At 39.1% G+C, this 68,130-nt stretch overlaps 12 protein-coding genes and 3 pseudogenes across 18 annotated transcripts in view; 7 read left to right on the plus strand and 8 right to left on the minus strand.

The window, feature by feature from the left end:
* The window catches only part of LOC125587483, a 2,511-nt pseudogene extending 2,380 nt beyond the window's left edge, over positions 1–131 (plus strand).
* Positions 132–4,673: 4,542 nt separating this feature from the next.
* Positions 4,674–6,439, plus strand: LOC111212314 (ankyrin repeat-containing protein BDA1). 2 transcript variants are annotated; one of them, XM_022713828.2, is made up of 3 exons: positions 4,674–5,349; positions 5,485–5,708; positions 5,837–6,439. In XM_022713828.2, the coding sequence occupies exons 1-3, from the start codon at positions 4,753–4,755 to the stop codon at positions 6,003–6,005; spliced, it is 990 nt and encodes a 329-aa protein (XP_022569549.2). In that variant the 5' UTR covers positions 4,674–4,752; the 3' UTR covers positions 6,006–6,439. The 2 variants fall into 2 exon arrangements, with proteins under 2 accessions (XP_022569549.2, XP_022569548.2); XM_022713827.2 differs by having other exon boundaries at positions 5,485–6,439.
* Positions 6,440–7,940: 1,501 nt separating this feature from the next.
* LOC125587043 (ankyrin repeat-containing protein BDA1-like) lies at positions 7,941–8,525 on the plus strand. The gene has a single exon (XM_048757154.1). It carries the CDS (start codon positions 7,941–7,943, stop codon positions 8,523–8,525), a length of 585 nt encoding a protein of 194 aa, XP_048613111.1.
* Positions 8,526–12,815: 4,290 nt separating this feature from the next.
* Positions 12,816–19,765, minus strand: LOC111213934. Of its 3 annotated transcripts, none has more exons than XM_048758070.1 (4): positions 18,628–19,765; positions 18,277–18,506; positions 17,917–18,102; positions 12,816–17,837 (listed from the first exon to the last, which is right to left on the minus strand). In XM_048758070.1, the coding sequence occupies exon 4, from the start codon at positions 14,070–14,072 to the stop codon at positions 13,113–13,115; it is 960 nt and encodes a 319-aa protein (XP_048614027.1). In that variant the 5' UTR covers positions 14,073–17,837; positions 17,917–18,102; positions 18,277–18,506; positions 18,628–19,765; the 3' UTR covers positions 12,816–13,112. The 3 variants fall into 3 exon arrangements, with proteins under 3 accessions (XP_048614027.1, XP_048614026.1, XP_048614025.1); XM_048758069.1 differs by having other exon boundaries at positions 12,816–17,833; positions 18,277–18,510; positions 18,628–19,761; XM_048758068.1 differs by having other exon boundaries at positions 18,277–18,510; positions 18,628–19,756.
* Positions 19,766–29,492: 9,727 nt separating this feature from the next.
* LOC125587485 lies at positions 29,493–32,144 on the plus strand (annotated as a pseudogene).
* Positions 32,145–32,799: 655 nt separating this feature from the next.
* LOC106437138 (ankyrin repeat-containing protein BDA1-like) lies at positions 32,800–34,995 on the plus strand. The gene is made up of 2 exons (XM_013878064.3): positions 32,800–33,546; positions 34,065–34,995. The coding sequence occupies exons 1-2, from the start codon at positions 32,950–32,952 to the stop codon at positions 34,752–34,754; spliced, it is 1,287 nt and encodes a 428-aa protein (XP_013733518.2). The 5' UTR covers positions 32,800–32,949; the 3' UTR covers positions 34,755–34,995.
* Positions 34,996–35,192: 197 nt separating this feature from the next.
* On the minus strand, positions 35,193–37,658 carry LOC106437137 (annotated as a pseudogene).
* A 234-nt stretch (positions 37,659–37,892) lies between these two features.
* On the minus strand, positions 37,893–38,958 carry LOC125587484 (AT-hook motif nuclear-localized protein 28-like). The gene has a single exon (XM_048758075.1). The coding sequence runs from the start codon at positions 38,718–38,720 to the stop codon at positions 38,109–38,111; it is 612 nt and encodes a 203-aa protein (XP_048614032.1). The 5' UTR covers positions 38,721–38,958; the 3' UTR covers positions 37,893–38,108.
* A 1,072-nt stretch (positions 38,959–40,030) lies between these two features.
* LOC106346594 (PHD finger protein ALFIN-LIKE 7) lies at positions 40,031–41,863 on the minus strand. The gene is made up of 5 exons (XM_048758074.1): positions 41,556–41,863; positions 41,313–41,345; positions 40,769–40,997; positions 40,554–40,680; positions 40,031–40,472 (listed from the first exon to the last, which is right to left on the minus strand). Exons 1-5 carry the CDS (start codon positions 41,632–41,634, stop codon positions 40,203–40,205), a joined length of 738 nt encoding a protein of 245 aa, XP_048614031.1. The 5' UTR covers positions 41,635–41,863; the 3' UTR covers positions 40,031–40,202.
* Positions 41,864–42,472: 609 nt separating this feature from the next.
* LOC106359353 (inositol oxygenase 1) lies at positions 42,473–44,444 on the minus strand. 2 transcript variants are annotated; one of them, XM_048758072.1, is made up of 8 exons: positions 44,173–44,444; positions 43,912–44,014; positions 43,532–43,818; positions 43,338–43,450; positions 43,138–43,260; positions 42,987–43,056; positions 42,725–42,885; positions 42,473–42,647 (listed from the first exon to the last, which is right to left on the minus strand). In XM_048758072.1, the coding sequence occupies exons 1-8, from the start codon at positions 44,207–44,209 to the stop codon at positions 42,621–42,623; spliced, it is 921 nt and encodes a 306-aa protein (XP_048614029.1). In that variant the 5' UTR covers positions 44,210–44,444; the 3' UTR covers positions 42,473–42,620. The 2 variants fall into 2 exon arrangements, with proteins under 2 accessions (XP_048614029.1, XP_048614028.1); XM_048758071.1 differs by having other exon boundaries at positions 43,912–44,020.
* Positions 44,445–47,561: 3,117 nt separating this feature from the next.
* Positions 47,562–50,388, minus strand: LOC111213092 (protein TOM THREE HOMOLOG 1). The gene is made up of 11 exons (XM_048758073.1): positions 49,532–50,388; positions 49,370–49,460; positions 49,252–49,304; positions 49,085–49,177; positions 48,942–49,013; positions 48,749–48,821; positions 48,613–48,658; positions 48,432–48,495; positions 48,274–48,327; positions 48,063–48,140; positions 47,562–47,911 (listed from the first exon to the last, which is right to left on the minus strand). Exons 1-11 carry the CDS (start codon positions 49,706–49,708, stop codon positions 47,819–47,821), a joined length of 894 nt encoding a protein of 297 aa, XP_048614030.1. The 5' UTR covers positions 49,709–50,388; the 3' UTR covers positions 47,562–47,818.
* Positions 50,389–54,148: 3,760 nt separating this feature from the next.
* On the plus strand, positions 54,149–56,902 carry LOC125587486. 3 transcript variants are annotated; one of them, XM_048758078.1, is made up of 4 exons: positions 54,149–54,465; positions 54,555–54,653; positions 54,981–55,846; positions 55,926–56,902. In XM_048758078.1, exons 3-4 carry the CDS (start codon positions 54,983–54,985, stop codon positions 56,682–56,684), a joined length of 1,623 nt encoding a protein of 540 aa, XP_048614035.1. In that variant the 5' UTR covers positions 54,149–54,465; positions 54,555–54,653; positions 54,981–54,982; the 3' UTR covers positions 56,685–56,902. The 3 variants fall into 3 exon arrangements, with proteins under 3 accessions (XP_048614035.1, XP_048614034.1, XP_048614033.1); XM_048758077.1 differs by having other exon boundaries at positions 54,149–54,653; XM_048758076.1 differs by having other exon boundaries at positions 54,149–55,846.
* A 2,447-nt stretch (positions 56,903–59,349) lies between these two features.
* On the minus strand, positions 59,350–61,718 carry LOC125587044. The gene is made up of 2 exons (XM_048757155.1): positions 59,744–61,718; positions 59,350–59,654 (listed from the first exon to the last, which is right to left on the minus strand). The coding sequence occupies exons 1-2, from the start codon at positions 61,716–61,718 to the stop codon at positions 59,350–59,352; spliced, it is 2,280 nt and encodes a 759-aa protein (XP_048613112.1).
* A 1,027-nt stretch (positions 61,719–62,745) lies between these two features.
* LOC125587045 lies at positions 62,746–65,911 on the plus strand. Its single transcript, XM_048757158.1, has 4 exons — positions 62,746–64,038; positions 64,186–65,379; positions 65,681–65,742; positions 65,851–65,911. Exons 1-4 carry the CDS (start codon positions 62,746–62,748, stop codon positions 65,909–65,911), a joined length of 2,610 nt encoding a protein of 869 aa, XP_048613115.1.
* A 950-nt stretch (positions 65,912–66,861) lies between these two features.
* LOC111213093 (peroxidase 4-like) overlaps positions 66,862–68,130 on the minus strand; it is a 1,988-nt gene continuing 719 nt past the window's right edge. Inside the window, exons 2-4 of the mRNA XM_022714750.2 lie at positions 67,890–68,081; positions 67,505–67,673; positions 66,862–67,420 (exon numbers count right to left, since the gene is read on the minus strand). Coding sequence (XP_022570471.2) covers positions 67,029–67,420; positions 67,505–67,673; positions 67,890–68,081 — 753 coding nt within the window. The 3' untranslated portion in view covers positions 66,862–67,028. The remainder of the gene's footprint in view (positions 67,421–67,504; positions 67,674–67,889; positions 68,082–68,130) is intronic.

Below are 68,130 nucleotides of genomic sequence, written 5' to 3' on the forward strand. Positions count from 1 at the left end.
GTAATCGCACGCATCACCAACTTTTAGACCTCTTCCTTCATCCTCCCCAAGCAGTGCATTAACAAAATAAACTCCCTTTGTAGTGCCTTTCTCTGGCATGACTCATCAGAGGGTAGTCACTCGGCAAAAGTCTCTTGGGAAACCTGCACTCTTGACAAATCAGAATGAGGGTTAGGATGCAGAGACCTTGTATATACTGCTTGCATCCTAAAACTAATATGGATGCTCTTTACTTGCTCAGGGTCGATATTGGTAGCCTGGTTTAAAAAAGAAGTACTAAAATGCTCCCTCAGTCACATTTGGTCAGCAACTACCAAGAGCAAATTCTCATGGCTCACCAACAAGCTCCTAAAATCTAGCAATCTTGCTTATAGCTGGATAAAGATCAGAGTTGGAGGAGGTACCTCAGTGAGATTCTGGTATGACAATTGGTCTCCATTTGGAAAGCTCTTGGATGTCATCTCTCCTGGCCGCACGAACACGATGGGAATACCATTATCGGCGACGCTAGCGGATATTTACTCTGATGGCGCCTGGAACATTCGCCCTGCACGCTCAGATATTCAAATCCAGGTTCAGTCCTTTATGACTACTCTCACTCTTACTGATACTGATGATTCTTATTATTAGGAAATCGAGGGAAAATAATGGACAAGGTACATAACAGGAAGAATCTATTACCTTCTTAAAAACCATGTGCCCACTGTACTCTGGTGAAAACTGGTTTGGAACAAAGGAGGAATACCAAAACACAGCTTCAGTGCTTGGATTACAATGCTTAACCGTATGCCAACAAAGGACATGATCATCTCCTGGGGACTGCAAGCAACCTCGGCGTGCATCCTTTGTACCTCTGGTTTCGAATCTCGTGATCATCTTTACTTTAATTGCGACTACAGTTGGGAACTCTGGAAACCGCTTGCACTCCGTTGTGGTCTTACTCCCTCTCGCCTCTGGACTGATACGATATCATCTCTTCTCACCCTCTCTTCTCCGGCTTGGCAGCGTCGTCTGATTCTACTGGTTTGGCAGTTGGTGATGTACTCTATTTGGCAGGAAAGGAACAGCAGAATTCATTGTCAAATTTTCAAACCAAAGGACACAATAAGCAATTCAATTGACAGGACCTTAAGGAACAAGATCCAATCCTCTCGTGAAGCAAACCCCACTATGGCATCCAACATGATCCAATTCTAGATTGCTTCTTCTCTCCACTCAACTCCGTGAAAGAAACACCACCGATCTCCATTACAGTCCTTGCATCTCGTCGTTTCAACTCTCCGTCTTCTCCTAAGATTATCAGTTTGGGCTTCTTAATTTGTGTTTCAGAAACTTTGGGCTTTATTTAAATCTTTTGGGTATCAGATACTAGCAAAACACTAAGGTTTTGGGCTTGTATTATTTTTTTTTCTCATGCTTTAAATTTGAAGAATCTTTTCAAACAAAAAAATAAAAATAAATAAATACTGAAATAATAATAAACTTCAGATTATAATATCAAGTCAAATACAATACCATAAGGTCCAAACTGCAAATGCCGATAACAACATAAATCCGAAATATAAAGACAACATAAGTCTGAAAGTCTAAAATAGGAAATAACATAACGATAAAAGCCTAAAGACCTAAAAAACTGATAAACGATAAAAGCGATAAAAGCCCAAAAGCCCAGTAGCACCGGTCCGATAATCACTCCAGCTCGTCAGTCTCACCTGAAAGGGGGGGGGGGGAGAGTGAGGGGTGAGCGACAGGGGAATCGCCCAATGAGGTATGGGATGCTACCCCGAAGTCCATGGACCCGGATATATCACTCCGAATAAATATAATTTAATTCTAATACATGTAAAACACGACACCTAAAGTACCCAAACAACAAACAATGGTCCTAGCGAGGTGCACACTCGCTGCCCACTAACAGGTCAAAAACATAACACAGCTCGAGATAGTGCTCGGATACCGCCCGTAAACGATTTATCGACACTCCCAGGCTACAGCTCAACCGGTCGGCTAAAGTTGGCAGTAACCTCCATACAATCCGGCATACAGAAGTCCGTCTCTGTATCCGTCTCCAAACAATCCTAGCTAGAATTTACATTAAGTGAAACAATCAATGTTGAATCCTCTAACACCCTAGCTCCAGTTTAAGCAAAGAACCTAATAACTAAACCAGCAATGACAGATTCGATTTCAAGCAGACGAAACATATTAGTAGTAAGTTATATTTATTCGAGGTCCTAAGCCGTGTACGAGAAGTTCAGGAATAGACTCTCACCTTAGCAATAGGGAAAAGTGGTATCTATGAACTCCAGCTGCTCAAATAGACTCCAAATATGAAATCAAGGCGAAATTCTAAATCAAAACGGTATTCGAACGGTTTAAAACAGGTCTGGTCAAAGTCTACGGGAAAGCAACCCGCAGGTCAAAGGTCAATCCAGTCAACTCTGACCCAAGCCGGTCAATCCTTGACCAGATTGGAATTGATTTAAACCAACGGGTTTTCCTTAACCGAAATCAATTCCAATCGGACCATCCGGTTTACCTTAACCAAGATTGATTAATTAATTAATTAATTTAACTAACCGGTTTAGCCTAACCGAATTCCAATTGATTTTAACCGGCGGTTTAACCTAACCAACCCTAAATCAATTTAAACCAGTCAAATCACCTGACTCACCGGAGTCGGCCGAGTTACCGGTGAGTCATCGGCGGCGACAGCTTACCGGAAAATCACCGGCGGCGGCGGGGAGGCGGCGATGCGGCGGCGGGGAGGCGGCGATGCGGCGGCAGGTTCTCGGCAGCGGACGAACGGTGGTCAGGCACGGCGGCTCCGGCGAATGGCGGTCGGAGACGGTGGCGCGTGGCCGGAATGCGCGGCGGCTCTTGCAGACAGCGACGGCGCGTGCGTTTCACGCGCTCGCAGAGGCAAAACTTCGGGAGGCTCTAGCGGCTTCGTCCGGACTCCGATTGCGGCGTGGTCGGTGTCTATGGCTCCGTCTCGTCGAGAGGAACACGATGGTGGTCTTTCATGCACGAGATTCTCAATGGTTAGGAATAGGCATGGACATAAAACCAAAAACCGAACCGGAAACCGAACCGAAAAACCGAATCCGAAACCGAACCAAAGTTCAAAGATAACCGAATGGTTCCTATATTTCTATAACCGAAAAACCAAAACCGAACCGGAACTGAACCGAGAACTGAATGGGTACCCGAATATCCGAAATAAAATTTATATACCTAAAAATATTAATTATATTTAGTATTAAAAATACTAAATATTCAAAACTCACTACTTATATACCGAACTATCCAAAAAATTGAAATACTCGAATATTTGTTTTATATAGAGTATTTTAAATTATCCAAATTATCCTAAAGAACCGAATTACCCGAATTTTTTTTATCCAAAATATTAAAATTTATCTGAATTACCTATTTATATCCAAAAAATCCCCACTAAATTGTTTTTTACCCCGAATCATCCAAAATTAACCAAAAAAAAAATCAGAACCGAACCGTAACTGAATTGAAACCAAAAATTTATCAGATATTAGTCGGTTCTTATAATTGTTATCTGAACCGACCAAAACCGAAAAGAACCGAACCGGACCCGAACCGAATTTCATAGATAACCGAATGGTTTCTATATCTTTATAACCAAAAAACCCAAAAACCGAAAACCAAAAGAACCGAACCGGGACCGAACCGGAAACCGAACGCCCAGGCATTGTTAGGAAGTTATGGACGATTTACTAAACGGAACCGAAACTGAAACTTAAGGCATGCGGTTTCCGGCGTTACCTTGGGCGGTTATCGGAGGTGGCGAGCTCGACACAGTCACGGTGTGAGAAGGCTCCGACGAACTCCTGTGGTGGCTCAGGTTCTCCAAAAATTCCCCATTTCTCCCATTAACTCTTCCTCTCTAAACTTTTCTTGATGAATTTGGTGAAAAAAACAAAGTAGAGAGGTGAATTTTTATAGAAAATACCATGGACTTCTGGAGATGGATTTGGGCCTCGACCTGAATTCGTTGGACTAGAATTTGGGTCATTACAAATTACTTCTCTTATTTTTGAAATATTTGCTAAGTACGGAGATATTCTATCTGCTAGGAGAATTTACAACGAGTTAGATCCGCAGAATAATCTTGTCACTTGGAATGCTATGATTTCTGGATATACTACAATTCGGTTATTTGTGCTCACTGCTCAGCAAGACGTTGCCTTTTGATACAATGCCTATGCGGATTTTTTTTTTTTTTTTTGCGGCAACTCGATGGTAGCTGGATTTGCTCACGACAGATGACCTGCTTCAGCCATTTGAGTTTTTCAAAATGGCTTGTGGTAGGAAACTCTTTAGGACCCACCTAGTGTACATATGGAAGTAAACCATCCATGATTACAAAGTAATGGTTCTTGCTCTGAAGCTTCCTGGTAATCCCCTCCCCAAAGGTAGCCTTTTAATCTCTTTCTCTCTCTTAAAGTGGTTGGTGAGAGGTCTTTCTTTATTGTTTCTCTTACAGTGAAACTTTTACCCTTTTCTTTAATCAACTCATTCCGCGTGGAAGTTCACTTACTGCATTTGCTCCGAAGCTGCCTCCTAACACGCTCAAAGTCTCGACACTTTCCTTTGTTTTAAGAGTGTATATAAATCTGAATTGCAGGTAATGAAGCCACGATAGAACAATAAAAGTCCCTCACTCAACTTCATCACTCTTTAAGAGTTCTATCAAAAACCTAAAACTTACTTTCCATGGATCCACGTCTTCAACTAGCAGCTGAATCTGGAAGCATTGATGAGCTGTATGCTCTTATTGAAGAGAATCCATACATACTTGAGAACATGGATGCGGTTCCATTTGTGACCACTCCCCTCCACATAGCTGCAGCTTCGGGGAACATACCATTTGCAAAGGAGATTATGAATCTGAAGCCCTCTTTTGCAAGAAAGCTCAACGCAAGCGGGTACAGTCCATTGCATCTTGCTGTAGACAAGGATAAGACTAAGTTTGTCGCCAGTATGCTCTGGCTTGATAATGGTCTTGCCCGCGTTAAAGGGAGAAATGGCATCACACCGTTTCTTTCACTAGTGTCAAGAGGAAACGCAGATCTTGTGGCAGAGTGCCTCCTTACTTCCCCTGAATGTATCCAAGATGAGACTGTAGATAGCCAGAATGCTCTGCATCTTGCTGTGTTACATGATAGATTTGAAGTTCTCCAAGTCCTCACCGGATGGATCCAGAGAATGAGCCAAAGAGATGCTGACTCCATTGAGTATCGTGTTCTGAATAAATCGGATCTTAACTACAACACGCCTTTGCACCTTGCAGCATCTAAGAATGATCACCAGGCATGTTTTCTTCTCTTCTTCAATTCTTATTTAAAACTATATATTAAAACAAGTTCTACCATGTGAAGTAGATGGGCTTCCTATGAATGAACTTCGTGAGATTTTTATACATTAAGATTCTTTCCTAATATGCAGATGGTGAGACTGTTATTGGAATGTCGGTCGGTTCAGCGAAATAAATTAAATGGTGAAAAATTAACTTTCCTTGATATCTTAAGAAACCAAGGACAGAGAGACGCAGGTGGAGACTTAAGAAGCCAGGGACCGAGAGTCGTAGGAGGAGAGGACTTGGATTTGGAACAAGTTGCTATAAAAACCGGGTGTAAAGAGGCGGCTTCCCTGCCAAGACCCAAAAAAAGGTTTGAGATTTTAAAATCACCATTCACTTTCGGGACATTGTACTCCACATTCATGAGACGCCTAAGGACTGACACATCGGACGAAGCTCGTGGAGTGTTCCTGATTGTATGCACTTTGATAATAACAGCCACTTACCAGACTGCCCTCCAGCCTCCCGGAGGTGTACACCAATCCGAGGATTCGAATGCGGGTTCCGTGGTGATGAAACAGACGTTCTTCATCCTTCTTTGGGTTTTCAACACCTTAGGCTTCTGCTGCGCTATACTCTACACCTTTTTTCTCATACCACTTCGTAGTTTGTTTGTAAATTGGTTCTTTTGGATTGGGACATCTCTGTGCATTTCTTATGCTCTAGCCATGGCAGTAATCTCACCACACCCTCTAGTGTTTATCTCCGCGGCCTTCGCCTTCTTCCTGCTCATTGCTCTCTATATCTTGCTTGAAGTTTTCATACAACACTGGCGGAATCATCGATCTGTGGATCCTAAGCCCCGATTAAGCTGGTTTTGGAAGGTTTGATACAACATGTGTCACTTCTATTACAGAAGAGAGGATTTTGAGAAGGTAAAAAAGGATGCAACCGTCAAAACCTATGCCATGCCCCTTGTTTAGTCTTTTATTTTTTGTATTGCAATAATGTTCAGTTTTGTAATTTATCGACTTTTATATATACTATGCTATGTAAGGAATGATTTCATGCATGAGAATCTTGATACCATTTTTGCTTCTATTGTCCTCATGCTGAAACTTTATGGCCTAGAAAAGGACTCCTGCTCACAGAGCTTCTACAAAAAAAAAAAAACTCTCTTGTTGAATGTATCCATATCAAAATCAGGGTGTAAAGAGGCGGATTCTATGCCAGCAAAGTCTGATCTTCTTAAATCGCCAGTCACTTTCTGAACATACAACTCCACGGTCTTGAGAGGCCAAAGGTCAAACACTTAAAAAAGAAGCTCGTGGAGTGTTTCTGATTGTTGTATGCACTTTAAAAATAACAACCACTTATCAGACTATACTCCAGCCTCCGGGAGGCGTACACCAATCCAACCATGGCAATACAGGTTCCGTGGTGATGAAGAATGTATTCTACACTTTTCTGTCTCTTACCACTAGGGAATCTCTGTTCTTATAGTATGGTTCTTTTGGGTTGTGACATCTCTGTGCTTCTCTTATGCCTTATCAATGGCTGTAATCTCACTACGCCCACACTTCCTCTCCGTCACCTTCGCCTTCTTCCTGCTTTTTACTAATGTACATATGCAACCTAAATGTGGAAATATAGAGAACAAAGAATACAAGAGAACATAAAGAAGCAGCTTAGGCAAAAGATTTCTCTTGGGTTGGTTGTTCAAGCTGATTGGAGACCTTTTGGGCCATTAGTTTAATCTGCGATATGTGTAATTTAATAATTAGACCACTAAAACCATGGATGTCTTTTGTGAATGTAACCATAACTATACAGCCAACTACTAGGCATCTAATAAACAATGCAATAAGGTTTCTAAATTTTTTAAAACCAACCAATAATTAGGGACAAACATTCTAATTATCTCTAGAAGACAATGTGAATCATATAATATTAATAAGTCAGACTAAACTAATGTCAAACTTCAGACTGAAAGAGTGAGAGACAGAGATTGAGAGCATGACAATTCTGATACACAATTCTAACGAGCAAACAATGGGGTAGAGAATCAACATGGATGGACATTCATGATTACTTTTCATAGGCCTATAATGTGGAGCCATAAGAAGGATCAGCTTCTCATCCCATGTTGAACTAAAAAGACATCCATTGCCAGATCACTATTCTTCCATGGATGATGATTCGTTGGGCTGTTTCATGAAAGCTTTGTTATTGTATTTGTTGAGCATTGCCGCTGATAAACTATTTGAACTCGGCTCCAAGTTATGAAGGGGACCTAATTTGGTTCTCAAAACATATATGCAGCTGTCTGCTTGTGGAAAATATAGAGAATGAAGAAAAAATATGAAGGAGCAAGCAATGGGACAAGTCATTCAAGAGCTCCTGTTGACATGGATGGGCATATCATTGATTGATAAAATGGCGTGTGGTAGGAAACTCTTTAGGACCCACCTCGTGTAATTAATACGGTAATAAACCGTCTGTGATGACAAGGTTGAATGACTCTTGCTTTGAAACTTCCCTGGTAGCCAGAATAGGATAGAAAAAAAATATTACAAAAGATAGAGTTTCTGCCTACTTCTGTATGAATCAAAGACTTCAACAGGCTGCTGAATCAGGTAGCATCAATGACCTTTATGCTTTGATCGATGAGAATCCGTGCATACTGGAGAACATCGATGCCATGCCATTTGTAAACACTCCACTTCACATAGCTGCATCTTGTGGGGAAATAGCGTTCGCCGTAGAGATGCTGAATCTCAAGCCTTCTTTTGCGAAAAAACTCAATACAAACGGGTGCAGTCCGTTGCACCTTGCTGTGGAGAAGGATCAACAAGAGCTCGTCACCTGGCTGCTCAGGATTGATCCCAGCCTTGCTGGCGTTAAAGGCAGAGAAGGCATCACGCTGTTCCATCTCCTAGTGTTAAGAGCGAACGTCGATCTTGTGGTAGAGTGCCTCATAACATCTCCTGAATGTATTAAAGATGTGAGCGTGAATGGCCAAAATGCTCTGCATCTTGCTGTGGTGAATGAAAGATTTGAAGTTCTGCAGGTCCTCACCGGATGGATCCAGAGAATGAGTCAGAAAAATGCTCGCTCTATCGAGTATTCAGTTCTGAATAAGAAGGATTTAACCGGCAACACGCCTCTGCACCGTGCAGCATATTAGAATGATCATCAGGTATGCTTTATATTCTAATTTTTCAAGAGAAAGTAAGCCAAAGATTTAGGCGAGTACTTGCTGTTTTAGATGTACTTAATCCTTGACTTGCTTTGCATTAATAAAAATTTTAGATTGTACTTGACTTGACTTGTTATAAATGAGTAATTGCTTATTTTGAGTTACTTGTCCGGCTCTATTAATTATTATTTGCAAAATCAAGACATATACAAAATAAGTAACAAGTATAAGAAGACTAACTAGTATTTGTGTCTAACCTTAAATGCAAGTAACATAAAAGACAAGTATTTATAAGCAAGTAACTAGTATTTAATAGAGCAAATAACGGGGTAGGTAACGAGTCAAGACTGACCGAGTCTAGGTCGAGTAACGAGTAATGATGCCCAGCCCACTGACAGGGTCGGCCATGAGATTTTGGAGGCATGTGGCTGTTTCTATGTAAATTTTTTTTTTTTACAAATTTCGGGGCCTAAAATTTTTTTTAGGGATCTATTTGTATGTAATTTTTTTCAAAAAATTTGGGAACCTGTTGCAAATGTTTCACCTAGTATGGCCCAGGGCCGGCCCTGCCCACTGATTGACCATTTTATGCAGATGGTGAAATTGTTACTAGAATGTCGAATGGTTCAACGTAACAAAGTAAATGGTGAAGGTTTAACATTCCTTGATATCTTAAGAAGACAGGGACAAATTGTTGAAGGTGGAGACTTGGAACAAGCTGCTCTAAAAACCGGGTGCAAGCAAGCAGCTTCTCTGCCAAAACTGATGAAAAAAACATACGATTTCTTCAAATCACCAATCACGTTTTGGGCTTACTGCTCCACGCATACTAGACGCATTAGTTCCGACACATCAGACGAAGCTCGTGGAGTCTTCTTTGTAAGTTTATGAGAATTAATGAGAGTTTATGAGAATTATTTGAGAGATTTTGGTGAAGAACTAAGATAGATATGTGAGGGAATCCAAGAGAGAGAGACAAAAATATTTGAGAAACATTTTTCCTTAGATTGATTTAGTGTATACAATAGTTACATTAATAGATCTAGCAAGGAGAATAAGACAATGGGAATGAATAAACAAATGTAGATGAATAAACTAATGAAGACCAGATCTGGGGAAGTCACTTTCGGATAGTGACAACTCCCTTCTCTCTTCTTTCCTTAGCATATCATGTGACTTTGGCTTGTTTCCACACTCCAACAGCTCCATCCAGTTGCCTCCATTTGTTTAAATTCGTCCAAGACTTCAGACAAGATATTTAAATCAGTCTCACACCTTTCCTTGCTTCAGTTTTCCTGTCCATGATTTCCTGTCCATGATTTCATGTCCATGATTTCCTGTCCATGATCTCCTGTCCATGATCAATCAGGTTCTTCATGTCTTTACTCTTGCTTTTTATTGCTTCATGTCAACACTCATGTCTTTTACTCTTGCTCTTTATTCTCTTCATGTCAACACTCCCCCTCAAGCTTGACCATAGGGACTTGGTCAAGCTTGGAAACCATAAAACATTCCCTCATTAAAAACTTTACTTGGAAAAACCATTTGGGATAAAACCCAAGCAAAGGAAAAAGAGTAGAACACTTCATGGCAAGAGGATCAATGACAAAAGAGGTCTATGAGTCCAAGCTTATGATGAATGAACTCACAAACCTTGCTGCTAGCTGCCTTGGTGAATATGTCAGCTAGTTGATCTTCACTTCTTGTGTAGCATGGAAGAATCACTTGATGTTCCACTACCCGTCTCACCTTGTGGCAGTCCACTTCTATGTGTTTTGTCCTCTCATGAAAGACTGAGTTGGATGCAATGTGTATTGCTGTCTGGCTGTCACAATGCATAGTCATTGGTGTATTGATCTCAATACCCAAGTCCCTTAGCAGTCTCTTGATCCATATAAGCTCACTTGTGAGCTTCCTCATTGATCTGTACTCTGCCTCAGCACTTGAGCAAGACACCACCTTCTGCTTCTTACTCTTCCATGTTACCAGGTTTCCTCCAATGAAGGTGCAATAGCATGTAGTTGATCTCCTATCAACTATGTCTCCAGCCCAATCAGCATCACAATATCCAACAACTTCAGTACTCTTGTTACATGCCATCCATACTCTTTGGCCAGGCTCCTCTTTTAGGTACCTTAAGATCCTCTCCACCATATTCCAATGATGCACCTTAGGAGCTCCCATGTGTTGACTCACTTGATTCACAACAAAACACACATCTGGTCTGGTGATGGTTAGATAGATGAGCTTGCCCACCATTCTTCTATACTTCTTGATATCTCCAAATGGTGTAGACTCATACTTCCCCTCTCTCAGCACCTTATATCCTTCTTCTAATGGAGTCTTGGCATTTTTACTCCCAAGGTTTTCTGCCTCATTTAAAATATCAAGTGTGTACTTCCTTTGAGATAAGAATAACCCCTCTTTAGAGCGGCAGATCTCAATCCCAAGGAAGTACTTCAACTCTCCCAAATCTTTGATATCAAAGACATTTTTAAGAAAGGTTTTAGTTGAGAGAATACCTTCCTTGTTGCTACCAGTGATGATAATGTCATCCACATAGACTAATATGACCACAATACCTTGCTTACTAGTTAATGTGAAGAGGGTTTGATCAGCTTCTGACTTTACAAAGCCTCTTCCATTGAGGGTGGTGCTCAACTTATGGTACCAAGCCCTTGCCTTGGAGATTGCTTCAAGCCATAAATTGCCTTCTTTAATATGAGAACATTTCCTGGCTTCACCATGTTCTCAAGACCAGGAGGTGGTCTCATGTAGACTTCATCCTCCAATTCTCCTTGAAGAAAGGCATTCTTCACATCCATCTGCCATAAATCCCACTCAAGGTTGACAGCAAGAGACAAGAGAATCCTTATAGTGTGAAGCTTGGCCACTGGTGCAAAAGTGTCTAGATAATCTTCACCATATACTTGAGTATATCCCCTTGCAACGAGTCTTGTCTTCTTTCTTTCTGGTTTTCCATTGGCTCCATACTTGATAGTGTAGAGAAGCCGGCTTGTCACTGCCTTCTTTCCTTTTGGAAGTTCAGTCTCAAACCATGTATCATTCTTGATCATGGCTCCCATCTCATCTCCAACAGATTCTCTCCACTCCTTGTGTTGCATAGCTTCTTCATATGTTCTTGGAATGTATTCCTGATCCAATTCACTGATGAAGACTTGATGCTCTTCTGGATATTGAGCAAGGGAGCATACTGCACTTATTGGGTGAGCTACAGCTTCAGCATTGAAGTAAACTCTTGTGTTGATCCAGTGTGAAGGTTTCCTGATCCTTGTACTCCTTCTCAAAGGTTGTATCTGCTCAAGTTCTGCTTCATTTCCTTCACTTGGCGCCTCTACTTGAGTCTCAGCATCTGATTCTGATGGCATCTCATCTTGATCATGAGCTACTGAGTTCTCTTCAGGTTGAGCTTGTGTAGACTGCTCAACATTTCTACTGTCCCCCTCATGATCAGGATGAGTGCTCTCAACACTATCAGCTGCAATAGATGGTACATTTTCAGGGACAGGTTCCACCCTTGGTAGAGAAGGCATACTGATTCCCAGGCTCTCCATTACTCTCCTAAGGTTATTTGCTCTATCTGAGGCTGATTGAGAAAGATCTTTAAGCTCATCCCAACTCTTTCCATCATAATAGCCTCTGGATTCTACAAACTTCACATCCCTTGATATCAAGACTCTCCTAGTCTCTAGAAAAAAAACATTTGTAGCCCTTTTGGTGAGGAGAATAGCCAATAAACACTGCCCTGGTGCTTCTATGCGCCAGCTTATCTCTTTGCTCTCCTGGAATCAAGACAAAACACAAGCACCCAAACATACGCATATGCCCTATGGATAGTTTAGTTTTGTTCAGTACCTGATATGGAGATTGATCTTGAAGGATCCTGGTAGGTATCCTATTGATCAAGTAGCATGCAGTAAGGACAGCATCTCCCCAATAGCTTTTGGGCATGCTTGTATGGAACATCATGCTCCTTGCAACCTCCATGAGATGTCTATTTTTCCTCTCAGCTACTCCATTTTGTTGTGGGGTGTATGGACAGCTAGTTTGATGGATCATCCCATATTTGGCCAAGTGTTGTTTAAAAGCATTGCTTGTGTATTCTCCTCCATTATCTAATCTCAAATTTTTTATCTTGGCATTGAAATGGTTAGATACATAATTTTGAAAATTTATGAAAGCTTCTAAGACCCTATCTTTAGATTGCATCAGTGTGATCCAAGTATATTTTGATTTTTCATCTATAAAAGTCACAAAATACTTATGATGTTCTCTAGATAAACATGGGGCAGTCCATACATCATAGTGAATCAGGTCAAAGCAATTTTCATAAATAATATTTGATCTAGAGAAAACAGATTTGCAATGTTTGCCTAAGATACAAGCCTCACAATCACTCTTAAAGGAAATATTAGGCACCATGATGTTTAAAGCTCTAGAATGGGGATGTCCTAATCTAGCATGCCACAATACATCTTTAGGGAAATCAGAAATGTTATTTAAAGCATGAGATAAATCGGCAGCAAGCTTAGTATTTTCAAGCAAGTACAAGTCTCACTTGGTGACACCTTTGCCAAGCAACCTACTAGTTTCAATATTCTGAAAGTAGACATCATTAGAAGTGAAAGTAACACTGCAATTCAAGTCATTAGTAGCTCTTTTAACTGATAACAAGTTTGAGGTGAAGCTAGGCATATAGAAAGCTTTAGAATCTTTGTTAAACAGCCTAAGATCACCTACTCCTTTAATTGGTACTCTTTCACCATTATCTATTGTAACATTTCCTAAGGCAGAGACAATGTTTTTAATCAATTTTAAATCACTGATCATGTGGTGACTAGCTCCTGAATCTATAACTAAAGGTTTTGCCAAATTAAATTTAGTTATAGCATTCAAGGAAGTTCCACAAGCAGTAGCATGTAAAGAGGTACCAAGTAAGTTACCAGAGTTATTCTTAAGGAGCTTGATGAGAGCCTCAATATCAGATCTCCTGATGGTCTCATCTTGAGTGTTCCTTAAGGCTGAGCCACTGCTGGAAGCTCCCCCTTTGTTTTCACAAGCTTCGTTGGTCTGGCGCATGCTGCCTTGTATAGATGGCTCACCAATATCACCAGAGAAGTTTGCTTTGGCATCATTGTAACCTGTCCTGAACTTCTGTGGCTTGGGATGGGGATGGAGTATCCAGCACTTGTCCTTTCCATGGCCTTTCTTCTTGCAATGATCACAAATCCACACCTTCTTGTCTTCAGCTTTGTAAGAGCTTTTGTTTGCTGCTCCATCAGCCTGGTTTGCAAGCACCAGATCTTTCTTTCCTCCTCCAAAGAGACCAACTGAGCCTTGCTCCTTGTGAATCTCAGAGCATACCTCATCTAGAGAAGGTATCTCCATATTCCTTAGGATGTGCTTGATGAGGTCACCATAGCTTGGATGGAGGGTAAGCAGCAAAGCAAAGACCTTGTCTTGCTCTCTCCTTTGATTAAGCACATCAGGATCAATAGTTGCTGGCCTGAGCATCTCAAGTTCAGCCCACAAGGATCTGAACTTCCCAAAATGTTTATCAAAGTCATTGTCCTCTTGTCTAAGAGTACTGATAGCCCTCTTGACTTCAAAGACTCTACTGATGTTGGAATTGTTTCCATACACCTTCTGAAGTGTATCCCACAGCTCCTTGGAAGTTTCACAATAGGAGTAACCTTCCTGAAGTGAAGGGTCAAGACTGTGCTGAAGAATGGACAACACCAACTAGTCCTCTTGACATTTCTTCTTGGCGCCATCATCAGCAACAACAACCTATTTGCCATCCGCTCCTAGGATAGTCTTCTTTTGTGGCATGCCTTCTTCAACAATCTCCCAAAACCCTCTGCCTCCAAAAGCTGTCTTAGCAAGCTTTGCCCAATGTAGATAGTTAGCTCCTTTAAGAGTAACTGGAATCACCACCATTCTTGAGTTTTCTCCTGAATCCATCAAGAATCACAAGAACAGAACTGGAAAAATTCAAGAACAGTTCAAGAACAGAGGAGAGAGACTTTAAAGAGAAAAAGAGAAATAAAACCAGAGTTAATCATATGCACTCTGCTAATCACAGCAACTTACCAAACCTCCCTCCAGCCTCCAGGAGGTGTAACCCAATCAGAGGGTCACGCGGTGATGAAACAGACATTCTTCATCGTCCTATGGGTTTCCAGCACCATTGGCTTCTGCTGCGCTTTATTCTACACCTATTCTCTCTTACCAGCTAGAGGTTTGTTGACGCTGTGGTTTTTCTATATAGGAGCGTCTCTTTGCGTTTCTTACGCGTTAGCAATGGCTGTGATCTCACCGCAGCCTTTAGTGTTTCTTACCGCGTGCTTTGCCTTGTACCTGCTGTTTCCTCTGTATGTTTTGATGGAAGTTTTCCTAAGGCAATGGCAGAGGCATCAGACGGTAGCACCTGATCCCAAATTGAGCTGGTTTTGGAAAGTTTGATACAACATGTGTGGCTTTTTTACTACAGACAACAGGAGAACAGAGGACTCTGAGAATGTAAAAGACGCAACCCTCAAAACATCTGCCCATGTCCCTTGTGACCTTTTTTTTATTGCAATACTGTTCAGTTTGTAATGAATTGGCTTTACATACTACAGATACATGTAGTTCATTAACAAATGTGGTATATGTCAATGATTCCATGCATGTTAAAATATTCACCTTTTACTTTATTAACTAAGTATGGTTCATTACAGGCTCTAATGTCCCTATAACGCCCTACAAACTTTTTGTTGTTGTTGCTCCTGCAGCTCGAGGGGGATCTGTAATGTTTGATTTGCTCAGCTTTTGCAGGTGTGATCTTCACGCATTTTGCATGGAACCATTTCTCACAAACATTGTGTACAATCAATTGTGCTGATTCGTAAAAGCGTTGAGTTGACAAAGTAAAAGATGAATATTTTCACATGCATGAAATCATTCCTTACCTTACATATGGATATAAAAAATATATAGAAGCCAATTTATTGCAAAACTAAACGTTAATTGTAATTAAAAAATAATAATGAACAAGGAACATGGCATATGTCTTTTTTTTTTTGGGTGTAAATTAGCCTGGGCATTCGGGTCCTCGGTTCGGGTTCGGGTCGGGTCGTTGCGGGTCTGATGGGGTAATTTGAAATTCTCGGTTCGGGATCGGTTCGGGTCTTTTCGGGTCCGGGTCGGGTCGGGTCTTAGATAGTTGGACCCAATAGGGTAATTAGAGTTTGTCGATTCGGATTCGGTTCGGTTACGAATCGGATTCGGTTTGGGTCTTGTCGGGTCCAACCGAAAAAAATACTTAAAACACACAGAACAAAACTATTTTACCTTCTACACCAATTACACAGTCAGGAATTCAGCCTACAATGAACGCATCACACACGCTCCTTATACTCTCGGCAGGGCCGGATCTGGGTTAAGGCCCCAAATCATCAAAAGAAATTTTTTTATATAAATGTTCTTGAAAAATGTTTAAGGCCTCCATATTCTCAGATTCGGCCCTGACTCTCGGAGTTCTATTTCCATAACCAATAGTCAGGGCTTTAGGCACCAAAAGTTATCTATTTTCTAGAGGCGCCAAATTGTAAAAGTTCTCTTAGGTCTAGTGGCTTGTGATCTTAGATTCTTAGGCTTGTGATCTTATATTTTTTTCATGCGCCCGGGCCGGTTCGAACCTATGTTTTCAATTTATTTCCTTTTTTCTCTTTTTTCTTTTTGGTAATAACTAAATCTGATCGATGTTGATTCCTTTTTTACCAATCTTAGTTTCCGTTTTTGTATATTGTATTAAATGATTTTCATCTAAAATAGAACAAGTCAACTAGTTTTCTTTTCCAAGTCGATGTCATTTGATTTAGCAAAAAAATTCATCTTTCCTCCTCTTTCATTTTGATTGGATACAAACAAGTAACAAATTATTTTTGTCTATATTTCTAAAACTAAGAACAAATCTGAAACTTCTTGTTAATACTCTATATCCCACTCCCTCCTACCTACAACTGAAGGATTCATAATTTTTTTTACAAACTAAACTAATTTCAAAGTAATTGTTACCTTAGGTTGTATTTACCAGTGTATGCATTTCTCTGTTTTTCAATTACAGTGAAATAAAGTTATTCTAATTACTCATGCATTTTTGTAAAAGTGTTGCTGGCAACAAAACAAGAAATCAGTTAAGTAGATAAAAGACAAATTGGTGTAATCTGAAACTAATGGTATATTCCCAAGTAATCTCATGGTAGATGCATATAAACATTTTAGAATCATCATTTTATCAATATATGGTAGATCAATCTATTAGGGCTCTTGAAATTTCAGCATTAAAAACATTTTGGGATTTTGTTCAGTTTAAAAAAGTAATATTATAAAATTATTTTGTTTGGGGGCATAATTTTTCTATTGCGATTTATGCGCCATAGAACTACGGACCGGCAATGCCAATAGTTTGTAACTTTGTTTCTAACTTTGGATGGCAGCAAAAACTACATCACATGCACACTCCTAAATTTACTAAAAACAAATACATAGGCACTCAATCTAGACAACGGACCTTCTAATCATACCGAGAAAATGTCACACACAAACATGAAACATATACAAAGAAATTATCAAATCCTGCGCGGGAGCTTTCCCTAGTATATATATATATATATACTAGGGTCGGCCCACCCTATGGGCGGGATATAATTTACTTGTTATTATATGGTTATTTTTTGTATAATTTACATTTGACTTCATGAATACATCACCTAGAATGTTCTCTCTAGTCATCTAAGTTTTCTACTCTTTGCTTTCTTTCATATGAAAAACAAAAAGTTAGTATAACAAATCTAAGGAACAATAACAACTGAAGATAACACGTTCACTAATCTCATCTACAATTTTGTGTTTTATTTTAATCAAGATCTGCCAGATTGATGGAATTGATGGAGCATGTACGTAAATTGAAGATTCAATCACTCCTTGCCTTTTACCTCCTCTATAACCCAGAACTTAGAAATATGTCAACTAACATGCGTATGCCATTCAGTATTAATTTTACTTATTAATTAAGTCGCAAACATTGGAAGATTAAACAAAAGACACTGTCTTTTTAAAGCATAACGTCAACAAAGTTTCGGAAAAATAGGACGGTCTTCATGTGGAGAGCTTAAGTAAATATTTCTTGCGTGCCTTCTTGAGTGTACTCCCTACTGCTAGAACCAGGTTTTCCTCTGCAGAGCTCTCGGCACAAGTTGGCTGGACAGGTGCTGTCTTTGCAGCCAAATCTACCTATGTTGATGCCATTGTTTGTGTTATTTTTTAAAATAAAATTATTAGCTTTTCTTAACATCAAAAGGATTTCATGTACCAGATAAATAGGAATCCAGAGTGAAGAAAGGCTTGCTCCATGACATAAACCAGCAAAAGAAGTAAAAGACCTGAAATCCACAATTGCTTTGGATTTGCGTTATCCAAAATACTTTGCTGTCTTAATGCCAATGAATTTTTTGCAACCACAAGTACTCTTCTGGAAAATTCATGCCAATTTGAAGCCCTAAAAAGAATCAAATAACAAACATATAAAAGAAAAACACACAACATCTGACAATGGAAAATGAAAAAGGATGATGATGATCCATGATTTACTCCAATGCTTTAAATGGCTAATCCAAGCTTCAGTATAGATAATACATTGTGGATATGGTTTTAAACTAATTGTTCTTCATACCTGTTGGAGGAGACCAGGTATAACAATCTGGAGATCGATGTATACATGACGAACTCTACAATCATCTAGACAGCCATGATAGTATTTAAACTCTGTAACTTCTCGTGATATCCGATCTTTTCATTATAAATCTTAGGATCATCAGCTTCCATTTCTTGAGACTTGATTAGCCACTGGGGACTTGAGTCTTGGCTTACGTCTATTAAACCTTCATCACTTAAGCAATGCATCTAGCTGATGCATATAAATAGATCCGTGAGCTATGACTATTTAACAAAAAATCATGACAAAATAGTAGAGAAGCAACATAATAAATTCAGATTCTATCATTGAGGGGACATGAAGAGCTACCTTTTCATAAAACAGGAGCATGTTGAATCCCATAAGCTCTCCTCTTTACTTGACAGTGCGTGCTCCCCAGAAACACAGAAGAAGCGCCACCACCGTTTGGGACAACGGCCAGACTTTAATCTAAATCGGAAAAAATGGATATGGAATTTGATTAATCTCCTGAAGCAGTGAGATTTGGTGAAGTATTTATCCCTATTGATAGTCTCAGGAATTAGGGATTTGAGATGGAAATTGAGAAAATGGGTCATTAAAGTCGACTTAGTGGCAAAGTTGAACGGAGGAAGTTAATGGAGAGACGTTATGAAGTGGATTCAATGAGGAACAAAGGCGTTACACTTAGGTTCTGTAGTCGGTCGTGGAAGATAAAGTACAAAGAAGAAGACGACGCTAGAGAACAGACAAAGTGTTAGTGGGTCCACTATTTAGTTTGGGTCAAGATTGGGCTTTCCTCCTACTCAAACGAAAAAAACACTGAATATATAAGCCCAACGATTAAAGCCCAATAGATCTCAGATTAAATGAAGTGATGCGTTTTGGGCGGAAGAGACACGTGTCACGTTCTTCTTGCACAAATTGATGAGCTGGAATCCTAGGTGGACACCCTGGGAGTGATTCAAGGGTCTTCTTTATATATAAAGATATATGTATGTAGAAAATTTTGTGTGTTTCATGAGTTTTATGAGGCTTTCGGAGTTAAAAGTTGCGAATGATTAGTGAATAAGTTTAATGCCATGCCAACAAGAAAAGACTAGCTGGCATAGAGCCAGACTTACACTGGTATCTTGCAGCCGTTCAGGATTATTATAAGGCCTTAATATGTTCGAATCAATTAGAAACCCATCAGGAGATTGCTATGCTTGAATGGATGATTTTATGTGGGTAATTAGCAAAAGAGATTAATTGTGGAAATGCTAGTGATTGCAGATCTTTTATGATTATCTTGTTAGGTTCCACTTTCTTTTTGTCTTTAGTTTTTTGCTCTCCACTCCGGTATGAACACCATGTGGGAATATAATATGTTTATAAAAGGTTGATGTAGGGTCTTTCTTTATACTCATTCCGCGTGGTGCATGTTTCATTTCCTGCCTTTTGCTCCAAAGCTCCCTCTTAACACACTCAAGCTCGATACTTTCTTTTTTTTTTTTGCTAAATTGTTAATATTCAAATTAATGAAAAGTTTGATTTACATAATCAAAGAGCACCATTATGGCAAAAAAGGAAAAAACATAATGGAGCTAGGAGGATCAGTGAAGATCATTATCTAAGCCATAGGGACATGAGAGAATCAAAGTTTTTCCGCTTTCGCTTGGCTGTGATGATGGTCCGAATGTCTCGGTCAACAAAACGGAAAGTTTCAGATGTGGATAGGGAGGTTTGGTTGTGAATGACATTGTTACGTTGCTTCCACAAGTGAAAGATAATGGTCTGAACAGAGACACGCCGAAGAGTGACGGTTGGGGAAGTCTGCGGTCCTCTGATCCAAGAAAGAAGTTCAGCCCAGGAGAGCAGATCGTGGCGAGATCTGTCTAGCCGATCAAATAGCCACCTCCATATCTCCTTAGAGAAGTCACAAGCAAGAAGAAGGTGGTCTCTGGTCTCATGATGGGAAGAGCATAGGGGACATCTAGTTGGGACGTTCATGCCCCAAGATGCGAGTCGCGTTCTGGTGGGAAGACGGTCCGCATTGGCAATCCACATATTGAATGCGAATTTTGGAACGGCACCCTTGAACCAAATAAGATCCGCCCACTGTTTCTTTGTATCTCGAGGCCTTAGAACTTCCCAAGTTCGAGCAGCAGAGAACGACCCATCGGAGGTACCGTTTGTTTCCCAGAAAAATTCATCCTCACTTACGGCTGTGGCTGGGAGAGACATGGTTGTGAGCTGTATGTGCAAATCAAGTTCTTGCTGAGAGCGAGGCCCTCCAAGACACCATCCCGTAGCATTTGCAGCTTGGCTCACAGTGGCGTTAATGGGGATTCTAGTGTTCCTCGGGCCATTATCTCCAATGTGAACAATAAGTTGGCCTAGAGAGGTCCAAACATCATACCAAAACTTAATCCTAGAGCCATTCCCCAGCTTAGCTCGTAGGAAAAGAAGGGCCGCAGGTCTTAGCTTCAGCAGGCGTTTCCACATCCATGAGTCGTGTTGAGTTTCCTCAACAGCCCAGAAACATTTCTGAGATAAACTGTAATGGCGGTGCCAATCAGCCCAGATTGAAGGTTTGTCGGAGAAAAGGAGCCAGATGAACCGGAGGCACAGAACCTGATTCCAAACCATAAAGTTTCGGAGACCTAGACCACCTTCATCCTTGGGCAGACAAACAGTAGACCAAGCTACCTTTGCAGATTTACATATCTCTATATTCCCAGACCATAGAAATCTAATGCAAAGCGATTCAATTTGCTTGATACAACCTTTAGGTAGGATAAAACAGGAGATCCAGAAGTTTACAGTTCCCGCAATAACAGTGGAGAGAAGCTGTAGCCGGCCAGCAAAAGAGAGGGTTCTAGTAGCCCACATTTTGAACCTAGCAGAGATCTTGGCAACAAGGGTAGCATACTCTGATATTTTTAATTTCCTGGACATGAGGGGGAGGCCGAGATACCTGATAGGGAGAGAACCAGCCGAGAATCCAAACCTCAAGATGGCAGTGGTGTCCTGATGGTTCAAACCAGCAGTGAATAACTTCGTTTTTTCTTTATTCATTTCAAGACCTGACCAACTTGCAAAGTCGTTTAGACATTCGGAGATGCCTTGAAGGGAGTTGCAGCTCCCATCAAAAAATATCATAACATCATCAGCAAACATGAGATGAGATATCTGAAGCTCTGCCGTTTTAGGGTGGTAGGAGATCCAACCCGCTTGGAATCTAGAGCGTAGTAGCCGGGACAGAGCTTCCATAGCTAGAACAAAGAGATATGGAGAGAGGGGATCACCCTGTCTCACTCCCCTGGTGCTCGTAAAAAATCCTCCAGAAACGCCGTTAACTGAAACAGAGAAAGACGGGGTTGTGATACATTCATTAATCCACATAACAAATTTCTCCGGGATAGATAAGGCGCGAAGCGCTGCAATAATGAAATCCCATCTAACTGTGTCGAAAGCTTTCCGAATGTCCACTTTGAGCATTGCTCTATGTTCAGGGACTTGGGAGTTGTAGCCTTTTACCAAGTCCGTAGCGAGAAGGACGTTTTCTGCCAGCAATCTTCCGGGAAGGAATGCAGATTGAGCATTAGAGATAACACTAGGAAGGATAGTCTTTAATCTTCCTGCCAATAGTTTAGAAATGACCTTATACATAGTGTTGAGGCAAGAGATTGGTCTAAAGTCGGTAGTCCTCGAAGCATTGGTAATCTTGGGAATGAGAACCAGAGAGGTAGTATTCCACTGTTTCAGGAGAGAGCCTGAAGAAAAGAACTCCAATACTGCTTCTGTAATTTCAGGACCCACCACAGACCAACAGCTCATGAAGAACTCAGGAGAAAAGCCATCTGGACCACACGTCTTGTTCTTTGGAAGTGAGAAAAAAGCATCCTTAATTTCCGCAGGAGTGAACCGCATCGTGAACTTCTCTGAGACATCAGCTGAGCAGTGAAAGTCGTAAAGAAGATCCAGGTCCGATTGAATAAACAAAGGCGGGTCAATAGGCTTGCCTAGGAGATCCTTAAAATAGCTGATACAATGATGCTCAATCCCGTCTTGCGATTCGTAGCGAACTCCAGAATCATCTGTGAGAAAGTGGATATGATTTGAAGCCCTTCTGATTTCCACCATTTTATGAAAAAAACGAGTGCCGCTGTCCCCTAGTCCCATCCATTGAACTCTCGATCGTTGGAGGAAGAAAGACTCCTCAGCTTGAGATAGAGTAACCCATTTCTGCATAGCTTCAAGCTCAGCTTCCGCGTTGGCTGTGTTAGGGCAGTGAAGCATTTGATTCTGAGCTGAGCAAAGGGTTTCATGAGCTTCACGGGTGCGTTTTTCAATACCAGAATAATTCTCTTTACTGAACTCTCTTATATCTTTTTTTAGCAGCATAAGTTTCCTTGACACTCTGAACATAGCTGAGCCAAAAACATGATAGGTAAGCCACTGAAGAGTAACCATTGAGAGGAAAGAAGTATTCTGCAGAATGAAGTTGAAGAACTTGAAAGGCCTCTTCTTATATACCAGCTGCGAATTCAGAACCACTTTCATACTGGCATGATCTGAAAAATCAGGTGAGTCGAAGAAAGCCACCGAGTTAGGAAACAGATCATTCCAGCTATCATTGACGAGGATTCTATCTAGCTTCTTAGCAACAGGGGCGCTCTTTTGTTTATTCCACCAAGTGAACATGTTGCCTCTATAGTTCAGGTCAGTAAGGCCGGAATCCAATAAGCAGTCATTAAACACACGAGAATGAGCATCAACATTAAGGGAAGGAGGCGCAGAATGTTCACTAGGAGAGGATACTTGGTTGAAATCGCCTAAAACGATCCACGGCAGACTTAAAGCAGCGTGATCTTCCGCTTGAGACACTATTTCAGACCATAGCTCAGTCCTTTCCACATGACAGTTTGAGGCGTAGACAATCGATACCAAAAACATAGAAAGAGAATCCGGAACGGTAACCTGACATGATATCATTTGGAGACTCTTTCCAATGACGACCACCTTCACTGAGGGGTGCCACAAAAACCAGATTTTCCCTAGCTCCGAGAATGCGTAGTTATCCTCAAAAGACCAGGCCGGCATGATTTCGGCCTGGTCTTTTGAGGATAACTACGCATATAAATCTGAATTGTAGGTAACTAGGCCACGACAGAAAATAAAATTCCCTTCCTTTACTCTGTAAGTTAAATTTACATGAACCCTAAGATCTTTAAACATCTAGGTTAATCACATAATAGAATCATATGAATGTTTATAGAGTTACATGGATTCATTTTGCCTGAGAGATCTTCCTGAATGGATTGAATCCTGAATGGAAGATGAACAACTCAATCTCTTCTTAGGAACTCGTAGGTTTCTCTCGCCTCGCCTATAACGTTAGTTGTTGATTTTAGGATATCTTTATGATGATCTAAAGATATGTATTTATAGGTGGAGAGATTACCTAATTCCTCTTTAGGGTTTCCTTTAGATTAATCTCAACCGTCTATCAAGGTAGAGATAAATTAGGAATTACTCATTTATTTCCAATTTCATTGGTCACCAAATATATTAAGGAATAGCAATATTCCAATAGAAAACAACTATAAGACCATATAATAGGGAAAATAAATATTCCTTACAGTCTCCGACTTGGTCGTTAGTGAGATCCACTAATGTTTTCTTTATGGAATCATAAGGTCGACATAATATGCTATAACTTTATTTTTTTCATTTGGTCATCATAAGTGTCTTGACTAATCTAGTAATCAATGAGGGTCATGGCGGTCGCACATCATTCTGCAACATGATCCCTTCCATGTACTACCGCATTGACCACCTTCATAGTTAGACCATAAACATAAGTAGGAGTATCGTAATGGTCCCTTTAATGTCTTCAACGAGAGACTCATTCTGTTATCATAAATCCAACCAACAATAATGTGTGTGCACATTGGAAACAAAATATATAAAAGATGTAAAAGTCATAAAAGAGCTCAAATAATTGTCATACATAGGCTAATCGTAAACAAACAACATTAGGCGCTATCCTCAAGACCCATACTTTCAGCATGCTTCATGAAAGTCTTTGGAGGTAAAGCTTTTGTAAATATGTCTGCAACCATAAGTTCAGTGCCTATATGTTCAATGACAAACTTTTCTCTTTTGACATCTTCAGTGATAGATATTTGAGGTCCATATACTTGGCTCCCTTAGATATCCTATCATGCTTAGCGAAGAAGATTGCAGCTTGATTGTCACAGTAAAAAGTGAGAGGCTTGTCAACAAAACTCAAAGCCCCAAACTCTGACACAAAATTCCGCAACCATGTTCCTTGAATAGAAGCCTCATAACATGCAACATACTCAGCTTCCATAGTGGATGTGTATATCAACTCTGACTTCTGGCTTTTCCATGAGATGGCACCTCCACCAAGGAGATACACATAGCCGAGATTACAGTGTCTAGAGTCTTTGCATCCGCCAAAATCTGAGTCCGAAAATCCAACCATCTGTAGATGTGTTGATTTTCGATATGTCAACATGTAGTTTCTTGTTCCCTTTAAGTATCTCAAAACTTTTTTTGCAGCTTGCCAATGAGCGAGTCCTGGGTTACTCTGAAATCTACCCAGCATGCCAACTGCGTGGCTAATATCAGGTCTGGTACAAACTTGTGCATACATCAAACTTCCCACAAGAGATGCATAAGGGTATTTTTGCATTTCATTACGTTCCATTTCATTCTGCGGACATTGGTTAAGATTAAGCGTGTCACCTTTATGCATAGGAACAATGCTCGAAGAACATGTCATCATGACGAATCTCTCAAGAACTTTATCAATATATGCTTTCTGAGACAATCCCAAAATTCCTAGTGATCTGTCACGGAATATCTCAATTCCTATCACATAGGATGCCTCACCCATATCTTTCATTTTAAAGTTCTCAGAGAGATAACTCTTAGTCTCATGTAATAAAACAAGATCACTGCTGGCTAATAATATGTCATCAACATACAGAACCAAAAATATGAACTTACTCCCACTGATCTTGAGGTATATACATGGATCCACAATGTTTTCTTTGAAACCGAATTTCGTAATGGTTTCATCAAACTTTAAGTACCATTGCCACGAAGATTTTTTCAGTCCATATATTGATTTCTTCAATTTGCAGACCATATCTTCCTGACCTTCGATTATGAAGCCTTCAGGTTGACGCATATAGACTTCTTCTTCTAAGTCTCCATTAAGAAAGACGGTTTTCACGTCCATTTGATGTAACTCAAGATCATATTCAGCTACATATGCCATTATAATTCTGAGAGTCTTTTCTAGACACAGGTGAAAAATTCTCACCATAATCAATGCCTTCTTTCTGATTATACCCTTTGGCTACAAGTCTGGATCTACGTCATTTAACATTGCCATGACAATCGAGCTTGGATTTATAGATCCATTTGCACTCAATTGCTTTGTGTCCTTCAGGCAATGGAACAACATCCCAAACTTCATTCTTAACCATTGAGTCTATTTCATCTTTACTTGCCTCGATCCATTGATCAGAATTAACATCTTTCATGGCTTGTGAATAAGAAACCGGATCTTTTAAATCCCATTCTCTAGATTCTATTTTATAAAGCACATAGTCATCAGAAATAGTTGATCTTCTCTCACGAGTTGATCTTCTTAATGTTGGTTCCTCGTGTGCTTCATGTTCATTATTGGCGATATTTTCATTAAGGAGTGGTGGATCATTCAACTGGTTTTCCTCGTTGTGCAACGGTTCTACAACAGGAGGATTCCCAACATTCGGAACTAAGGGTAAAGGGATATTTACCCTAATTTCTTGAATAATCACATCTTGAATTTTATCACTCCCACTAATCTCACCATTCTCATAAAATCTGGCATTACCGGTTTCTACTATTCTCGTAGTATGGGTTGGACAGTAAAATATATATCCTTTAGACTTCTCAGGGTAACCAATAAAGAAACCACTGACCGTTCTGAAATCTAATTTCTTTTCATGTGGATTGTATATTCTTGCTTCAGCTGGACATCCCCAAACTTGGAGGTGTGACAGACTAGGTTTCCAGCCTTTCCACAGTTCAAAAGGAGTCTTTGGAACTGCCTTGCTAGGAACTCGGTTCAAGATATAGACTGCAGTTCGTAATGTATCCATCCACAAGGATATAGGTAAATTAGCATGACTCATCATGGATCTAACCATTCCCATATAAGTACAATTACGCCTTTTAGCTACACCATTCTGCCATGGAGAACCAGGCGTTGTGTATTGAGCAACGATTCCTAATTTCTGGAGGAGTTTGGCAAATGGTCCAGGATGTTGTCCTGTTTCATCGTATCTGCCATAAAGTTCACCACCTCTATCTGACCTAATGATTTTCACCTTTCTATCTGATTGTCTCTCAACTTTAGTAATGAATACTTGTACAACATCCACAGATTGAGACTTTGCATGCAATAGATAGAGATAACAATAACGTGAATAATCATCGATAAAAGTAATGAAGTACTTTTCACCTCCAAAATTTGGAACGTCAAAAGGTCCACAAATATCTGTATGTATGATTTCAAGAAGCTGTGTACTTCTTGTGGCTCCTCTTTTAGTGTGTTTAGTTTGCTTACCCTTAATGCAATCTACACACTCTTTACCGTTGGTAAAATCAAGATACGGTACGACTCCATCTTTTACCAATATTTTGATTCTTTCACTAGAAATGTGTCCTAGTCTTTTATGCCACAAGAAATATGAATCATTCGCACATGCTTTAGTTTTACGTTTATCTTGCAGGGTGAAATGTGTTTCATAATTTTGATCAGACAAATTTAATTTGTAAAGACTATTAACTAATATTCCAGAACCAATTTTATTAGAGTTCAGAAATAAATTGAAACAACCATCTCCTTGAGAAGACTTAAAACCAGCCAAATCAAGTTTGCTTACTGAAACTAAATTACGGGAAATAGATGGAACATAAAGAGTCTGAAATAAATCCAAACAAAATCCACTATCTAAAATGAGACGATAAGTGCCAATAGCTTCAACTGGCGCTTTGTCTCGATTCCCCATAAGTATATAGTTTTCACTTGGATTTATGGTCTGGGTTGTAAGAAATCCCTGCAAGGAATTAGTTACATGTACATTAGCACCACTATCAATCCACCAAGTATCAGAAGAAACATGAGCAAAGTTAGATTCGAAAAAGCTTACTGAACCCATAGGATTACCTTTCTTTTCAAACCCTTCTTTTCTTTTAGGGCAATCTTTCTGAAAGTGTCCAAACATTTTGCAAAAGTTGCATTGGTCATCTTTTCTTGCCTTCTTCTCATTGACTTGATTAGAATCATTCATCATGGGAGGTGCTCTTTTATGACTTGGTTGATGTCTTTTCCCAGCTTTAGGTCCAGCTCCTTGGACATAGTGGGCAACCTTAATACCTTCACGACCAAGCCTTGATTCCTCTTGGACCAGTTTGTTAGCCAATTCAATCGACGTCCACTTTTCAACAATGACGTTGTAATTGATTTGGAAGGGTCCATACTGAGGAGGTAAAGAGTTTAAGATAAACTGGACAAAAAATGAATCACCAACACTCATTCCTAAACCCTTTAGCTTAGCCGCAAGATTGGTCATTTCAATGCAATGTTCATGCATAGACCTTGTGCCATCATGTTTCATGGTTGTAAGATCTACCATAAGTTTCCCAGCAAGGGATTTGTCTGCAGTCTTAAACCGTTCTTCTATAGCCGCTAGATAAGCCTTAGCTTTCTCTGCAACTGGAAGGGAAGTTTTGATGTTGCTAGCTATTGTCATCCTTAAGAACATGATGCTCAATCTGTTAGCTTTCTCCCACGCTTTATGGAAAGCCTTTTCTTCCTCAGTAGTCAGTACTATCATTAGTGAGTTGGCTAGGCTCTTCTTCACGAAGTGCCAAGTCCAAATCTAGTACACCTAATGTGAACTCAACTTTCTTTTTCCATTCGGAGAAGTTGGTTCCAATGAGGATGGGGACAGAAGAGACCATAGATGACAAACTAGCGGAAGAAGTTGCTGCATTTTAGAGATAGAACAAGTATTAATTAGGCTTCATAACTTAATCAACACGAAAAAATTGAATGTATATGACAAGAAATTATAATGTTTCTGTGGGAATCACATAATCTCATATAAGGTCACAGATTCATGGAACTTTATTGAATGGTGTACCGAATTATTCAAACTAAGTTATTTGTGGATATCCTTAGCTTTCACGATAACAATCATTCCATTATTGAGTGATGAATTGAATTACTCAAACCCAGTGCCGGTCCTAACATGGCAATAACCACAAGCAATTTTTCAAAAACGTGGCCTATTCTATATACGTGTAGCTAAAGTAACATATGTATACCAATGATTTGTTTCTAAAAAGAGGCTGATTTTTTTTAGTGGGCTGGAAGCTTTTGCTTGTTATGCTTCCTGTCAGGGCCGCTACTGCTCAAACCAAATCATTTGTGGATGTCTTTAGTTTACACAATACATACGCTCTTAAGTAATTAATGAATTCTCATGATTATAGCTAGTCTACCTGTGGGTAACTAAATAATTCATAAGAAAGATCAAAAACTTGGTTTAAATAATGATTTTTAGTTGCACCTATTAAGGTAAAGTCATTGTGGTGATATCTAAACCCTAATAAGCACTTTATGTGAAATAATGTTTTGTACTAATTGTGTTTTATATGTATATAAATTATTTCTATACGGATTATGAATAGAAAAGTTTATAACTTTAAGTGCAAAATCAGTTTTGTACGAATTCTATGCAAAACGATTCTGCAGTATATACAAAACACGCTGTACTAATTATGCACAGACCAATTATTATTATCAATTTTGCACAAAAACTTCACGAATCATTACAGGATAGGTCTTTGGAAACTCTAATTTACATAATCCCGAAATTTGCACGGAAAAGGGTTTGCGAAAAAAAAAAAATCCTAATTCGCAGAGCACCGTTCTTGCACGGATTCTGTACTGCGAAAATTATAATTCGGGTATGCACAAACTATGCATGATTCTTTTAAAAAGATAATTATAATCCCTAGATGCACAAACTATGCACGATTCTCTTAAACAGAAAAATAATTATTTCAGATGTACAGAGTTCGCACGATTTAATCAAACATACCTCATTTTCTCAGATCGCACTAACTTTGCACACATACGAAAATTAAACCCTTAATCAGATCTAGAAATCACAATACTCAGATCTATCAGTTTCAGTTATCTAGCTCATCGATCTATTATTCTTAATGGATTAAACAGATGTTCATAACCATACCACATGTAAGTTAAATTTACATGAACCTAAGATCTTTAAACATCTAGGTTAATCACATAATAGAATCATATGAATGTTTATAGAGTTACCTGGATTCATTTTGTCTGATCCTGAATGGATTGAATCCTGAATGGAAGATGAACAGCTCAATCTCTTCTTAGGAACTCTTAGGTTTCTCTCGCCTCGTCTATAACGTTAGTTGTTGCTTTTAGGATATCTTTATGATGGTCTAAAGATATGTATCTATAGGTGGAGAGATGACCTAATTCCTCTTTAAGGTTTCCTTTAGATTAATCTCAACCGTCCATCAATGTAGAGATAAATTAGGAATTACTCTTTTATTTCCAATTTCATTGGTCACCAAACATATTAAAGAATAACAATATTCCAATAGAAAATGGATAATATAAGACCATATAATAGGGAAAGGAAATATTCCTTACATACTCAACATCATCATTCTTGCAGAGTTCTATCATAAACCTAAAACTTTTCTTTCCATGGATCCAAGACTTGAACAAGCAGCTGAATCTGGAAGCATCGATGAGCGGTATACCCTTATTGATGAGAATCCATACATACTTGAGAACATTGACGCAGTACCATTTGTGACCACTCCCCTCCACGTAGCTGCAGCTTCTGGGAACATACCATTCGCCAAGGAGATGCTGAATCTCAAGCCCTCTTTTGCCAGAAAGCTCAACACAAAAGGGTATAGTCCGTTGCATCTTGCTGTCAACATGGATCAAGATGATTTTGTCCGCAGGATGATCTGCCTTGATGGCCATCTTGCCCGCGTTAAAGGGAGAAACGGCATCACACCGTTTCATTTACTAGCGCAAAAAGGAAATGCAGATCTTGTGGCGAGGTGCCTTCGTGGATCCCCTGAATGTATCCAAGACGATCTTTTAGATGTCCAGAATGCTCTGCATCTTGCTGTGATACATGATAGATTTGAAGTGCTCCTAGTCCTCGTCGGATGGTTCCAGAGAATGAGCCAAAGAGACGCTGACACCATTGAGTATCGTGTTTTGAATAGAGCTGATATTGACTACAACACGCCTTTGCACCTTGCAGCATCTAAGAATGATCGTCAGGCATGTTTTTCTTTTCTTCTTCAGTTCTTATTTAAAATTATATATAAAAACAAGTTCTACCATGTGAAGCGGATGGGCTTCCATCTCAAACTTAAGTAACAATGGAAAAAAACAATGGATGAGTGAACAATGTAAGATTCTGATAAGTATCAACGGTCTTACTTCAGGAAGAAGTCTAAGGAGGTGGTTAATGAATCTCTGGATGAGTTAGAAGGTTCGAGTTCTTCAAAGAACGAAGCGCGTTAGCAAACACTCTATTTTGGAGAGAGGGTTTGCGGTTAGAGGGAAGAGTTGAAAATAAGAGAGTCGATTATTGTTTAGAGTTTATGCTTGATTGGTGTATGATCTTAGACGCTATGAGTCTGAGCTCAAGATCGTGATGAGATCTTGAGATCGAGGATTTCTTTGAGAGATTTGTACTTTGAGAGATTCGATTTCGATTTGTACTTCTTTCATTGATCAGTTACATTGAGTTGAGAGTTTATACACTTACAGATATCCAAAATCTATCAGATTCCTATGCATTATGATTCTTTAATTTCCTAATATGATTATCCATTTTATGCAGATGATGAGACTGTTACTGCAATGTCGGTCGGTTCAGCGAAATGAAGTAAATGGTGAAAATTTAACTTTCCTTGATATCTTAAGAAGCCAAAGACGGAGAGACGCAGGTGGAGACTTAAGAGAGGACTTGGATTTGGAACAAATTGTTGCAAAAACTTGGTTTGACATTTTAAAATCACCATTCACTTTCTGGACATATTGCTCCACATTCGTTAGATGCCTAAGGACTGACACATCGGACGAAGCTCGTGGAGTGTTCCTGATTGTATGCACTTTGATAATAACAGCCACTTGACTGCCCTCCAGCCTCCCGGAGGTGTACATCAATCCGGGATGCGAATGCGGGTTCCGTGGTGATGAAACAGACATTCTTCATCCTTATTTGGCTTTTCAACGCCTTAGGCTTTGGCTGCGCTATACTCTACACCTTTTGTCTCATACCACTTGGTAGTTTGTTTGTACTTTGGTTCTTTTGGATTGGCACATCTCTGTGCATTTCTTATGCTCTAGCGATGGCAGTAATCTCACCGCACCCTCTAGTGTTTCTCTCCGCGACCTTCGCCTTCTTCCTGCTCATTGCTCTCTATTTCTTGCTCGAAAATTTCATACGACAGTATCGGAATGTGTCCCCTATGCCCCGATTGAGCTGGTTTTGGAAGGCTTGATACAACATGTGTCACTTCTATTACAGGAGAAGAGATGATTGATTCTGAGAAGGTAAATAATGCAACCGTCAAAAAACATATGCCATGCCCCTTGTTTAGTTTTTTCGTTAAATTGCCATAATGTTCAGTTTTGTAATTTATTGAATTTTATGTTTGTTATGCTGTACATGTTGTTTAATATAATTGTAAGGAAATGATTTCATGCATGTGAAAAATATTCACTGATATTTGCTTCGACTCTCAACACCATCCTTGCTGAATGTATCCAAGATGTGAGCGTGAATTGCAAAAATGCTCTGCACCTCGCTGTGATGAATGACAGATTTGAAGTTGTCCAAGTCCTCACCGGATGCATCCAGCAAAAGATCAAAAGAAACTCCACCGAGATCAGAGTTACTAGAATGCCGTTCGGTTCGTGAAAACAAATTAAATGGTGATGGTTTAACATGTCTTGCCCTAATTGACATGTCTACAGCCAACTACTAGACATCCAATAAACAATGCAATAAGGGTTATAGAAATTTAAAAACCAACCAATCATGAAGGACAAACATTCTGACTATCTCTAGAAGACAATGTGAATCATATAATATTAATAAGTCATACTGAAAGAGTGAGAGACAAAGATTAAGAGCATGACAACTCTGATACACAAATCTAACCAGCAAACAATTGGGTAGAGAATCAACATGTGGATGGACATTCATGTTTATTTTTCATAGGCCTATAATGGGACAAGTCATTCAAGAGCTCTTGTTGACATGGATGGGTATATGCCGCATATCATATATTGATAAAATGGCGTGTGGTAGGAAACTCTTTAGGACCCACCTCCTGTACATACGGAAATAAACCATCTGTAACGACAAGTTTGAATGGTTCTTTGCTTTGAAACTTCCTGGTAGCCAGAATAGGATAGAATTTTTTTTTACAAAAGATAGAGCTTCTGCCTACTTCTGCTACCCTCATACTTTTACTGTAGTATTCTTACTTGAGTACCAGAAGCTCTATATGGATCGAAGACTTCAACAGGCTGCTGAATCAGGTAGCATCAGTGACCTTTATGCTTTGATCGATGAGAATCCGTGCATACTGGAGAACATCGACGCCATGCCATTCGTGAACACTCCCCTTCACATAGCTGCAGCTTCTGGAAAAATAGCGTTCGCCGTAGAGATGCTGAATCTCAAGCCGTCTTTTGCGAAAAAACTCAATACAAACGGGTGCAGTCCGTTGCACCTTGCTGTGGAGAAGGATCAACAAGAGCTCGTCACCTGGCTGCTCAGGATTGATCCCAGTCTTGCTGGTGTTAAAGGAAGAGAAGGCATCACGCTGTTCCATCTCCTAGTGTTAAGAGGGAACGTCGATCTTGTGGTGGACTGCCTCATGACTTCTCCTGAATGTATTCGAGATGCGAGCGTGACTGGCCAAAATGCTCTGCATCTAGCTGTGATGAATGATAGATTTGAGGTTCTGCAGGTCCTAACCGGATGGATCCAGAGAATGAGCCAGAAAAATGCTCGATCTATCGAGTATTCTGTTCTGAATAAGATGGATTTAACCGGCAACACGCCTTTGCACCTTGCAGCATATAAGAATGATCATCAGGTATGTTTTATATTCTAATTTGAAGAGAGAAAGAAAGCCAAAGATTTAACAATATTTTCAAAGCTGTGTAGGGCTGGGCATGAGGCGCTTACTAGCTATTTTAGGTGTACTTAGATACTTGACTTGCATTGCATGAGTAATAACAATTTAAACTTGTATTTACTTGTTATAAACGAAGACTTGCTATCTCTGAGTATTTGATCAAAAATGAATTCCTTGCAAGTTATTTGCTCCGCTCCATTATTTGATATTTGCAAAATTAAGACCGATACGAAATAAGTAACAAGTATAAGATGAGTAATGAGTATTTGTGTCCAACCTTAAATACAAGTAAAAAATAAGAAAAGTATTATCAGGAAGTAACAAGTATTTAATAGAGCATATAAGAATTAGCAAATAAAGGAGTAATTATTATTTGTCTTGACAACGCCAATACTTGACTTTTTAAGGAGTATGGATCAAGTACGAATACCAAGTAATGATGTCCAACCCCTAAACTGATTGGTCATTTTATGCAGATGGTGAAACTTTTACTAGAATGTCGAATGGTTCAACGGAACGAAGTAAATGGTGATGGTTTAACATTCCTTGATATCTTAAGAACACATGGACAAATTGATGAAGGTGGAGAATTAGAACAAGCTGCTCTAAAAACCGGGTGCATGGAAGCAGCTTCTCTGCCAAAACTGATGAAAAAAACATACGACTTCTTCAAATCACCAATCACGTTTTGGGCTTACTGCTCCACTCATACAAGGCGCATAAGTTCCGACACATCAGACGAAGCTCGTGGAGTCTTCTTAATTATATGCACTTTGCTAATCACAGCAACTTACCAGACCTCCCTCCAGCCTCCAGGAGGTGTGACCCAATCAGAGGGCCATGCAGTGATGAAGCAGGCATTCTTCATCGTCCTATGGGTTTCCAACACCATTGGCTTCTGCTGCGCTTTATTCTACACCTATTCTCTCTTACCAGCTAGAGGTTTGTTGACGCTGTGGTTTTGTTATATAGGAGCGTCTCTTTGCGTTTCTTACGCGTTAGCAATGGCTGTAATCTCACCACAGCCTATAGTGTTTCTCACCGCGTGCTTTGCCTTGTACCTGCTTTTTCCTCTGTATGTTTTGATGGAAGTTTTCCTAAGGCAATGGCAGAGGCATCAGACGGTAGCACCTGATCCCAAATTGAGCTGGTTTTGGAAAGTTTGATACAACATGTGTGTCGCTTTTACTACATACTACAGGAGAATAGAGGATTCTGAGAGGCAAAAGACCCAACACTCAAACATATGCCATGTCCCTTGTGACTTGCAATACTGTTCAGTTTGTAATGAATTGGCTTTACATACTACAGATATATGTAGTTCAATAATAAAATGTGGTATATGTAAATGATTCCATGCATGTTAAAATATTCAAGTTGTACTTTATTAACTCAGTATGGTTCTTCTATACAGGCTCTAATGTCATTATAACACCCTTCAAACTTTTTGTTGTTGCTCCTTCAGCTCGGCCTCGAGGGGGATCTGTAATGTTTGATTTGCTCAGCTTTTGCAGGTGTGATCTTCACGCATTTTGCATGGAACCATTTCTCACAAACATTGTGTAGCAGCATATACAAATAATTATGCTCATTCGTAAAATCAGTGAATAAAGTGAACTTTCACCCATTAACAAGTTGACAACGTAAAAGATGAAATATTTCCACATGCATGAAATTATTCCTTACCTTACATGCATATAGATATAAAAAATATATAGAAGCCAATTTATTACTAAACGTTAATTGTAATTAAAAATAATAAAAATAAACAAGGAACATGGCATATGTTTCGAGGGTTTTTACCTTTTCAAACCTTCCCACGCCAGCTCAATTGGGGCACAAGACCCACAGTCAGATGCTTCCGCCAATTATCAAAGAAAATTTTAGACAAGAGATAGAGAGCAAACAGCAGGAAGAAGGCGAAGGTCATGGAGATAAACACTAAAGGGTGGGGTGAGATAACTGCCATTGCTAGAGCATAAGAAATGCACAGAGATCCCCCAATCCAAAAGAACCAACATGCAAACATGCTACCAATTGGCATGAGACAGAACGTGTAGAGTATAGCGTAGCAGAAGCCGACGGTGTTAGAAACCCAAAGAAGGATGAAGAACGTCTGTTTCATCACCACGGAACCTGCGTTAGCATCCTCCTCGGGTTGGTGTACACCTCCTGGAGGCTGGAGGGCAGTCTGGTAAGTGGCTGTTATTATCAAAGTGCATACAATCAAGAACACTGCACGAGCTTCGTCTGATGTGTTGCTCCTTAGTCGTCTCATGAAAGTGGAGCAGAAAGTCCAGAAAGTGAGTGGTGATTTATAAATCTCATACTGTGCCTTTGATCTTGGCACCGAAGCTGCTTCTTTACACCCCGGTGTTTACAACAACTTGTTCCAAATCCAGGTCCTCCTCCTCTCCTGGTCCCTGGCTTCCACCTGCCTCCTCTCTCCGTTCTTGGTTTCTTCTTAAGATATCAAGGAAAGTTAAACCATCACCATTTACATCGTTCCGCTTAACCAACCGACATTCCAGTAACAGCCTAACCGCCTGCTACACAAATGGATCCATCATATATATAAAAAAATGATTCTTGGAGGAATAATCTCACATTGTTCACTCATTCCAATTATTACTTAAACTTATAGATGGGAAGCCAATCCCACTCGAACTTGCTTTTGTTTACAGTTTAAAACAATGTTCTAAAAATCGCTAGGCAGTAACTAGGCGTTCTATGGAGTACTAGCGACTAGGCGGATTATTCGAGGATTAGTGTTAGCAAATTATTGATTTATTATACATTTATATGACATATATTAGTTTTTAAGTTTAATTATAAAATTATTGTGATTAATTATCATCATTAGATGTACAAAATAAAAGAAATAAGACAAATTTGTAGATTTATAATAAGATTATTGCTTAATTTAATATATTTAGATCGATTTAAACCGATTTAGAATAGTTTCAATCAGTTTGAATTGTATAAATCAGATTCTAAGAAAATTTGTTTCGGACAGGACCGAATTGCCGTCTATACCAATTTTTAGAACTTTGGTTTTAAATATAGAAAAAGAAAAGAAAAACATGCCTGACGATCATTCTTAGATGCTGCAAGGTGCAAAGGAGTGTTGTAGTCAATATCCACGACTCTCAATGGTGTCAGCGTCTCTTTGGCTCATTCTCTGGATCCATTCGGTGAGGACTTGGAGAACTTCAAACCTATCATGTTTCACAGCAAGATGTAGAGCATTCTGGCGATCTACGCTAGCTCTCATCTTGGATACATTCAGGGGATCCACGAAGGCACCTCGCCACAAGGTCTGCGTTTCCTTTTTGCGCTAGTAAATGAAACGGTGTGATGCCGTTTCTCCCTTTAACGCGGGCAAGACCGCCGTCAAGCCAGATCATCCTGCGGACAAACTCATTTTGATCCATGTTGACAGCAAGATGCAACGGACTATACCCTTTTGTGTTGAGCTTTCTGGCAAAAGAGGGCTTAGATTCAGCATCTCCTTGGCGAATGGTATGTTCCCAGAAGCTGCAGCTACGTGGAGGGGAGTGGTCACAAATGGTACTGCGTCGATGTTCTCAAGTATGTATGGATTCTCATCAATAAGAGTATACAGCTCATCGATGCTTCCAGATTCAGCTGCTTGTTTAAGTCTTGGATCCATTGGAAAAAAGGTTTATTATCGAACTAACTTTGCAAGATTGATGAAGTTAAAGTGAGGTGACTTTTATAGACACAAAAGAACCAGTGAGTGAGTATGTGAGATGACTAAAAGAAGAGAGTGACTTTTCACATGTAAGTAAGAGAAATAATAAAGAAAGACCTTTTGACACATGAGTATGTTTTATTCCCTCATGATGTTCATAAAAGCTCAGCATCCACTAGCTTTTTTACCAAAAAATTAATCTCTTTGCTTATCCACACATAATCATCCTATCCATTCAAGCAAAGCGATCCACCTATGGGTTTCTTAATCATTCGAATATTTTTATAGTCCTGAGCCGCTGGAAGCTGTCAAGACACCAGTGTAAGTCTGAGGCCTGAGCCCCGATCAAGTTGGTTTTAACGATACCATTAGCATAATATATGGCTTATATTTTGAGAATGCAATGCTGTAACCCCCTTCTTAAGATATATGATATGTTCCAAGTAGTAATTAATGAGACCTTTTGGGCCACTAGTTTAATCTGCGAGAGATGTTGTCGTGTAATAATGAGACCACTTAACCATAGCCCAAAGGATATCTTCTGCTGGGGAAGTCCATATAAAACCATAACTATACAGCCAAACTCCCAGACATCCAATAAACAATGCGATAAGATTAAAGAAATTTTTTAAATAAACCAACCAATCACTAGGGGACAAACATTCTAATTATCTCTAGAAGACAATGCGAATCATATAAACTCATGTCGAACTTAAAGAGTGACAGAGAGAATGAAGAACAAAGATTAAAAGCAAACAATTGATTCTTGATGATGAAAAGCAGAAACTCTAAAGGTAAAGATTGGTTAGTATTCCGGCGGAGCTCCGGCGGCGGGGGTCCAGACAACATCAGAGCCCTCAATGTGGCAAGACTCTCCACCTCCTCCAGAGACCGGCGGCGACTGTCCCTTCCCTTCCTTCGCCTCCGCCGAAGCCGAGGAGTTTTCTTGCTTCACCTCCGCGGGTAACCGGTAATACGAAGGGTTGTTCAAACTCGCGGCGACGACGAAGACGGGTCCGGCGGAGATGAGCGGACCGGAGACGAATCCGCCGATTATCTGTCCCTGAGGTCCGGCGAGCGAGACGGCGAAGGAGTTGGAGACGGGAGGAGGGAGGAAAGCGGCGGAGACGGAGAGGAGATCGAACTTGCCGTGGAAAGTGATGGTTGAGCCGGGAGGTGCGGGGGAAGGCTGGCGCAGCGTGACGTCAGCAACGGAGCCGGAGCCGCTGAGGAGGCAGAGGCCGATGGATCTTTCGCGGCAGAAGCGGTTGATGGAGGCGACGACGTCGTTTCCGGAAGGGACTTGGAGGATGTAAGGGCTCATGGGAGGCTCCAAGGTGAGGAAAACCGGTGGTTTCGGTTTGTTTTTCGAACCTTGGGGTCTGCCACGTGGACGCTGACGCTGTACGGGTTCCATTGATGCGGCGGCGGTGGAGAAGGAGGAGGAGGAGATAGCGTGTTGGTGCTGAGGGAACTTGGAGGTCCAATGTCTCCTTTTTTCACCTTTCTGAATTTTGTATTTGTGTGGTAAAATGGTGAAAAGTAAAAGAGGAAGAAGATGCAGAGTTTGTTGGTAATAGTGTACAAAGACTAGTCGTTGTCTCTTTAATGGGCGAAAGTGGTGTGTTTGATTAATTATATAATTTGACCAGAAAGTATTTTGCTTTTTCTCTCTATCTCTACTACATGAGTTGTTAATAAGACTGGACATTTTATCCGTTAAATTTGATTCGATTCGTTATTCGTTTCGATTTTATCCGAAAATTCTGGATATCTGTAAACTTTGGAGTCAAAGCAAATACTAAAAATCAATATCCGTTAAAATCAAAGCAAATCACAAATATTAAATTTTGGAAAGCGGATATCCGATCCGATCCGACAATATATAAATACATGTATATCTTGATTATATTTAAAATTTTTAAAGTATAAAATTATATAATTATTATTCTAACATATGATTTGATAAATTATATTCACTTTATTATTTATATAAAAGTATTACGTAAAGGAAGAGAACACATTTATGATAATTATAATTTTTTCTTAAGTTTTGTGTTATTATAATTGTTAACTAAGCTTAAATTTTTTTACAAAATATGTAGATTCACTACTTCTTTTAATTTTTATCATATACATCATGCGAAAAAATATTTTACAAAATAAATTTGTATCAAATTTTTAAAATTATTTATATTAATCAAAACATATGAGATATCCGTAAGTATTCGTAAATATCCGCAAATATCTATTTATTTTCCGGATATTCGTCTTTCCGAATATCCGTATTTTTCCGAAGCGAAGCAAATCGAAAAATTAGATATCTGTGACATACGAAGCAAATCAAAGATACCTTCAAAAATCCGGATATCCAGTGAGTTCAATATATATATATTATTTTTTTGGTGGGTGTAAATGCGTTCAATATGTTACATTGTTGATAATATCGAGGCCGTGCCATTTGTAACACTCCGCTCCAGGCATCTGCTCTTTCCTGTGTTGTTGTTTATCTGCTCTCCTCTGTATCCCTTGATGACCCTGAGGCTGAGCCATCTGAAGGCTACACAGTAACTCGAATATTGTAACACTAGTGAAACAAATACGCCTTCGAGAATGTAAACGTATAAAGCAGAAGAAGGCCAATCAGGTCAACCATTTTAGACAGGCATAAAGAGCCAAAATTGTCAAGTCTCATACCAAGAAGAGAAATATAACTAATTGACTATAGACTCCTTTAAAGACGGAATTTTTATAAGAATCACAAGACAAAATTAGTCACAGTATTTTGATAATAACAGTAAAGATCAACAAGAAGAAAAGAGACATTACTAACTGTAAAGCTGTTTTTCAATCACATTAAAGACTACACAAATCAAATGCAACTTTATGATCGTCTTTTTCAAGCTCTGTGTTTCTTGTTGGCACCGCAGCAACTTGGGCATTTGTAATGTTTGATGTGCTCAGCCCTTGCAGGTGTGATCTTGACGCATTTTCCATGGAACCATCTCTCACAAGTATCACACCATATCCAGAACTCCTCTTCTCCATCATCGCTCTCTCCACAGACACCACAAAACTCACCTTGCCCCTCGTCTTCCTCCCCATCATCATCTCCGCTCTCACTTTCTTCTCTTGTTGGTGGTGGCGGGGATCTCTTTGAAGCCTTAGTCTGAGATTCAGATTGGTGAGAACATTAAAACAGAGATAGATAGATAAGACTGAGAATTTTAAAAAGAAGCGTCTATTATACCTTGACACCACCAGACTTGCTTCTGCTACTGTTGTGGTTACCAGATTGATCCTTGGATTGCTTTGCGTTGCCAGTTACAACCTCGAAAATGGTTGGGAGATCATTTATCATCCGGAACAGCCTCATCCTGAAACAAAATTTAGTTATATAAGACCACCAGTCACAAACATGTGTACAAGAACATAGAACACTGAGCAGAGAAAGGAAAGCTATACCTCTCGTTTTTATCAAAAGAGAAACGTGCACCAAAGTAGAAGGCAACAGCGATGAGCCAAGAGTCAGAGTGAACAGCAATCAAAGAGACCCAGTTTTCCTCTGGCATACCGTCCCTTGAGAAGTTGATGCCAAGAGCTGGTTCAGGAAGCTCAGGAGGGACCTCGTCGACGGGAAGATTAAGCTCCCACGACCCATTTGGAAGCCCGTAGAGACACAAGTTTTCATTGGCTGCACACATTTTAAAAAAATAAAAAACAGAATTACCCTTAGAAAAGGAGACCACACAGAGAAACTCACAAACACTTCAAAAAAAAAAATCATGAAACCAAAACTACTCCGAAGAGGAAGATAATGAAAGATGTACAAACAAAGAAACAAGAGACAAGTGAACAAACACATGAAGCAAAAATAAATTTACCATCATCACAAACTAATCCCTAAATCAAAAACAGGGGACACATAACCTCAAACTACTTGAAAGATAAAAACTTTGTGAAATCAAGCAGACAAGAATCAAAGCGGAGTGAGGAGGATAAAACTCACCAGGGTCACACTTATCGTAAAACTTGCGTACATCTGCACCCACAGAAAAGAAATCATGAATCAGTCAAAATCCCAGCAAACGATAAAACAAAGGGCACGAAGAAGAATAAAGGTGTTAACTTTATGCTCAGGAATGAAGAAAACCCAATGGAACAAGAACAAACGGTCACAAGGTGGTCAAAGCTTGAGAAAGAAACAAGCTTTAGATTCGAAGAAAGAAAGAGAGAGATGGGAAGTATTAACCAGTAGTGAGAGCTTTGATGAGACCAGCTCTTCGTCCCCTAAAGTCCTTAAACACATCTTCTGCAGCGCGTCCCTCCATATGCTCGCTCGCAAACACCGGCGGTGATTCCGGTGAGAATGTATGGGAGGTGGAAGAGAAAGAAACCCAACAGCCAAAGATCGGTTTTTTATTTTATTTTCCCTCTCTTTCAGCGGAACTCTGTATTTTGGATTCGGAGAGAGAGAGAGAGAGAGGGAGATTATATATTGAGAGAGAGGAGAGAGAACCCTAGAAACGAAAAAGGAAAGACTGAGGGGGGGGGGGCGCTATGTTGTATCAGATTACAACGGCGACTCTATTTATTTTCTTTTTTTTATTCAACATGTATATTTAATCTCTATATTAAATTTAATTATACTACTATTTGTCTTTTGTTTTTTAGTCTAGCTGACTAGTTCTAAATTCCAATATTTTATTACAAGTCATTTCCTTTTTTTTCCGTTATTTTAAGTCAACAGTTTAATATTAGTAGTATTTTTTTGGAGTATAAATTAGTAATATAATTAAAAAATTTAAACAAAAAAATTAATGGACATATGAACATTGACTAAAAGAGGTTTCCAACCTGAAATCAGAGTCAAGAGTAAGAACGATCTCATGGTCCTTCACTTGGTAGGGGAATAATTATCATAATTTTATTTTCTTAGAGGTTGGGGTTAAGGTTTTGATAACCTCTGCTTTAGTATAAGTTAGTAATATAATTAATTTTTAGACAAAAAAATTACTTTTTTTTTTTTGAAAAGGGACTAAAAATTACTTGGTAAGCGAGTAATTAACATATTTTTTTAGAGGGGGAGCTAAGGTTTTGATGACCTCTGGTTTTAGTTCTCTAAAATTACAAGTGACGAAATACTTTTTAGACTTTCAACCGAAATGTACCACTGGGAAATAAAATTAAGCACAGATGAAACAACACTCTAATTTATTCATCAAGGCACATGATCCGCCTTTTATGTTTACATATATTCGAGTCACATTCTCATCACATCCAACTTTATTAGAAAGCCTCCTCCTACTTGTGAGTTTCACCATTTTAACTTTGCCGGAAAGTACTGCCAACAATAAACACCGATTATTATTACCCGCAGGTTTGCTTCAAAATTTGTAAATATGAAACATACATACGTACCTTGTTGATAAGGGAGAGATAGTATGGTTTCACTTCCTCGACGTTTATACGGACTTTGCTTTTGCTGTAAAGATCATACTTGTTAAACACTTTCAGCCACTTCATGTTCTCTCTGTCTTCCTCGTTCATCAAATGCTTGTATGCTTCTGACTTGTGAAGCGCTATCAAAACACACACACACACAACACATGTATAAGATAATCTTGACTCGTTTATTTATCGGTGGATTTGAGCATATCAGACACTAGTAAATTCCATATACCGTAGAACGAGTGGTATCTGATAATGAAAAGACCAGCCGATGGTAATGTAGTCTTGTTCTCCTTGGCAACCTGTGAAACAGAGCGACTGCATCAAACATAGATTCTTATATGCAAACGTAAAAAAGTGTTGAGATTGTAGTTTGCTTATACCAGGTACATGTAATCATCATGCCCCCAAGACATGAACACGTTGTGAAGCCCACAGCCTTCGGTGTATATCCCGTACTTGGTGTTGTAACTTGGGTTGTTGAAGTCTGGATTCTCCTTGAAGTACTGCATCAAGAAACATGTAATCAGTTTTTAAATGTTTTAAGTTTTTTTAGTGTATTAAGAGAATCTCTTATATATACCTTGTGGTGAACAATAGACTCATCAAAAGCACATCCCACTGGATATGTATCACCAACAACAGCCCATTGAGGAAGCTCACCAAATGAAGAGTGGAGAAGAACTTTCCCAAGATCTGGTTCACATACACACACCAAAAAAAAAAATCATTACAAAACGGTAAAACAAATGGTTTTAATATGTTATAGAATTTTACCATGGATAAGACCGGTCAAATGGAGCCAGTCTTCATCAGGGTAATCTTTTCTGATGGCTTCAGCTGTCTGAAGCAAATGTTCGATCTGAGGCTCGTCCAAGTCAGGATCACTCTCATCAACAAACTCATTGAGAAGCTCACAGCATTCCCAAATGCTCATCTCGGTTCGGTTCAGCTTCCCGTATTCCTCTCTCATCCTCCTAACGAAGTCAACGGTTTGTCCAATATGATTGGTTTTGTAGAACTCCTCCACACTTCTCCTCCTCTCACTTTGAGCATCATAATCCCTTTTTTTATATGACAACAAGAAGTTTCGATCTTGCAATATATGGACCAAGGTAATAATAAAAATATGAAAAATATTCCAAGAGAGAAATTACCTGAAGGTGTGACCAAAAGAGTTGGTGTGAGGAGCCACAAAAACTCCATCTAACACCAACTCTGTTTCTTCCTCTGTTACATTCTTCTCTTCAGTATTATCCCCTGCATCTTCATAAACTCAAATCCAATAATCAAATTCTAAAAACATAATCCAAGCAAACCCACAAAAGAATATAAGCTGAAATTTAATCCAAAATATTCATTGCAAGATATTATTAGCAGATCATTTCAAGACTAGAGAGGTAAAAAGATTGACGAACCATTGTGATCAGAGTGGTGATCGATGAGAATCGTCATGGAGACTCAGATGAATAAGCCAAAAGGATGAGGAGGAGAGACGAAGCTAGGGTTTTGTTGGTGATGACGGCGAAAGGAAGTGTGATGGTTTATATAGGAGAGGAAGTGAGTCCTGAAGTGTGAATAACGAAGGAAGTGAGCCCTTCGCCATGTTTTCAGAATCAGGACTCGTAAAGAGTCCTTCAATGGCAAAAAGTTCAAAATCTCCCTCTTTTTTTAGGTTTAGTGTTCATGCAGACAAAATAGACAAAAGAAACAGCTGTACTATAAGTGGAGATGAGTCAAGACAATGACTTGGTGCGTGATTAAATGTGTGTTTTAATGATTTCTTTGTACATTTGTCAGATCTTAGTGATTAATTAACAAACTTTTTTATTTTATATTTTTTGCTTTTTAACTACTTTGAAATTTGCTTTATTCTCGGTTTTTAAAAGTTGACAAACTACATTTGATTTGAAGTATACAATAAACCTAGGTTTTGTAAAAAGGTAGTAGTCATAAACCTAACTGGTCCAGAAAAAAGATCTATAGGTTATTAAACCAAATCATAAATAAAACATAGCGATAACTAGATGTTAAAACATAAAGCTTCTTTTATAAAATGAATAATGTAACGAATCTTCTGATATTTATTTCCTCTTCTTTAAAATCCCGAAGGTGAGCCGTAAAACGATTGCTGAACAACCACGTCACTTTAACGTAAGATTCACAAGAAAAAAGAAGAAAAAGCCAACTCGGTTGGCTCCACATGACGTGGTGCTCTCTCGTCTTAAATAGATAGTAGTTTTTGTCTTTGTCCTATATCACACCGTCATTTTCTTGAGAAACGCGATGGAGGCTATTTCTTACGAGTCCTTGGATCGGTAAGTTTTGTTTTTTATTCATCCGACGACGCGTGCTTATACGACCAAAAAAAATTAGGAATAGAGTTAAAAAGAGACGTCTCGATTGCATGTGTGCTTACTAATCTTAGCAGTACGTAACAAAATAATCCCCTAGAATTCACGGTTTCTTGGGGTTGCGCTTCCTTTGTCTCTGAACTTTATTGTAAGTTTAACTAGAACTATTGATTTTTGATCAATTGACATCATAATAAATTTGTAAGATGATTCTTAACTCTTCCTACAATCTCAAATTTTATCAACTTAACTGTTATATACCACTAATTTCGTAAGTTCTACATGCATGCTTCTAAATTGCCACAAAATAGGTAAAATAAATAGCGATGTAAACAAACAAACTTCAATTACAGAATTAGAATCAAGCCAGGGCAGAACAATTTGTTATGTGTTACGTGAAAATTTCACCTAAGCTTCAATTAGGTGAAACAGAGAGGACTAGAATGGTAGCAAGATGACCAGGGATGTTAATTTGCGGGCTAGGACCTAACCCTCATTTGTGTAATATAAACCAACCCTGTTTTAACCTAACCCTGTTTTAATCCTATTTTTAGTTAAGGGTTATGACTGGTACAGGGTTAACCCATTAATTTTTTATCTTACAAATCAACAATTCTTTTATATCAATTTTTGTCTTTAATTAAGTATGAAATTAGAAACCCAAAGCTTAAGTTCTTTTTATTTTATAAGTGTAAATGTTTATCATGAAATTAAAACCCAAAGTTTACAAATTTTTATTCATAATTGTATAATGTTTAGCATAAAAGTAAAAACTCAAAGGTGCACTCTTCCAAGACTCCAAGTCTTCAAAACTCCAACACGTTGCTCCAACATTTGCTCTCAACGAACTACACTCTGCAACAACATAATCACTCAATGAAGTCAAAGAACACATTTATACTTCTCTATATAACTATCAAAACAGCTTACAAAATTACTAAGATGCTCATAACAAGAAGCCATCAAAATTACGTTTTACCACATGTTTGAATCTTCATTTCCTGAGCTACTTGCTCTTTTATTAGCATTCTCATCATCATAATCAAAGTACTCCTCAATGTCTCCTACATCAAGTAATCAAAGAAATCATTCAAACAATGAGTTAACCAACAACACTAATTCTTAAAACACTTAACTCAAGACAAGGACTCAAGGAGTTTACCTTCAAACTCAACAAACCCGCGAAGCCAATTTCGAGTACAAATCAATGCTTGGACAGTTTTAGGGAGGAGACGGTTTCTAAAAGGACTCAAAATCCGACCTCCCACACTAAACGCAGATTCAGACGCAACAGTAGTAATAGGGATGCTAAGAATATCACGGGCAAGCAAAGCTAAGTCACCATATCTGTGTTGCTTATCTTTCCAGTAGTCTAACACCTCCATATCTGAGAAAGCCGAAATATCAACTTTAGTATCAGCCAAATACATGTCCAGATTTGTCCTTTCGTTGTTTGAACCAAACTGGATACACCTTTCAAGCTCAAGCAGATCCTATATTCAAACAAAATCAGAGATAAAGAATCAATTAGCGAATTATCAAGAGGTCAAAATATACAAGAACTTTATGTCAGATACTTACATCATCAATATCATCTTCAAGAGGAGATTCTGTAAGGAGCTCATGTGGAGTTTTTCTTGGAAATATTGAAGAACTTTCTGATGACTTTGAACTATACTCTTTATAAAGCAACTCCAAGCTCTTCTTTACGACATCAACCTTCTTCTCAGAAGTTCTAGGATCCAGCTTATGATAAGCTTCCTTAAGCATCTGCAGCTTAATCCTTGGGTCTAGTACTGCTGCCATAGCTAAAATAAGACTGTACTCATCCCAGTATTTAGCAAACTTACTTTGCATATCCACAACCATTAATCTTATCTCATTATCCTTACACCTTGCATACCTCTTCAACAACAACTCGATCTTCCATACTAGCTTGAAATAACCACTGGCTGTGGGGTAGTTAACTCCAGAGAAGTATGTTGTGATTGTACTAAATGGCTTCAAGAAGTCTCGAATCTTCTCACCGCGATCCCACTCTTCTTTAGAAGGCAAACATTTGTAGTTTCTATCATACAAATGCAGATTATCAAAGGCTTTACGAAACTTGAGAGGCCCTATTTTGGCCCGGATAGTAAAGTGCGGGTTTAGGGCTAAAAATTTTAATGCGGGCTGGGCTAACCCTTTTCCTAGAAGCCCATTTTAACATCCCTAAAGATGACCAACCAGTCCAAAGCGATCAATTGCATTTATTTATTTTTTCATAAAAACGAACACTCGGCGAATGCATAGCCAGCCATGATCCATAAATACCAATGATCATTGAATTTTAAACACAAAAACCATTCCTTCGTCTCATAACACAGAGTTGGAAATCTCAATTAAACCATTGCAAGGTATGAACTCTTATCATTCTGAGACCATTAGTTAATAAGAGCAAGAGAGACTCTAACTACTAGTTAAACCATATTCAATTAGTTTACGAAGATATCACAACTGATCATTCTTCAATCCTTTACATGTACAATTATATCTATGAAGAGGAGCAAGAACCCCCCACGATTTACCTACACGATCTTAACACTCCTGCTTAAAGAAAAGAGATTAACGTTCCACCATTTTCAGCTGTTTGACATGTTTCTCTCTATTATTGTATTACCTCAGGTGTTTTGATTGTTTGCATCCATCTCCATGGGATACACTCTCAGTTTCACTGAATCGGATGGTACTGTGTGATACCACGTTTTGGTGGAAGCTTTCTTAGGATAAAGAGGACCAGCGAAGAAGGCAGTATCTCCACCAACTGTAATTAAACCAGATGACACGCCTTCTGTTAGGATTCTCAAAAGAAGTTTCATTCTCAAAAGAAGTTTCATACTTACATTTTAAGATCCATGATCCACTATATGTATATATATATATGGCAGTGCAAGAATGTTAATTAGAGAGCTAACCAGGTAATATATGAAGTTTAGGATGGGGTGATCCAAGACATCAAGATCTGCTGCATCATCGAACGCATTAAAGCACATCTACACCATTAATAAAAAGATGAAATAAAAACTCTGGTTAGCTGTAGCTTCAAAATTTGACCACTAGCAATATTCAAGCAACAACAAGAACGATCTACTGATATCACTATTTTGACGATGTCTATCTGTTTACCATGATGCACCTGATGAGGAAACAGGTAAAGCAGATGCTTGTCACGTAACCGACCTGTGTCATACGCATAACACAATACATAAAGTGAGTAAAGTTCCAAGAAACGCAAATATGAAGCTTGATCTGCTAACTTCTATAGTTTGAAATTCAAGTTTCACCTCTTGCAGCTTCTTGCGCCTCCCTTTCGATTCTACTGGAAACCGTTGCAGCATTAGGAAAAGCCTGCGAGGAGATTTATGTCATATAAAGCATCACACTCAACTGCGGCAGCAGGTAGCAAGAATATAAACGAAGCTACCATCATGGTGTAGCATAAGCAAGTGAGAAACGAATTATTACCTTCCTCCATATAATAAAAATCCAAGGGCCGCGAACAATGACACACCTGCAATATACACACATTCACAAGAGTTGAGATGTAACCGAATACAAACAATTCATCTACAAGGATGAATAACACTTCAAGCTATATTACCTGCAAAGAACATCTTGGAAATGATAATCGTAACGTGAACAGGCTTCCACCACAACACCAACCAAAGCACAATCTGAAATTAATGCATTCACACGAAAGATCAAAGCTTGAAAACCATATCAATCAGACACAAAGGATGCGAGGCAATATAAGAACAAGTTAAATATTAATTCTTGAACTTTGCAAGTTTCACCTGAACAACATAGACAAGGGCATTAGTAGTGAAGAAACTTGGCCTCAGTCCATCAGTTGATACAGCACGTGCCTGTTGGGACAGAGTAAACATCAACTAAACAACGCACTAATTAAAAAATATACACCAAAATCAGACTCTACCTGGTAGTATATCTCAGCCCAAAAGAGGACGAGAAGCGCATACGTTGTAAAGAAAGCAAGACTCGGAATGTCAAGCAAGATATGTTGTAGAATCTACAAAAGCAAAATTAGACCATCAACGAGGTTGATATATAATCACAACAAGCCAATGAAGACAACAAACAAACCTCTGGCTGCATGTTCTGTGCATCACGCCTGAAGACAAACACTAGAGCTCGAACTACAAAGGAAGAAGAATCAACAAAAAGATAGACAACAAGATCACGTATTTGCAGCTACACACACCTCCGTTCACGAGGAAATTGAGAAAGTGAAAGACTTTCTGCGTCGTCCATCCGTATTCCGGAACCCTCAACTGTATCCTTACCAATTGAATCTATAAAAAGATAAAAGAATGCAACATTAAATCAAAATCTATCACCAAAGTTCTATTCATAATCTCCCTACCACAGCAATGACGGAAACGACTGCGTATAAGACAGCGAGGAGGTGGAAGATACGGTCTTGCCAGACCGGAGACTCGTTCACGTCCCACCACCAATTCGTACCTTCCTTCAGGTTAAGCGATGCCGCCGAGGAAGGAGACGACAAAGAGTGCATCAGAAACAAGCCGCCGGTTCTCATCTCATACGAAACAAATGTAGTCTGATTCGTTGATGGTTTTAGCTTCGATCAAACGAAAAGAGAATCGATCGAATCACTTCTCCTCTCTCCTTCGCCTTCCTTCCTTCCTTGTTTTAGTTTGTTTTTTTCTTTTGCTTTTTTTATAAAAAAGGTTTTTTATAGTGTTCCAGAAATAAGATTGAGAACGACCGTGACGGGGAAATACAGAGAATGACGTGGAAACAATAGAAGAGCGGATTGATAAAGTAACTGGAAATAGCCGGTGATTCTTTTGAGGAGGACAAGTTGTGGTGACCGACACGCTAGGTTGTTGTCATTGTTCCACGTGGAAAAGCCAAGGCTAGCTGGAAATAAAATTGAAGTTTACAACACCTCTCATGAATTCTCAAAGGATATCTTAAAGAAAGAACTAATGGCAGGCTGAACTCTTGTTATATGCGTAAGCTTTCTCAACGTGGAAAAGAGATATTATTTTAAATCCACAGCTTCAGCTCTTCCGGTGTTTGCTATGTTTGTTTTTAAACTTCCAAAGAAGTTGTGCTCGAAGCTCTCTAGTGCAATGACAGATTTTTGGTGGGGAGCAGATTCTCACCTGAGGAAAATTCACTCGTTACCATGGGATAAGCTTTGTTTGTCTAAAGAGTATGGCGGCTTGGGTTTTCGTGATCTGGAAGCTTTTAACCAGGCGCTTCTAGCTAAACAAGCTTGGAAAATTTTATCCTCTCCTGAATCCTTGGTAGCTCGGTTTCTTAAGAATAGATACTTCTTAATGGTGAATTTTTGAAAACTTGCTTAGGAAAAAGACCGTCTTATGCTCGGAGAAGCTTGTTATTTGGTAGAGAGCTACTGAACAAAGGTATCAAGAAGAGGGTTGGTGATGGAAACTCGATCTTTGTTTGGTCAGATAGATGGATTGAAGATGACTCTGATGGTTATGGCCTTAGGGCTCCTTGGATTAAAAATTTGCTGTTTGATGCCATCCTTAAGGTCAGCAACCTTATTGATTTTAGTGCCAGAAGGTGGAATAGAGTTGCTTTGGAAGATCTTGTTGTTCCTTCGGATGTCAGGATCCTTCTACAGAATCAGCCAGTGGTTTCGAAACAAGATTTCTGGTCTTGGAATTTTAACAAAAGTGGGGCCTATTCGGTGAAGTCAGGGTATTGGCTTGCATCTCAAGGAAATTTTTTTGAGTTGAAACGTCAGATGGAAGCTCTTCCCTCTGTTAATTGCTTAAAGGCCTTATCGTGGAAGATCTCTGCTCCCTCAAAGTTGTGTTGTTTTGTGTGGAAAGCGCTTTCTGATGCATTATCTGTTGCGGATCTGGTTCTAGCAAGAGGAATGAAGGGAGATGATAGATGTCAACTGTGTGGATTGGAGGGTGAATCCATTAATCACCTTCTGTTTCAGTGTGACCTAGCAAGGCAAACTTGGGCGATGTCCAACATTCTCTTACCTAAGAATGGGTTTCAGGACTCCTCTATTTTCTCCAATTTATACTTCATGTTCTATCTTCATAAGAATAGGCATGTTGAAGCCATTAATTCTCGGGTTTGGCCTCGGATTTTATGGTTTCTTTGGAAAAATAGAAATGGCTTCCTGTTTGAAGGTTCTTTATTTTCTCCATCGGACATCCTTTTGAAGGCACATGAAGAAGCTGAGCAATGGTTTATGGCTCAAGAGGTTGGTGGAGAGGCTGAGGTTATGTTGATGAATCATGAACTTCAGGAATGTTCGCCAAAAGTGTCTTTTCCTAGGCTTGGATGGGTTAATTGTGAGTTTGCTATGGATTGGTGTAAGAAATCTGCAACGGTGGGAGCGGCTTGGTTGGTTAGAGATTCTCGTGGTTGGATTCAAGAACATAGTAGAAGATCCTTTTCTTCTATTTCTTCAGTGTTAGATGCAAAATTGGCGGTCTTCTTATGGGTCATTGAGAGTATGACCAGCTTAAAGAAGAACAAGGTAGTCTTTGTTTCGGATTTCCAAGATATGGTTGATGCTGTTCTTCATCCGATTCTTTGGCCGGCTCTACAATTTCAAGCATCAGAATTGCGAGTGGCGTTGCAGGATTTGGAAGTTTGGAACTTGCAGGTAGTGGTTCGAGGGAGTCTTAGAAGTGTCTCTTTCATTACACAAAGTGTGAATAATCTGGATCTTTGGCAGTCTTATGTTGCTGCGGGTCATCCGCGCTGGCTTGATTTGCTATTTGTCGATGAAAGAGCTCCCTCCCTCTAGCCTTAAGTTTCCCTGGTTATGGTGTTGTTGTTTGATTTTGGGGTATAGTATAATGGTAAATATAGTTGGGTCTAATGCAGATAGACCAGTGTTCTGTTGCTCTAATTTTTTGGTGAGCATGGTGTATTTAGTTGTAACACTTTATGATGATATATGCATATTTCAATTTGGGAAAAAAAAAATCTCCCAATTAAAATCTCAAACCTGCTTTATCTCTCAACCGATCACTTGATTTTACTTTCCATTTTTTTTTATAAATAAAACTATAATGATTATCAACATTAACAAACAAATTATTATTATTTAGTCACATATCTGCTTACATTTAAATGGTATTTTCTTATAAGATACTAAAGTTGTTGTTTCATTGTGTTTTAATCAAAAATAAAATATTATATTATTCACACACCAACATCTAAATTTAGTAATTGCTGCATTCAGACAAAGACTTTGAGGACTTAAAATAATTATTATGATTCTTTCAGAAAATGATATATATATGTGTGTGTGATTTAATTTTCATAGAGCGTTAAGATATATAGGAACATGCAGGAATGTAGTTAAGGTATTATGATTGATCTATTTAATTTGATTTTTATTTTTGTAAATAATTCTCCTTAAAATTAAAAATCTCCTTAGATTTGATATAAAGAAAAATAAAAACAATGAAACTAAAAATATATTTAGACTATTCAGTTACGGTTATCATTTCCAAGATGTTCTTTGCAGGTGGAAATGATAATCGTAACGACACTCAGACTCACACACAGATTTGTAAATACCAAGTTGCATCACATTATTTATTAACCAATTGAATTTCTTTAAGCATGTAAAAGCTACAAAAATAAAATATTAAAAAAAACATAAAAAGAGAATTAGAGAAAAACTAAGAGCTTGTTTATTGCAGGTCTTTTAGGTTGAGTCTTTTAGCGTAATATAAGATATTGTCTCTTAGCTTTTAACTAAAAAAGCTAAGAGACATCTCTTATATCTCTTATTTAAGAGACTGTATCTTATATTACGTTAAGAGACACGATCTAAGAAATCTACAATAAACATGCTCTAAGATACCACTTTGTTTTCAGTTTATGGATGGTTCTTTTCTTGTATTCCATTTACTACAGACAAAACTCATTTGTTTTGTTTTGGCTTTTCTTTTGATGGATTGTATGTTGACCTAATAATGCTTCGTTCTTGTCAACGCGAGTTTGTCTCGTCTTCTTCCCTCCTGTTTTTATTGGGTGTCCACTTACAAAAACATTTTATTTCACTCTATGTCTCAGATTTTTCATATTTGGAAAAGGGAGATACAAAAATGATCAGTCCTTCTAATTAAGACAAACCTTGCATGCGAGCGAAGCTTGATATACAAATGCGGTAGTATAATTAAGTAGAGAAAAAAGTGAGAACTAAAGGGATGGAACAACAACAACAACAAAGAGAATATGAGATGATAACAATTCACCTTGGAGAAAAAACGTTGTGTGGATTTGAGAGAGAACATAGAATGACATTGCACAAATATAAATTATGGGTGGATGTAGTTATAAAAGATTGAGATGAATGGTGATCGTAGAGGTGTGGGTAAGAAAAACCAATGTAGAGAGATTATTTGATTGAACGTGTATTACCTTTCACATTTTTCTATTTTTATTTTTATTTCTAGTTTTATTATTTTAAACATTATTTTGTAATTTTTAAATATGAAATAAAATCCATGTGTCAAAATACTATTGGCTAAGTGACTTACGCTTTAGTATATAAAGGATTATTGATTCTTATGTTGAAACTAAAACTTAATTATATAATAAGAATATTTATATTATTCCTTTTTAGATAATATATGAGTTTTTAGACGTGTGGACAATGGAACGGGAAAGCTTGGAGAGTACATGGATACGGCCCTTGGAAGTTCGAGACGGGAAAGCGGTAAGCGTATTATGGAGCTTCATGTTTGTATTTGAGGCTCAGTACACAGGGGTTCTATGGCGATTATTCGTTCAAAATAAAAGGATCATTGTTGTACGGGAACTGATTAATGGTGTAGATTGTTTAGGTGATCAGACTTTATCAAATTATAACAAAGTCCATCTTTCTTGTCATTGGTGCATTATGGGTTTGTGGATTATAAAGGCAATTCGGATTATGACTCTTATGATTGGCGGCCAGGAGATTTGCGTATGGATTTATTTATGAGAAAATTGGAAAATAAAGACATTTTATACTTTGATTTGTGAGAATAGGACTTTTTGAAAATTCTTTAGGTAAGTAGGATTTATAATTTTTTAAATACCATATTGCCCTCAAATTAGCATAGTTAAAATTTATATAATTAATATTAATATTTTGAAATATATTTAACCACTTTTAAAAAACAAAAAAAACAAAAAGTAAAAACAGAAATTAAAAATAAAAGAAAAACAATAAAAAAAGTAGAAACAAAAATTGATTTATCCTAGAGATTAACGAACCTCTCTCTTATTTTCTCCGCCGAAAGCTTGAAGCTCCTCCAATGGCGATTTTGGGTAAGAACAAAGCCAAATCGTTTCTTCACTCTTTAACTTTCATTTTTCATCTCTAATCTAGTTATTTTCGTCTTTCTCTTTGTTATCAGCCTGAAGAATTGGAGATTTGTTCTTACTCTACGACATCGTCGGACGCTCTTCTTCTTCTTCCACCATCAATTTCATCAACTTCTCACGTTTCTAAGAAGGTGAGTTTGCGATTACTTGTTTTGATTCTCTTAACCGTAGATTTCTTAAAGTTTCTCATCACCTAAATCCGATTTCTCTTATTTCTTAATCTAAATTACTTGAATGGGTTGATTAATCTCCTTATACATTACGCAATTCATGCATGTTATTGTTTGGGTGTTTTGATTTTAGTTTCTTATCTTCGATTTTGGTCCTTTTTTGAAAGAGGGAAAATTGACAAATAGATTCGTTTTTGTTGTTTTCCGATTCAAAGGTTTGGTTTTTTGTCAAATCTTCTTCTTTTTTTGTTTGTGCTCTGATTATAAACTTCTTTTCTGTGATTGTAGGTATGTCTGAGGAGTTACCAAAGCGGTTGTTTAAGCCGGGTGAAGAGACCGAAGTGCATCAGATCAATAACAACTGCAAGATGGTACGCTATTTCAAAAGATTGATGGAGTGGTTGCCAAAGGAGTTGGAGACAGTGAAGAAAGATCCTGTTTTTGCTCAGATTTTTAAGCTGTTCGATAATGGTTTGGGATTCTCGGCGAGAGTGATACACGGCTTCTTGTGTAGGGAGCTGTTGACTTACAAAGATCATGAGCTCTGGTTTGTCTTTGCGAGAAGACCTCTCCGATTTTCATTGCTTGAGTTCCACGCAGTTACCGGGCTTCAGTGCGATACTAGTCTCTCACTTAAGGAGTTGGTTGACTGGGATGATGATGGTGGTTTCTGGAGCTTAGTGATCAGGACAAATAAGGGGATTTCTATTTTCGAGCTGTGGGAACATCACAGGGCAGCTGTTAAGAAGTGGAGTAATGCTGATCGAATCAGGCTGGTGTATCTTTGCATCATTGTTTGTATGGTTTGCGGGAGAGATGAGAAGGCACCTATCCCCATCAAGTACGTGAAGTTGGTGATGGATCTTGAGCAGGTTCGAAACTACCCTTGGGGAGTTGCTTCTTTTGACCTTCTATGCGAGTCAATAGCTGAAAAACGAGATAAACTGAAGGAGAATCCAAAGAGTTACGTGTTAGATGGCTTCACCTACGGTCTTCAGATATGGGCTATGGAAGCAATACCAAAGCTTGGAAAGCTCTGTGGAAGAAAACTGAACAAAAGTTTTAAGAACGGTCCTAGATGTGTAAACTGGATGGGAGCTGCAAAGATTTCGTACGAGGAGCTCAACAAGTTGGAGAACATCTTAACACCCAAGGTAAATATTTATTTTAACAAGTAGAAAAACAAACAAATGTTTGTATTAATGATTGACTCTTTTCACCTTTCTTGTGTAGGATGACATATATCCATACATCTCGTGGACTGGGAATTATACAGTGTGTGAAAGTCTTCAATTTAGCAGACGAGATGAGGTGGAGGATGATAGAGTCAAGCTTCTCATGCATATGATAATGAAGCAGTTTGACTTCAGTGGTCATAATTGGGAGTACGAAGAGACACCGGTCTTTTCTTTTGGGGTTGATAACAAAGAAGGTGAGAAGGAGAAAGTAGCTACGCATGAGGGAGAAGGTGGGAGTGATGAAGAGCCTAACGACAAGGATGGTGAAGGTGGGAGCGATGAAGCAAGTGGGAGCGATGAGGAGTTTCAAACTCCAAAAGGATCAGCAACCATAAGGGCGAGAGATACAAAGGGAAAGAAGAGGCTCCCTGATCGTGGAATGGAAAAAAGGAAGCATAAGGTCCTACATACTAGACCACAACAGGCGCCCTTTGATGAAGATATGAAGACTTTTGTGACGCAGTTGTTTCAGCAAGGTTTTGCTGCGATGGAAGAGAGGCTAGAGAAAAAGATGGATGAAAAATTTGAGGGAGTGCAGTCTGAGCTTAAAAATTCCCGTGGGGATTCAACCGTCCAAGCTGAGCATGGAGATCCATCTGCGAGCAAGACAGCGCCTAGCCACCCATCGCCTAGCAAGCTAGCGCCTAGCAAGCCAGCGCATAGCAACCCATCGCCTAGGAAGCCATCTCCTACGAAGCCATCGCCTAGCAAGCCATCTCCGAGGAGGTCCAAACGCTTGGTAAACAAGCACTAGTCTTCATAACTCTCTGCAATGTGTCTTAACTTCTTTTAGTGTTAGTTTCATGTGTTTATCGGTCTTGTGATGTGTTTTGCATTGTCTCGTTTTGGAAGTGTGTTTGGTTTGTAATTGTTGTTCAAAATCAGGCTTAATTATGTATCTGCATTATGATGTGTGTTTTGTTATGTGAACTATGTGTAAGATATTTATATGAATTTTATTAGTTTATAAAATCATGTTTTTTATGAATTCCTTGTGTGTGCTTAATAACTGGTTTTTTATGAATTGCTTGTGTATTTTGAATCTGATTTTTGTTTAAATTGCTTGTGTGTTTTGAATCAGGGTTTTTTATGAATTGCTTGTGTACTTTGAAACAGGATGTAAATTTCAGTCAAGCGGATGATATGGACGAACCAATAGGTACGCAAAGCCTTGAAGGACTTTCTCAAGCCTCGTACGTACCCGATTTTGATCCATCACAGACCAATAACGACAACGATGCAAGTGATTGGTGGACTCCAATGACTAATGTCCGGAAACTACGAAAAGGTGGATCAAAGCAATCAAATGCACCTGTAACATCGGCAAAGTGGGATAGATGGACTGGAGGACCAAGCAAGAAGCTTCAGCTTAGTGACTCACCAATGGCAGCTGACGGTTCTCCACAGGCGTCACTGTATTATTTCACCGAAGAATCGTGGGATAGATTCACGAAATGGTCTACGAATCCAACAGCTTTGAGGATTGGTCCCTCTGTCTTTAATTTGACCTTTGCACAGAGAATAGTTTGTGCTGGAAAATGGCTTGGAAACGAGGTATTATTTTCTTAACATATATTTGTAACATATATTTGATTGTGCATTGGGTAATTGTCCATGTGAATATTCAGGAAATGGATGCGATGATGTATATATGGCGAGAGAAAACATCTTTGAGGCGTTGGAATATAGACCGTGTTGCTTTCATGAACGCCATGTTCTGCCTCCAGATCGAGAAAGAATACGAGAAGTGTAAAGACGACAAAAGAGGCTACGTAGTACCCGATCTTCTTCTTGCTTATGGGAGAGGAGAGCTTCCATCTCATGGGCGGACTAATAGAGTTTGGGGTGTCGATGTTGATCGTCTCTACTTTCCTCTGTTTGTCAATGGTAATTATCCATGCTTCCTCTACACGTCTCCGTTATTCAAGTATTTTTTTTAACAAAATAAGTGATGTCCGTTGCAGGTAATCATTGGGTTGCTGTATGCGTCAACATGATTGAGAAGAAAGTGGAAGTCTATGATTGCAATCGGGGAAGGAATAGGCAATACGTAGAGAAGTTTGCTTGTATGATTCCTAGAATTGTCAAGGCAGTTGGTCCACCAAAGAGCAAATTACTCCTTACATCCTATTCGATTGTAGATATGCCTATGCAGACAAGATTGAACAAGTCTTGTGCTGATTGCGGGGCATTCGCACTCAAACACTTGGAGTGCATCCTTCTTGGTCTCGACCTCAGTTTAGTGGAAGACGGAATAATGCCTGGTTGCCGACAGAAAATTGCTTATGATATATGGGAGGCTGCCCATGATCCCATTTTAATCCAGCTTATGGCACAACACATCCCTTCGGATTTTGAGAGTTCTACTTTTTATGACCTTGAAGAAGACTGATTATGTGTGTTTGTTTAGGTTTTACCAGGAATGTTGTGACAATACTCTATTTTAGAGTTTTCTAGAAATTATGTGACATGACACTATTTTAGTTTACTAGTTATTTGTGGTTTGATTTTGCATGAAATATTTACAACTAAAATATCCAATTACACTAAACCACTAAACTTATCAATCTTTACCCTAAACCACTAATGAACCCAATATTTACCCTAAAGCCTAAATGAACCCTATACATAAGAACCATATTTTGACCTAATGCCTTTTCTTCCTCATTCTTTCACGACAAAGAGAAATCAAGGGGAGAGAACTTGGTAGATCAACTCAATCATGTCTTCGGTCGGTTCTTCTGTCGATTCAAGATATCAGCACACCAAACAAAGGGGAATTCCGAAAAGATGCAATTGCGGCAAGGAAGTGCATCTTTTCACTTCAACAACTGTCAAAAATCCGGGAAGATTGTTCCATTGTTGTCCGATGGGATCTGAGATGGTTAGTCTGTATTCATATAACCTTCACGCACAGTCCAATCTAACTGTTTGTTGATGTTAATGATGAAGGACAAAACTCACTTGTTCAAATGGACTGATAAGTCAGTTGTTGAGGAAATTGAAGACTTTCAGGATCTGTTTGATGTGCTGCTAGTGGACAATTCCGAGTTTCAAAAATCAGTACGAGCTTCTGAGACAATGCTGAAACGACATAAGAGTAGACTTGAAGAGATGGAAGATGCAATTGCTCGTTCTGAAGAAAATTCCATCAAATGCATTAGAGAGTTAAGGATCATCAAAGCTTTGTTTGTGTGTTGTTTTGCTATGGTCTTCATGTACCTTACCTATGCATGATGTTCAATTTCTTGTTCTGTTTTTTTCTAAATAAATGTTAGACTATGTTCTTTGATGTTTTTGCTGATTTGCATCGAATATAACAAAAAAAATTGGAAAAATCAAACTGTCAATAGGAAGATTCGATTTGTCTCAACAATGTTGTAAGCAAACAGCAAATAACAGAGAACACACACAACAATCTAGATAGGTTTATCACATGTTCCTCTCTTGTGTCCCTCCATACCACACCGGCTGCACTTGTGCTTTTTCTTCTTTGTTGATCCTTGAGAAGATCTAATCTTGTCTTCTACTGTTTCATACCTTCTCTTTACTGGTCTACCAGCACTCTTTCTTGACTCTGGTGGTAAGATCTTCGCAAGTTTAACCTCATCTGGGACATTCCATTCAGCCTCTGGAACTGGTATGGGATTAATGGATTCCGCGTAGGCAGCTCTCCACGCTGCAGTGCTATAGACGCCATCAGTAAATCGGTGTACTTCCATACCTGTGTCAAAAAAAAGACCGACCAATGTCTAAACACTGCAAAATGCTGGAATATATAGGTACCAAGATAATGTTTATATACTTCCATACCTCGAGAATATATTGCAGGAATAGCGTGTCTGCATGGAATTTTTCCTAAATCAAATTTCCCACATGTGCATGTTCTGGTTTCCAGATCAACATGACAATCATATATGTCTCCTTTAACAAGTGATCTGAAGTTGTCAACCTTCTGAACCTGAAACCCTCGAGCCTTCACGATTCTCCTATCAATCTTTTTCTCCACCTTATCGGTTAAAGGATCAATATGTTTGGAGCTTAACATGCGACGCTCATAGAACCATCGGGTCATCATTTCTCTTATACTATCTAGCAAAGGAATTACTGGAAATTGTCTAGGAGATCTCAGAGCTGAATTAATCGACTCGGCTGGGTTATTGGTCCTGATGTCATACCTGGATCCAGGGAAGAGAGAACGAGCCCATTTTCTCACATCAGCCTCCTGTAGATATCGTCCAAGTGCCGGACTGATATCAACAATTTCTGTGAAACGTTCCTGAAATTCACTATACCTATATGTGTTTGAAGCCTTCTCGACCAAAGCAGTGAACCCCTTTGTCCTGAAGAATTTAACCACATTGGTCAGCAAGTGGTGTATACAAATTCCGTGCTTTGATCGTGGGTAGACATCCCTGATTGCTTTAGCAATTGACGCATGTCTATCTGACACAAAAGCTAAGTCTTTACTATCAGGAATAACCACACTCAACTGTCTGAAGAACCACTCCCATGATTCTTCATTCTCTGAATCAGCAACTCCAAATGCAATTGGATACAAGTTGGAGTTACCATCTACAGCTGTAGCAACAAGTAGAACTCCTTTATATTTATTTTTCAGAAAAGTTCCATCAACAACAATCACCCTACGCATATGACTGTGAAATCCTCTAACTGATTGCCCAAACGACATAAATAGATACATGAATCTACCATCCTTCTTAGTTTCATAGTGAGTGTGTGTACCAGGATTAACTTCTTTAATCATATGCAAATATTTTGGTATCTTTGCATAACTTTCGTCTGGTATACCTCTAACAGCTGCAATTGCATACTCACGAGCTTCCCAAGCGTGCCAATAAGTAATTTCGCAGCTATGTTCTAGCCTCATAAACTGAATGATGTCGTTTGCTTTGGGGCCATCATTGGCATCATCAAATCGATGTTGTATCAGCTTTCCAATAGTTCTTGCCGACGCCGTTTTTCCGAAGTTGCTTTTCTTTGAAGGAGCACATGAGTGTATACCCACACACTTATTGATCATGAAATATGTAGACCCATCAACACATTCCGCACGCACAGTCCAGTTGCACGTATTATCCTTACATCGTATAGACCACCACTTTTTCGTTGATTTGGTAACAAGGAAATCGTAATTATTCTTCATCGCCCAAATTTCCATTGTTGCCTTTAGGACACGTTTACTTCGGAAAAGTTGATCTTTCTTCACGAAATCTGTGTTCACAGCTCGGCTTTCCTTTTCACTATCGCCATACTTTTCACTCTTTGAACCAGCATGACCAGAACCATCCTCAACGACATGATTCTTCCTTTTATCACAACACTTTTTTGATGGTTCTGCAAAATCTCCCAGATTTATGTCAGGAACTTCACCTTCCTCAACATTACTTGAATCACACGGTTCCTTATTGAGATCGATATTGACTCGTTCCTTTTCCTTTACACCAGTACCAGTACCAGAGAACGTGACACACAAGGTTGTAGAGGAACCCTTCTTTGCGTAGCCCACAAAGTTACACACTTGTCGATCATTACTGATACTAATGGGAGGATTTCCTCTTTGATTGACCATCTCATAACTGAACTCGACATTAACCAAATTAGGGTCGACCCCATAATCTTCACACACCATGATCTTGAGTTCCTCCAGTAAAGCAGTAGTTTCTAATGTCACCATTCGACCACGCCTTTGTTTGTCTGCCAAGAAACTCCACTCGTCACTGAAACTTGACATCCATACACCAGATTTAACGTAGATTAGAACCATCTTGTGTTGGTTGATAGAAGAGATTTTTGTCGATGAAGAAGAGAGAGGAACAAGGAACGAGGGAGATAGAGATCGTGTGAAGAGAAAAGGGAGAAAATCGTGGGGGGGGGGGAGATATTTAGGAAATATTTAGTTAGGATATATTTAGGAAATATATGATCACAAATTTGGAAGTTTCCATTTTTACTTTATTTGGCAAGAATATACATCATACGTAAGGCAGAAATATGTAGAGAGAATGGAAACTACATTCTGCCTTAGGCAGAAATATGTAGAGAGAATGGAAACTACATTCTGCCTTAGGCTATTATATAGTAAAAGGCAGAACAAGGTATGACTTGTAAAAAAGAAAAGGTATTTCACTTACTCTAGGATAGAACTTGTAAAAAAGCCGTAGGTAGACTGAAGATATCAAGATAGAATATTACGACAAAAAATCTAGCTAAGGTAAACTATTGAAGAAAGTGTAGTTTATATTTTCTATCCAAGGTAAACCTATGTACAATACTTTATATTCGATTTGTAGACTACGTAGATGGCTAGAATAAGTATTCTGTTATAGCTTTGATATTAAATAAAACATAGTTCCACAATTTTTAAAAATTAAATTTAAACATAAAAGTATAAATACTTTGGTTTCTAATGATTCTACATTTTTTTATATTTTTTTACCTAAGTTTACTATTTTTTCCACAACACAAGGGCAAAACCAGTCCAAAACGACCAAAGTCTTATTTTGACAAACAAACTTCGAAAGTGTCTTGTTTTTCCAATTCTCCTTATATATATGTCCCATTCATATGGATTTTTGGAATGGGAATGAGTTGGCATATTACGGAGCTGGGACTCTTCAATCCTACTTTTATTTAGCTCTATGGAGTATTTACCAATTAAATATATGAGAATATTAAGTTGGAATTGTCGAGGAGCTGGTAGTAAATGGACTATTAGCTATCTCAGGGAGATTTGGCACAAACATAAACCGGATTTTTTATTTTTGTCTGAAACAAAGCAAGACCAGGAGTTTATGCAGGACTTTCAAGCACATTTTGGCTATGATAACCTGGTTACGGTGGATCCCATTGGTAGAAGTGGGGGCTTAGCCCTGTACTATAATAATGAATTTGAGGTCACAATCTCCTACACAAGTAATAGGATGATAGATGTGGAAGCAGCGGCTCTTGGAAGAAGAGTTTACATCACTTTTGTTTACGGGGATCCAGTACAGGAATTAAGGGAACATGTATGGGAAAGGTTAACTCAGTTTGGGCTTGCGCGCTCTGAACCTTGGTTTGTTATAGGTGATCTCAATGAGATCACTGGTAATCATGAAAAGGATGGAGGGGCGATGAGGAACCCTGATTCTTTCGTTCCTTTTAATACTATGATTCGGAATAGTGGACTATTAGAATTCCCAGCACGTGGGAATAAATTGTCCTGGCAAGGACGGAGGGGTAAGGGAGTGGGTGCAGTGATGGTTCGCTGTCGATTGGATCGGGCCCTGGCCAATGAGGAATGGCACACTCTATTCCCATGTTCATACACGGAATACCTCCGTATGGTGGCATCGGATCATCGACCGGTAGTGGCTTATCTGGAGGACAAAGTAGTGAGGAGAAAAGGACAGTTTAAGTTTGACAAACGTTGGATCGGACAGGATGGCTTATTAGAGGCTATCACCTCCGGCTGGAAGGAACAAAATAGTTCCCAACCAGAACCTTTTGTCACAAAGATTAGCAACTGTAGACATGAAATCGCACAATGGAGAAAGGACAATCCCCCTTTCGGAAAGGATAAAATAAATGAGCTACAAAAAGCTCTGGAGGAGGTTCAGATGGATAATAACAGGTCACAGGAGGATATCCTGGAGGTCTCTAGGAAGTTACAAGAGGCATACAGGGATGAGGAGGACTATTGGTTTCAAAAAAGTAGGAATATGTGGTATTCATCTGGGGACCGCAATACAAAATTTTATCATGCATTGACAAGGCAACGTCGGGTGAGAAATAGAATTGTTGGACTACATGATGCTGATGGTAACTGGATAACGGATGATGAGGGAGTGGAGAAGGTAGCAGTGAATTACTTTGATGAGCTGTTCACTACTACCTCTCCAACGGCTTTTGACAATTTTTTATCAGAAATACAACCATCTATCTCTACGCAGACCAATGGGTGGTTATTAAAACCGGCCACTGAAGAAGAGATACGTCAAGCCCTGTTTATGATGCACCCAGGCAAAGCCCCATGCCCTGATGGAATGACTGCATTATTCTTTCAACATTCATGGCACATCATTAAGACAAATTTGGTGGAGTTGGTAAATAATTTTCTGCTTACCGGGGAACTAGATACACTGTTAAACATTACTAATATATGTATGATTCCAAAAACAGAAAGGCCGACAAGGATGACGGAATTAAGGCCCATAAGCCTATGTAATGTTGGGTATAAAATTATTTCTAAGGTATTATGCCAACGGCTGAAGATATGTTTACCATCGCTTATATCAGAAACTCAATCAGCCTTTGTGGCAGGACGCCTAATCTCGGATAATATCCTTATAGCACAGGAAATGTTTCATGGTTTGAGGGCCAACAAGGCATGTCAAGGTAAATTTATGGCCATCAAGACAGATATGAGTAAGGCGTATGACAGGCTTGAATGGGATTTTATCCAGGCAATCTTGCTGAAGATGGGATTTGATACTCATTGGGTCAAACTTATGATGGCCTGTATATCATCGGTTCAATATAGAATATTACTCAATGGTCAACCAAGGGGTCTTATTATCCCACAAAGAGGCTTAAGACAGGGAGATACGTTATCCCCCTATTTATTTATATTATGCACAGAGACGCTCATTGCGAATATTAAAAAAGCGGAACGGGAGAAACAGTTGACTGGGATGAAGGTGGCTCGCGCTTGTCCTTCGATATCTCACCTCCTCTTTGCAGATGACAGTCTCTTCTTCTGCAAAGCACAAGAGGCAGAGTGTCAAACTATTCTCAGGATCCTCCAGGATTATGCTGCAGTATCTGGACAATTGATTAATTTCCAAAAATCGTCCATTCAGTTTGGACATAAGATTGAGGATTCAAAACGACAGATGATGCGGGATATCTTAGGAATACAGAATGTTGGTGGTATGGGTACTTACTTGGGTCTCCCAGAAAATATGGGTGGATCAAAGATTCAAATTTTCGGATTCGTACAGGATAGAGTAAGCTCTCGAGTTAATGGATGGGCTTTTCGGTATTTTACTAAGGGGGGAAAGGAGGTAGTAATTAAATCGGTAGTCACTGCGATGCCGAATCATGTGATGTCGTGTTACCGCTTGCCCAAAGCAAATACGAAGAAAATTACCAGTGTTGTGGCTAGATTTTGGTGGAGCCCTGGGGGAAGCACAAGAGGTATGCACTGGAAATCATGGGATAAAGTTTGTGCGCCTAAGGAACAGGGTGGTTTGGGTTTTAAGGATATAACGGATTTTAATACAACAATGCTGGGTAAACAGTTATGGCGACTCATTGAAAAGCCGAACACGTTATTTGCCCGTGTGTTTAAGGGTCGGTACTACAGGAATGCATCACCCCTGGATCCGATTCGCTCCTACTCCCCATCCTATGGGTGGAGGAGTATTATTTCCGCTAGATCTCTGGTAAGCAAAGGACAAATCAAAAGGGTGGGATCAGGATCAACCATATCCGTATGGAATGACCCATGGCTCCCAACCACTCACCTGAGACCAGCAAATCAAAACCATTTTTCTTTTTACCCGGACCTTACAGTTGACTCGCTCATAGATCCAGTCTCACGCTCATGGAATTTACATGCTCTTCACACCTTGGTGGATCCTGAAGACGTGAAAATCATTAAAAGTATACCACTGAGTAGGTCTCAGATGGCAGATAGAGATGGATGGCACTTTTCGAAAAATGGACGGTATACGGTTAAATCAGGTTATCAGGTGGAGCGGGTATACCCAGATCAACAATCTCAGGCAGAAACCTACGGACCCACGGTAGACTCACTCAAGTCCTTCTGCTGGAAAACTCGATGCCCATCGAAAATACGACATTTTCTGTGGCAAATATTATCTGGATGTCTATCGGTTAGGAAAAATTTGCAGGCAAGAGGGATGCAAGGAGATATCTGTTGCGCTCGATGTGGTGCTCCAGAGGAATCTATAAACCATGTCTTTTTTGAATGTCCACCGGCAATTCAGACATGGGCGTTCTCTAAGATTCCATCTAATCCTGCAATCTTTCCAACGGAATCACTCTACGCAAACATGGATCATCTATTTTGGCGAGTTATCCCAAAGATGGATGATCATCACTTTGCGTGGATACTTTGGTACATATGGAAAGCAAGGAATAGTAAGGTATTTAGTAATTTAGATATTGATCCTCAAGATAATCTCGGGAAGGCCGAGACAGAATCTTTTATGTGGGCTGATGCACAGGTGACTCCTGAGTCACATGACGCACACCAGAGAGATATGGCTCCCATACCGGTGAGACCGGGCAGATGGTGCTTCTCTGATGGCTCATGGAAGGCAAATGATAACTTCTCGGGACAAGGATGGTATAGCACCTTACCAGGATTTGATGGTTTGATGGGTGCAAGAAACACCAGAGCTAGTCTTTCACCTCTCCATGTAGAGTTTGAATCACTAATCTGGGCAATGGAATGTATGCGGAATTTGCGGCAGGTTCGGGTCACATTTGCAACAGATTGTTCTCAATTGGTGAAGATGGTTTCGGAACCAGAAGAATGGCCAGCGTTTGCAAACTACTTGACAGATATAAAGACCCTTAGTACTGGATTTCAGAGCTCGGAGATCATCTATGTACCAAGAACGCAGAACACACAGGCGGACAAACTAGCACGGAGTGCAAGAATTCAACCGTCGTTCGTCGTTCACATGGATGCAGAGCTACCCTCTTGGTTAACAGAGTCTATATGAGTCTGTTTTCTTTTGTTGATGTCAAAAAAAAAAAAATATGAGTTTTTAGACTTTTACTGATGCTAGTAGCTAATGCTCCTAGAATTTGTAACTAATAACATTAACATAGCAAAACTGGACATTGATTTAGAAAAAATCGGTTTGGTTAGTTTAAAAATTAGAACCGTGTAATATATGAAAAACATAAATTTTTATTCCAATAATATTCAGATGACAAATGGATTATTGAAGAAATCAGTTACATACAATTGCAACAATGAAACAAATTTAATGGGTAAATGTAAAAAAAATAATAACATGAATTTTAGAAAGTCATCAAACTTTCTTGGAGAGATGTATTAATTAACAGCAGTGCATATCCTTCGGATTTGTCCAGCTGAGCCGGTGAGTGTTTGAATATCTCCCATCTTGATCATTGCAGCTGCAAAATCAGACGCAAATCTAGAAGGGTTTCTGCTATATTCCGACACAATACTGTCCGTAGAAGCTCCGGCTCCGAATAAAACCTGATCACTCGCCAAAAGTCCTTTCTTCTGCATCAAGTTTCTGTAGTAGTTATTGTCGAACGAGTTTGGTGTCACTTGATCAAGAGGTGCTAGATTCGTATCCCCACCGTTGACCGGACAGCGACGCTTACGTGTGCTCGAGAATCCGGCGTCGATGTCACTCGAGTTGTCGTACAGCCTTTCCTTGAACGTTACGCATTGAGCTTGCCCTAATGTATGAGCTCCTGTATATAGGGTTCACGTGTGTCAAAAGCAAGCCATTAAGGAGAAAAATCGATAACAAATAAGTTTCTTTTATTGGGACTGACCTGAGAGAGCGACAAGGTCTCTAGTGTTGAGACCTTTTCGAAGGAAGAGATCAGAGAGCTCGTCGAGACTTGCCCTGAAACTGGGGAGATCGCCACTATCTGCAATAGCTCTAAACGCAGCGGTGGAATCTCTCCGGCCAACCTTCACTTCATATCTTGGACCTCCGACCTATTGATGATTCCAAAGTTTACATATTTAAGAATTAGTTAGAACTAAAAGAAATCGAACTAAAGTGTTGTAGTCCAATTGTTTCTATGTTGCCTTTTATATTTAGCTGTTATAAAGTAGTGGTAGTGCATGTGTTTTCCTCATATTTAACAACGCACAACGCTTTGTGAACATATATGTTTGTGAACGTCCGTACAGGTATTATTATGTACTTACGTATTCAGAAGCGTCTCTAGCGGCAACGGCAATGATATCAGCGCAAGAAACGACACCAGGACACACTCTCTCAACAGCAGATTTGGCTTGGTCGATAACTTCAAACCCTCTCGCTGATTGAAAGTTTGGGACTGCATCTCTCTCACTCTCCATGGTAGGAGTTGCAACGAGCATAACCGATGCATCACAACCCTACAAAAAAAAAATCAAAACCAAACATAAATTTAAGAGCTGTCCACTA

This window comes from Brassica napus, chromosome C5 (assembly GCF_020379485.1).
Source record: "Brassica napus cultivar Da-Ae chromosome C5, Da-Ae, whole genome shotgun sequence".
NCBI classification, from domain to species: domain Eukaryota; kingdom Viridiplantae; phylum Streptophyta; class Magnoliopsida; order Brassicales; family Brassicaceae; genus Brassica; species Brassica napus.

Excerpts from the sequence above, each read along its gene's own strand:
- LOC106359353 (XM_048758071.1), bottom strand. The coding sequence starts at position 44,209 with ATGACGATTCTCATCGATCACCACTCTGATCACAATG. Across the intron at positions 43,057-43,137 it reads ATGATGATTACATGTACCTG|GTTGCCAAGGAGAACAAGAC; the intron begins GTATAAGCAAAC and ends TCTGTTTCACAG. Across the intron at positions 42,648-42,724 it reads ATCTCTCCCTTATCAACAAG|TACTTTCCGGCAAAGTTAAA; the intron begins GTACGTATGTAT and ends TATTGTTGGCAG.
- LOC125587486 (XM_048758076.1), top strand. The coding sequence starts at position 54,983 with ATGTCTGAGGAGTTACCAAAGCGGTTGTTTAAGCCGGGTGAAGAGACC. Across the intron at positions 55,847-55,925 it reads AGAACATCTTAACACCCAAG|GATGACATATATCCATACAT; the intron begins GTAAATATTTAT and ends TTTCTTGTGTAG.
- LOC125587044 (XM_048757155.1), bottom strand. The coding sequence starts at position 61,718 with ATGGTTCTAATCTACGTTAAATCTGGTGTATGGATGTCAAGTTTCAGT. Across the intron at positions 59,655-59,743 it reads TCCTGCAATATATTCTCGAG|GTATGGAAGTACACCGATTT; the intron begins GTATGGAAGTAT and ends TTTTTGACACAG.
- LOC111213092 (XM_048758073.1), bottom strand. The coding sequence starts at position 49,708 with ATGAGAACCGGCGGCTTGTTTCTGATGCACTCTTTGTCGTCTCCTTCC. Across the intron at positions 48,822-48,941 it reads CCCTTGTCTATGTTGTTCAG|ATTGTGCTTTGGTTGGTGTT; the intron begins GTGAAACTTGCA and ends CATTAATTTCAG. Across the intron at positions 47,912-48,062 it reads TAAACTTCATATATTACCTG|TTGGTGGAGATACTGCCTTC; the intron begins GTTAGCTCTCTA and ends GTTTAATTACAG.
- LOC125587484 (XM_048758075.1), bottom strand. The coding sequence starts at position 38,720 with ATGGAACCCGTACAGCGTCAGCGTCCACGTGGCAGACCCCAAGGTTCG.
- LOC125587043 (XM_048757154.1), top strand. The coding sequence starts at position 7,941 with ATGAATCAAAGACTTCAACAGGCTGCTGAATCAGGTAGCATCAATGAC.
- LOC111212314 (XM_022713827.2), top strand. The coding sequence starts at position 4,753 with ATGGATCCACGTCTTCAACTAGCAGCTGAATCTGGAAGCATTGATGAG. Across the intron at positions 5,350-5,484 it reads CATCTAAGAATGATCACCAG|ATGGTGAGACTGTTATTGGA; the intron begins GCATGTTTTCTT and ends CCTAATATGCAG.
- LOC106346594 (XM_048758074.1), bottom strand. The coding sequence starts at position 41,634 with ATGGAGGGACGCGCTGCAGAAGATGTGTTTAAGGACTTTAGGGGACGA. Across the intron at positions 41,346-41,555 it reads CATCAAAGCTCTCACTACTG|ATGTACGCAAGTTTTACGAT; the intron begins GTTAATACTTCC and ends CTGTGGGTGCAG. Across the intron at positions 40,681-40,768 it reads TCTTTTGATAAAAACGAGAG|GATGAGGCTGTTCCGGATGA; the intron begins GTATAGCTTTCC and ends ATTTTGTTTCAG.
- LOC111213934 (XM_048758070.1), bottom strand. The coding sequence starts at position 14,072 with ATGCTCAGGCCAGCAACTATTGATCCTGATGTGCTTAATCAAAGGAGA.
- LOC106437138 (XM_013878064.3), top strand. The coding sequence starts at position 32,950 with ATGGATCGAAGACTTCAACAGGCTGCTGAATCAGGTAGCATCAGTGAC. Across the intron at positions 33,547-34,064 it reads CATATAAGAATGATCATCAG|ATGGTGAAACTTTTACTAGA; the intron begins GTATGTTTTATA and ends CATTTTATGCAG.
- LOC125587045 (XM_048757158.1), top strand. The coding sequence starts at position 62,746 with ATGCAGGACTTTCAAGCACATTTTGGCTATGATAACCTGGTTACGGTG. Across the intron at positions 64,039-64,185 it reads AGACAAATTTGGTGGAGTTG|GTATTATGCCAACGGCTGAA; the intron begins GTAAATAATTTT and ends ATTATTTCTAAG. Across the intron at positions 65,743-65,850 it reads CAGAAACCTACGGACCCACG|GCAAGAGGGATGCAAGGAGA; the intron begins GTAGACTCACTC and ends AAAAATTTGCAG.